Source organism: Apodemus sylvaticus, chromosome 7, assembly GCF_947179515.1.
Source record: "Apodemus sylvaticus chromosome 7, mApoSyl1.1, whole genome shotgun sequence".
NCBI lineage: Eukaryota > Metazoa > Chordata > Mammalia > Rodentia > Muridae > Apodemus > Apodemus sylvaticus.
Window position 1 is genome coordinate 113180421 of NC_067478.1, and position 61214 is coordinate 113241634.

Sequence of the window (61214 nt, forward strand, 5' to 3'; positions counted from 1 at the left end):
AATCAACAGATCCTACTACAAGAGCATATATTAAACAAAATTGGAAAATCTGAACAAGATGAACAATTTTCTAGACACATACCAGGTACCAGTGTTAAAACAGGATCAGATAAACCATCTAAATAGTCCCATAAGTACTGAGGAAATAGAAGCAGTTTATAATAGTCTCCCAACCAAGAAAAGGCTAGGACCAGATAGGTTTAGTGGGGAATTCTATCAGATCTTCAAAGAAGACCTAATACCACTACTCTTCAAACTATTCCACAAAATAGAAACACAAGGAACACTACCAAATTCATTCTATGAAGCCACAACAATGCTTATACCTAAACCAAACAAAGACCAAACGAAGAAAGAATTTCAGAAAAATTTCCCTTATAAACACTGATGCAAAAACACTCAATAAAATTCTGGCAAGCTAAATCCAAGAATGCATCAAAACAAAAATTCACCACGATCAAGTAGGCTTCATCCCAGGGATGCAGGGATAGTTCAATATATGGGAATCCATCAATGTAATCCACTACACAAACAAACTCAAAGAAAAAAACCACATGGTCATTTCATTAGATGCTGAAAAGCTTTAAACAAAATCCAGAATCCCTTCATGATAAAATTCTTGGAGAGATCAGGAATTCAAGTTCCATACCTAAACATAGTGAAAGCAATGTACAGCAAACCAGTGGTCAGCATCAAACTAAATGGTAAGAAACATGAAGCGATCTCACTAAAATCGGGGACCAGACAAGGCTGCCCACTCTCTCCCTATCTATTCAATATAGTACTTGAAGTTCTAGCCAAAGCAATCAGAGAACAAAAGGAGGTCAAAGAAAAACAAATTAGAAAGGAAGAAGTCAAAATATCACTATTTGCAGATGATATGATCGGATACTTAAGCAACCCAAAAAATACCACCAGAGAACTCCTAAATCTGATAAACAACTTCAGCAAAGTGTCTGGATATAAAATTAATTCAAACAAATCAGTGGCCTTCCTCTATGTAAAGGATAAACAAGCTGAGAAAGAAATTAGGGAAATGACACCCTTTACAATAGCCACAAATAATATTACATTCCTTGGTGTGACTCTAAGCAAGCAAATGAAAGATCTGTATGACAAGAACTTCAAGCCTCTGAAGAAAGAAATAGAAGACCTCAGAAGATAGATCTCCCATGCTCATGAATTGGCAGGATTAATATAGCAAAAACGGCCATCTTGACAAAAGTAATCTACATATTCAATGCAATCGCCATCAAAATTCCAACTCAGTTCTTTATAGAGCTAGAAACAGCAATCTTCAAATTCATTTGGAATAACAAAAACAAAAACAAAAACAAACAAACAAACAAACAAACAAAAACAGGATAGCAAAATCTATTCTCCACAACAAAAGATCTCCTGGGGGAATCACCATCCCTGACCTCAAGCTCTACTACAGAGTGATAGTGATAAAAACTGTATGGTATTGGTACAGAGATGGGCAGGAAGATCAATGGAATAGAATTGAAGACCCAGAAATGAACCCACATACCTACAGTCACTTGATATTTGACAAAGGAGCTAAAAACATCCAGTGGAAAAAAAGACTTTTTAACAAATGGTTCTGGATCAACTGAAGGTCAACATGTAGAAAAATACAAATTGACCCATTCTTATCTCCTTGTACAAAGCTCAAGTCCAAGTGGATCAAGGACCTTCACATAAAACCAGATACACTGAAGCTTATAGAGGAGAAAGTGAAGAAGAGCCTTGAAAACATGGACACAGGGGAAAATTTCCTGAATAGAACACTAATGGCTTATGCCCTAAGAATCGACAAATGGGACCTCATAAAACTGCAAAGCTTCTGTAAGGCAAAGAACACTGTCAATATGACAAAATAGCAACCAACAGATTGGGAAAAGATCTTTACCAATCCTACATCGATAGCGGGCTAATATTCAAGGTATAAAAGAACTCAAGAAGTTAGACTCAAATAACCCTATTAAAAATGGGGTACAGAGCTAAACAGAGAAGTCTCAACTAAGACTTGCTTCATAGCCATTCACGCCTCAACTAAGGAGACTTGGATGGCTATGAAGCACCTAAAGAAATGTTCAGCATCCTTAGTTATCAGGAAAATGCAAATCAAAACAACCCTGAGATTCCACCTTACACTGGTCAGAATGACTAAGATAAAAAAACTCAGGGGACAGCAGATGCTGGAGAGGATGTGGGAAAGAGGAATACTCCTCCATTGCTGGTGGGATTATAAATTGGTAAAACCACTCTGGAAATCAATTTGGTGGTTCCTTAGAAAATTAGACATAGTACTACCTGAGGACTCAGCTATACCGCTCCTGGGCATATACCCAGAAGATGCTCCAACATGTAATAAGGACACATGCTCCACTATGTTCATAACAGTCTTATTTATAATAGCCAAAAGCTGGAAAGAACCTACATGTCCTTCAACAGAGAAATAGATACAGAAAATGTGATATATATACACAATGGAGTACTATTCAGCTATTAAAAACAATGAATTCATGAAATTCTTAGGCAAATGGATAGAACTAGAAAGTGTCATCCTGAGTGAGGTAACCCAATCACAAAAGAATACACATTGTATGCACTCACTGAGAAGTGAATATTAGCCCAAAAGCTCAAAATAAACAAGTTACAATTCATAGACCACAGGGAGCTCAAGAAGAAGGAAGACCAAAGTGTGGGTGCTTTGGTTTTTCTGAGAAAGGGAACAAAATACTCACAGGAGCAATTATGGAGACAAAATTTGAAGCAGAAACTGAAGGAAAGGCCACCCAGAGACTGTCCTATCTGGGGAATTATCCTATAAACTGTCACCAAACCCCAACACTATTATGGATGACAAAAAATGCTTGCCGAAAGGAGCCTGTTTGGTTGTCTCTGGAGGGGCCCTGTCAGAGCCTTACAGATACAGAGGCAGATGATAGCAGCCAACCATTGGACTGAGCACGGGGTCCCCAATTGAGGCATTGGAGGTAGGACTGGAGGATCTGAGGAAGTTTGCAGCCCCATGAGAAGAATGACAATGTCGTCCAAGCAGATGCCCTAGGACTCCCAGGGACTAAGCCATCAACCAAGGGCTACATATGGTTCCAACCAAAAGTGTGGTAGAAGAATGCCTTGTTGGGCATAAGTGTAAGGAGAGGTCCTTGGTCCTATGAAGGCTGGATAGATACCTCAGCATGAGGAAATCGAGGGGGGGTGAGAGTGGGGTGGGGGGAAGGGCATCCTCTTGGAGGCAGGGGGTGGGAGGATGTGTTGGTGATTGTCTGGGAGGGGGAAAGGGAAAGGTTATAATATTTGAAATGTAAGTGAAGAATATATTCAATAAAAAGCCTGACCTGCAGGCTTTCTGTGTTAACACTCGCAACTCTCTGCCCCAGCATAGTACTGAAAGGATAGGAAATACAGCCTAACTCTCTAATGACCCCAAGAAGTCAGATGTTTAAAATGCTATCTTGCTCCAAAGAAGCTCTAACTCCAGCCTTCTAGAGGGCCCCAAACACTTCATATTCCTTGAGCCCGCTCTTTGTTAGAAACTAGGTGAAAGGTCGCATTCCAGAGCCTGCCCTTTGTTAAGAGCTAGGCAAAAAGGCCTGGAGTAAGTGATCCTGGCCCCATAAGGTAACTGGAAATGAGCTAATTATCTGCTTATCTTGCTTCTTACCCACACCCAGGAGTTCACACAGCTATAGACCTCCAAGAAAATAAGAAACTAATTGGTCCACAGAGTGTGGGCTCTGATAATTTAAACTGATTGGCCTAAAAACTATGGAGTGGTGCAAATCAATTGGTTCGCACTACGTGGGCTCTTGATGCTAAGGAATGATTGGTTTGTGATTTGCAGGTTTTGTTGTAAACTTATAAAAGCTGTCCCAATTCTGCACTCAGGGTCCCACAGTCCTCTACTCCTGTGTAGTGTACGACTGTGGACCCCAGAGCCTCTGGAATAAAAATCCTCTTGCTTATTGCATCAAGACCGTTTCTCCCGAGTGATATGGGTGTCGCCTTCTGAGGCATGGGGTGCTGGGGCGCTCTCGTTTTTTCGGGTCTTACAGTACAGCCCCACACAGTGATCATTCACCCCATGGTCAGTCACCACAATACCCAGCAACCTAGTAGAAACAAAACTCTAGAAGCTTATAATTAACAAGTCAGATTTATATATCAATAAATTCTCAATTCACAAGATGCCAATACAATAATTTCAAAACCAATTGATAATGATAAAATCTGCCTACCTAAATTAGACAATTTTCTAACCTTTGTGATATCATAACTGCATGTGACTATTTAAAGCTACAGTGGCTCAGCTTCCTCCTGTCTCCCTCCATCTTCTCCTCCTCCCTCTCTCCTGAAACACTCTGTCTCTGCCACTCTTAGTGCTGCCTCCCATTTCCCTGTCCAATCACAGGCCTCCTTCTGCACTAATATTTTAATGTGATTGGACAAAGAAAATCCTGTCACAAAGATGCAATATGAATTATATGAGGGACTTCACAGACCTAAAGAGAGGCAGCTGCACCATGAGCCTGCTTGTCAGAAAAATACTAAGTAAGGAGATAAAGAGATTTGAGGAATGGTGATCTCAGAGCAGGATCCCACCCAGATAAGTTTATTGTTGTCCTTACAAAGGCAGGCAAATTCCTGAGTTCAAGGTCAGTCTGGGACAGAGCTAGTTTGAACCCAGGCTGGAATGGTAATCTCAGGATGGGATCCCACCCAGCTAGCTTATTGTCTGTGATTGCAAAAGTAGGCAGATATCTGAATTCATTTGCAATGTTTAAAAAATTGTGCTTGCTGTCTCTAATAATCAAAAGCCTCACTCAAGTCATGGGATGCTGATTCATGGGACAATCATAAGGGAACCTGGGGTGGGTGATTGAATTAATATGAAAATAAGACTGGGCTTTTGGTCTGCAAGAGATGAGCTATCTGGAGAGTTTTTAGAATTTCAAGAGAGAACCGTCTCTGGAGAGAGCTGTCTGGAAAGCTGCCTGCACAGAACACAGGCTATCAGTTTGTACACATGATTTGACTTTGAGCCATTTCTTTCACAGATCCCAGACACACTTTCCTCAGAACACCTCTCTAAACGGAGGCTGGTCCTTGGCATGGGTCTATTTGGTTTTGACAGATATCTTTCCTGGTATGCCAATAGGCACTATAAGTAACCATTTTGTCCCCTATGTCAGGAAGAATCCTTTTGACCTAACACTCAAGCCTTTTGCTGAGGATAAGACACAACATACTCTCTTCTGAAACAACTCTTAACATGGAGGGTTATTGGATATCGTCAAAGGTTTTTCATCACCTACTAAGATGATCAAGGGATTTTTTTTCTTTCAGTTTGCTTTATGGTGGATTATATTGATGGATTTCCTATACTGAACCATTCTACATCCCTGGGATGAATCCTACTTGATCATAGTGAATCATTTTGATATATTTTTGGATTAGGTTTGCAAGAACTTTATTGAGTATTTTTGCATCTATATTCATAAGCAAAATTGGTCTGAAAGTCTTTCTTTGTTGGAAATTTACATGGTTTAGGTATCAGAGTAACTATGGCCGCATAAAACAAATTAAATACTGTTCCTTTTGATTATTTGTGGAATATTTTGAGGATTATTAGCATTATCTCTTCTTTGAAGGTCTGATAGAATTCTGCACTAAAACCATCTGGCACTGGACATTTTTTGGTGGGCAGTTTTTAATGAGTGCTTCTATTTCCTTAGGAGTTATTGGACTGTTCGGATAAGTTTATCTGATCTTTATTTAATTTTGGTATGTGGTATCTGTCTAGAAAATCATTCATTTTGTCTAGATTTTCCAGTTTTGTTGAAAATAGTATAGACTATTGTAGTAAGATCTGATAATTTTCTTTAATTTCCTCAGTGTCTGTCATTGTCTTCCTTTTAAATTCTTATTTGGCTAAAGGTTTAATCTATCTGGTTGATTTTCTCAAAGAACCAACTCTTGGTTTTGTTGATTCTTTGTATTTTTCTCTTTATTGATTGGTTGATTTCAGCCCTGAGTTTGACTATTTCCTGCCAACTACTCCTCTTGGGTGTGTTTGCTTCTTTTTGTTTTACAGCTTTCAGGTGTGTTGTTAAGTTGCTAGTATATGATCTCTCCTGATATATGAAGGCTTTTAGTGTTTTGAATTTTCCTCTTAGCACTGCTTTCATTGTGTCCCATGAATTTGGGTATGTTGTGCCTTCATTTTCATTGAATTCTGACCAAGTGATCATTGAGTAGTAGTTATTCAGTTTCCATGAATATGTGGGCTTTCCATTGTTTTTCTTCTCATTTAAGTCCAGCCTTAGTTCATGATGATCTGATATAATACGAGGGATTATTTCAATCTTCTTGAACCTGTCAAGGCTTCTTTTGTGTCTGATTATATGGTCAGTTTTAAAGACGGTACCATGAGGTACTGAGAAGAAGGTATATTCTTTTGTTTTGGGGTGAAATGTTACCTAGATATCTGTTAGATTCACTTGGTTCATAACTTCTATTAGTTTTGCTGTGTCTCTATTTAGTTTCTGTTTCAATAGCCTGTCCTTTGGAGACAGTGGGGTATTGAAGCCTCCCACTATAATTGTGTGGGGTTCAATGTGTGTTTTGAGTTTTAGTAGTTTCTTTTACAAGTGTGGGTGCCCTTGCATTTGGGGCACAGATATTCAGAACTGAAATGTTATCTTAGTGGAACTTTTCTTTAATGAATAAGAAATGTTCATCCCCATCTCTGTTGACTAATTTTGGTTGAAAGTCTATTTTGTTGGATATTAGAATGACAACACCAGCTTGCATCTTCAGTCCATTCACATGGAAAATCTTTTTCCAGCCCTTTACTCTGAGGTAATATCTATCTTTGATGTTGAAGTTTGGTTTTTGTATGTAACAGAATTATGTATTCTGTTTTCTCAGCCATCCTATTAGCCCATGTCTTTTCTTTTTCTTTCTCATTCATTTATATATTTATTCACTTTACATCTTGATTGCAGCCAACCTCATCCCAGTCTCCTCACACAGCCCCTCCCCAATCCACAACTCCTTCTCCTCTGAGAAGGGGAGGAACTCTCTGGATATCACAGCACCTTTAGCATCAAATCACTGCAGGATTAGGTGCACCTCTTCCATGGAAGCCCAGTTAGGGGAACGGGATCCACAAGCTGTCAATAACTTAGGAACAGCCCTCATGTGGAGCGCTCTTGGTGCTGCTTCAAGGAAATTGACAAGAATATTTGACAATGTGCTAGGACAAGGGAGTAGGCTCAAGAAAAACACAGCTGAGGAATGTCTTCCCTTGTATTTTGATCATCTTAATAGGTCCCTGGATATGTATCAAGAGACTTTGTTTATGCCTTATTTGTTCCTTGACCAAGAACTGGCCCTATTCTTTGCATGTACCTAGAATTATCTAAAAGCAGGTTGGGAAAAAATAAGGTAGTTTCAGTGCTTGCTGAAGTCATGCTATTGTATTGTCTAATTGTCTTTTTTCTTTCATCCTCACTCCCTACCTTGAGACCCTATTGACTGACTGAGCAAGCTTGGTCACCCTCACTCCAGTCTTTGGGGGCTTTCCCAACACATGAACACCGAACTGCACATCTGCTACATATGTGCAGGGGGCCTAGGTCTAGCCTATGCTCACAATTTGGTTGGTGGTTCAGTCTCTAGGATCCAAGAGTACAGGTTCATTGACTCCAAGGTCTTCTTGTGGAGTTGCTATCCCATTCCCCTAACTGTCCCACAAGGCTCCCTGAGCTCCACCTAATATTTGGCTGTGGGTCTCTCCATCTGCTTCTATCGGCTGCTGGATGGAGCTCTCAGAGGACAGTTATGCTAGGCTCCTGTTTGCATGTAACAGAGTATCATTACTAGTGTCAGGGATTGGTTCTTGCACACGGAATGGATCTCAAGTTGTAGCCCATGTCTTTTTATTGGGGAATTGAGTCCATTGATATTGAGAGATATTAATGACCAATGATTGCAAATACCTGCTATTTTGATGTTGTTGTTGTTGGTTGTGAGGGTGTGTGTGTGTCCCTTGTTTTGTTCTGCTGGTATGAAATTATTTCCTGTATTTTCCTGGGTGTAGTTAACCAACTTGGGTTGAAGTTTTTCTTCTGGTGCTTTTTGGTAGTCTGTGTACCAGAGGCTATCTATCCATGGAGATCTCTGATCCTGCCCAGCGAGAGGGTTCAAGCAAAGAGGAAAGGATATAAGCAGGGAGGGAGAAGTACTGCCTCTCTATTGCCCCTGCTGCCCGGCAGGCAACCACTGTGCTCTAAGTCACTGCACTGGAAGCACTGAGTCAAGCCTGAAATGCAAGGGAACTTCTAGTAGCAAAAGCTTCAAGAGCACATTCTCTTCCCAGGCAGTGTTACAAGTCTTACGTGACAGGTGCTCTCAGACAATAGAGCAATTCTCCTACAGCTTTGCTCCTTCTAGATAAGATCTTATACACAGCTTTGGGGTAGGTTGGGGTCTCATAGCAGGTGCTTCCTAAGGGCTTGGTCTGAGATGTTAGGGATGCCTCACATACATGTGGAAGGGTTTGGGGACACTGCCCCTATGTGACTGACAACCACAATTCTCTCTATTGAGGGGGGAGGCTGTGGCTATGTGACAGAGCCTGGTTTCAGGAGCAAGTGAAGCTCCTTCCATCCCTTCCAGGTCCCCAGGGCTTCAAGTTCAGCTCGACCTTCCCAGACTTCCTCCCATGGTCCACAGCCTCACGCATTTTGAAGGGTGGATTTGTAGTTAGATAGTGTTCAGATTAGGTTTTGTCATGGAATATTTTGTTTTCTCCATATATAGTAATTGGAAGTTTTGCTGGGTATAGTTGGCTGGCTAGCATCTGTGATCTCAGAGTCTGCAGCATGTCTGTCCAGGCACTCCTGGCTTATAGAATCCCCACTGAAAAGTCAATATACTTCTAATAGGTCTATCTTTATATGTTCCTTAGTCTTTTCCCCTTGCAGCTTTTAATATTCTTTTTTCTTACTTCGACTGCGAACAATGATATGTAAGTGTAAGCCATATAAGCGAGCCCTTTCTTTCCAAAGTTGCTTTATTCGTGGTGATTCATCACAGCAATAGGAACCCTAAGACAGTAACCCCAAAACACTCGTTACCTCACCAAGTTAGATGTAAGTAGAATTATTTCTATAGTCTGTCCTTGGTGCCCCATCTGAAATGAATATTTAGTCATGTCTAACCAGGAAAGGTCAAACATAACTGGCATGGGCTTATATAACCTAAGGTGAGTTGGAGAAGTGCAGTCATGTTGCTGTAATAGGTGATAAGACACTCAGTTGAGGTGAAATTTTTATGAGGTCAACACTGATAATGGCTCTATTACCCCATGTGCTATGGAATGGTATAGCTTGCTGTAGAGTGTGCTATAAGTAGTTGTATACTTCCTGTGATAGGTGACAAAACATGCAACCAAGTCCAAGCCATCTGAGAATCAAGTACTGTCTTAGTTAGGGTTTTAATGCTGTGAACAGATACCATGACCAATGCATGTCTTATAAAAGACAACATTTCATTGGGGTTGGCTTACAGGTTCAGAGGTTCAGTCAAGTATCATCAAGGCAGGAATATGACAGCATCCAGGCAGACATGGTGCAGGAGAAGCTGAGAGTTCTACATCTTCATCTGAAGGCTGCTAGTGGAAGACTGACTTCCAGGCAACTAAAGTGAGGGTCTTATAGCCACAGTGACACATCTACTCCAACAAGGTCACACCTCCTAGTAGTGCTACTCCCTGGGCCAAGCATATACAAAATGATCACAAGTATTCTTAGGGGAAATCCTTGGACAACCACTTTCATCTATATAGCCTAGAGTGGCATGCCTCCTTGAAAAGAGTATAGGGGGGGGCTGGAGAGATGGCACAACGGTTAAAAGCACTGACTACTCTTCCAGAGGTCCTGAGTTCAATTCCCAGCAACCACATGGTAGCTCACAACCATCTAGAATGAGATCTGATGCCCTCTTCTGGTGTGTCTGAAGAGAAAAATATACATATACTCCTATACATAAAATAAATAAATCTTTTTTAAAAAACATTAAAAGTATACCTATAGGGACACCTAAAAATCCATAGCTCTGTGAGCACACAAGATTTGAGATAATCTGGAAGCATTTGCCATATTCCATACATGTAATTTGTCTTCATTGTGAATAACATTTAGCAAAGGTATAGTTTTTTTAGCTCTACAATTTCTTTTCATGAAATTGTTCTCTACTTTGAGACCACCAATGAACATTAAATTACTTAGCAGACATATAACTGCTATACATATCACATATAAATAGCATTTTACTTTATTGCAATTGTTCACATACTTAGCAAAACCTGAGGAAATAATGGTGTTTGCATGTTATATTGCATGGTCTTCTACTTGTCACATTGTGAGTTGATTCCAGTTACTTTCCGTAATTCATTACATTCATGGGGCATCTTGATTGTGAAGCCCTCTTGTATTTTTATGATTTATTTTAAATTATGTGTATGTCTGTGTGTGAGGTATATGCATAGTACCATAAGTACAAATATCCACAGAGACTAGAAATATCAGATCTCCCTAGAGCTGGTGTTACAGATAGTTATGAGTGGACCAACAGAAGCACTGGGAACCATAATCAGAAAGGACAGTACATCTGTTAAGCACTTCTAGGACAAGTGACTACCTGTGCTGAAATTGATAATAAAATATGACAGTGAATATTAAAATGTATGTAGTTCTTAATGGACTTTTCTCATTCTTTACGTGAGTTTCCCTCTGTGACTATTTATGTTCCACATGATCAGAATAAGTGAAGCCTTTCTCCATTTCTCTATTTCCATTTAGAGTTTATATCTGCTCAAGCATGAACAGTAGAAGCTTTCATAGGGTTTCTCTACAGTATGTTTTCTTACGTGTTTAGTAAGGGCTAAGTGCTCAGTAAAGGATTTCCCACAGTTCTTACATACATAGGGTGTCTCTCCAGCATACACTCTCATGTGACTACAGAAGTGGGAAGAATACCTACAGGTATTCTTCCATAAAGGCTTTGTGACACCCTATACACACAAAGGGATTCTCTCCAGTGTGAGTTCTCAAATGTACATGAAGAGATGAGGGGGAGACAAAGGCCTTCCACACAGCTTACATTCTAAAGGTTTCTCTCTGTGGGACTTCTTAGATGTGGAAAATGTGAGAACAGAGTGAAGGCATTCTGACATTCACTGCATTCCCAGTGTGAGTCAGTACATGCATATTAGAGCCAGTATGGACACTAAAGCCCTTTCTATAGTCCTTAAATTGATATGGTTTTAGTCCCGTGTGCATTCAGAAGTACAACTTAAGGCATGTAGCATTTCTAAAGGATCTTGTGCATATCTGACATTCAAAAGACTTCTCACCAACATGAGTTCAGTGAGTTAAGAAAAGCTGATGAATGCTCTTCCACAGTGCTAACACAGACTGGGCTTCTCTCCAGTGTGTGTTCTTATGTGCCTGTTAAGGCACAAGCACCCATTGAAGGCTTTCCCACAATCTATACATCCATAGGGTTTCTCTCCAGTATGAGTTTTCATGTGTCTGCAAAGGTAGGAGGACCGTGTAAATGCTTTCCCACACCTAGTACACTCCAATGGCTTCTCTCCAGTGTGAGTTCTCAAATGTGCAGTAAGATATGAGGACGATGCAAAGGCCTTTCCACACTGATAACACTCAAAGGGTTTCTCTCCTGTGTGACTTCTTATGTGTTCAATAAGGCCTGAGGAAGTGCTAAAGGCGTTCCCACACTCCTTACACTCATAAGGCTTCTCCCCAGTGTGAGTCAAGACATGAGTGGTAAAGCTAGTCCATCACCGAAGGCTTCCCCACAGTCCTTACATTGGTATGGTTTTATTCCAGTGTGAATTTGAAAGTGCTTCTTAAGGCATGAGGAATTCCTAAAGGATTTTGTACACACCTGACATTCAAAGGGTTTCTCACCAGTGTGAATTTTCATATGTTCAGTTAGTTGATAAAAGCTAGTAAAGACCTTCTCACATTCCTTACAATCATAAGGCTTCTCCCCAGTGTTTGTTCACGAATGTTTATTGAGGCATGAGCGCACAGCAAAGGTTTTCCCACACTCCTTACAGTCATAGGTTTCTCTCCAGTGTGAGTTCACATGTGAATTCAAAGGTAGGAGGAACGTGTAAATGCTTTTGCACATACTGTACACAGAAAGGGCTTCTCTCCAGTGTGAGTTCTCAAATGTGCAGTAAGATAAGACGAAGAAGCAAACGCCTTTTCACATTAGCTACACTTAAAAGGTTTCTCTCCCGTGTGACTTCTCACATGCTCAATAAGCCCTGAGCATTTACCAAACACTTTCCCACACTTTACACACTCATAAGACTTCTGCCTTTTGTGACTTTGTACGTATGTAGTAAGACCAGAGTGTACTGTGAAGGCTTTTCCACATTCTTTACCTTCATAGCGTTTCCCTAAAGCAGAATAATTTGTGGATTGAGTAAAAGCTTTCTTACTTTGCTCCAATTCATAAAAATTTTCTTTACTGTGAGCTCTGCTATGTGCCTGAAGTTGCAACTGATTACTAAAGGCTTTCCCACAATCACTGCATTCAAAGGGATTGTCTGAAATGCATGTCCTCTGGTAAGCAATGCTTGGCATCGGGGCTAAGGCTTCTTCACATTGCGTCAACGCTGAACGTTTCTCATCAGTAGAGGCTTTCCTGGCAGAAGGAAGGAAGTCTTTTCTGGACCAGTTATATTCAGAAATCTTCTCTGTGTTTCGAATATTCATGTGTGCGTGAAGGCATGGATGTTCACTGAAGAATTTTCCACCCTTTCTAGAGTCATAGAGCTCCCCTCCATTGTAGCTTCCTGCCTGTTGATAAAGAGATGAATGAGTATTAAAGAATTTTCAGACTTAACAGGATATTCCTGGGGTAATTTTGGAGCACACAGCTTCATGCTAGAAAACTGGCCAAGAAAAATGGGTCCCTGTGTGCAATGCTACTTCTCTTAAACATCCTTTGTTCTTTTGTTCATGCATAGAAATATCACAGTCTCTGACTTTGGAAACTAAGAAATACCTTTGCTAATCTTCTCAGTTGTATCTGCTTTGATATAGCCAACCAAAAACTATCCAGCTGACGTTCTGTCTCTTTTGTCTCAAGGTCCACTTTCCATTCTGAAATAAAACATTTAAAAAGACACACACAAACAAATATTTATATGAGAAAATGGGACGTTAAGTATTTAACATCTGATATTAAACATGCTGAGTTAATCATGCAAAGATAGAATCAAACAGATTGATTATATAATTGAGCTCAATTATATAACCCTATAATTTGACAGTCATATGGATCTGGGGTCAAAATAAAATTAACATTTTTTTCTTTTTATATTTATTTATTGTGTGTGTGTGTGTGTGTGTGAACACACATACATGGCATGGCATAGCGTGGAGGTTAGAAAAAAGCTTAGTAAAGTTGATAATCTCCTTCTCCCTATGTGATTTCCAGGAATCCAATGCAAATCAATAGGCTTGGAAGAAAGCCTCCCTCTACCTAATAAGCTATCTCAGTGGCCCCAAAGGTATTTATTTATTTGTTTATTTATTTATTTAATTATTTTGATGAAAACTACATGATATAGTAAACAAAAAGAATATAATTTGGGAAAGAAAGCAGCATACAACTACAAAAAAGGAATCACAGACTCAAAGTGTAAAAGAGCATATCACTGTTGAAATCATAAGAAAGTCTGGATATGGGAATGGAGAGAAGGGTCGTAGTTAGTGAGAAGGACCTGTTACTTTTTTAGAAGACTAAGTTTCAATTCCTAGCAGCCACACAGTGGCTCACAATTATTTGCAAAGGATCTGATGCCCTCAGTCCTGGCCTCTTCAGGCAGCAAACACATAAACTGTAAACAGATCGACATGCAAGCAAAACACCCATACACATAAAATTTTTAAATAATGTTTTTGTTAACTTTAAAGAAAATAAGTTTGAATAGACCAAACCATCCAGCAAGAGATGCTGAAAATACGTCAAAGCCTGTAATGCACAAACTTCAGTGTTCAGACTCACGTCAGCCTTTTTGTTTTTTCATGTATTTATCTTGAGTGTGTGTGTGTGTGTGTGTGTGTGTGTGTGTATAGTGTGTGTGTGTCTGAGTGTGTGTATAGTCTGTGTGTAGTGTGTGTGTGTGAGTGTGTGTGTGTAGTGTGTGTGTGTGAGTGTGTGTGTGTAGTGTGTGTGTGAGTGTGTGTGTGTGTGTGTAGTGTGTGTGTGAGTGTGTGTGTGTGTAGTGTGTGTGTGAGTGTGTGTGTATAGTGTGTGTGTGTCTGAGTGTGTGTGTGTGTGGTGTGTGTGTGTGTGTGTGTATACACATATAGGCTTGCACCATGTAGGTTCAGGAGATCAAACTCAGGCAGTCAGGTTTTCTTTACCTGCTGAGTCATCTCATCAACCCTCATGTGAGTCTTTAAAAAGTTTTCTAATGTATTGAGAATAGATTTGATCAAAATAAAATGTGTGTGTGTGTGTGTGTATGTGTGTGTGTGTGTGTGTGTGTGTATATACATCCTGTGGCTTGAGAGACAGCTTAGCAGTTAAGAGCACAAAACCTGAGTCCAATGCCCAGAACCCACATGGCAGGCTCAAAACTCTCTGTCACTCTAGTCCCAGGGCTCCAACAGAACTACATGGCACAACATACATATGGTACACAAATACATACATAGGTGCAACATTCATCGAGGTAAAATACAAATAAAGAAAAAGCTTTTTTCAAAAAAGCATCCTCGTACTTAAAAACATGTGGAACTTACCAAGAAGAGATGCTTTTAACCCATACTCACCCTGGACAATGCCTTCTTCTACTACAGTCAACAAATTTATTTCCTCCAACCAAGAGATCAGGCTGGGTTTGACAAACTGAACTCCTATACACAGAAAATATGTATCAGTGACAGAAGTTCACAAAAGAGATGACAAACCTTCCCATGAAAGAGAAATTATATTTCTAATAAAACATGAGAAGTACCTCTTTTCTGAGCTAGGGTCTCACATAGTCAAGGCTAGACTTGAACTCACTATGTAGCCTAGGATGCCCTTGAACATATGATCCCTACCTTTATCTCCCAAGAACTACATCTGTAGGCATGCAACACCATTAGTTTCATTCAGTCAGTACTGAGGATTGAACCCAGAGCTTTGCGTATGTTAGGCAACCACTCTACAAATACTGGTACACCACAAGGTCCTAGAATCTGTTTTATAAAGATTTGTTTTTATTTTATGTGTATGAATGTTTGCCTACTTGTATGTATATATACACCATATGTGTGCCAATGCCCAAGGAAACCAGAAGAGGGTGTCAGATACTCTAACGCTGGAGTTACATATGGTTAGAGGGTTGCTATGTAGATGCTAGAAATTGAACCTGGGTCCTCTGAAAGAATAGCCAGTGCCTTTAATCACTGAGGCATCTCTCCAGCTCCTAGAATTCATTTTAAATAGTTCAAAATGCAGTTAGTAATAATTTGGGCTGTCTTTGACTCTGAATATTATTATATTCTAGTCTAAACATGGATTAAAACCAGGCAGTGGTGGTATATGCCTTTATAAGATAATATATAATTAATATAGTATAATATAATATAATATAATATAATATAATATAATATAATATAATATAATATAATATACCTGTATTAGCCAGGTAGTAGTGGTGCACACCTTTAACCCCAGGACTCAGTATGCAGGCAAGGCAGATCTGAGTTTGAGTCCAGCCTGGTCTGTAGAGGGAGTTCTAGAACAGCCAGAGCTATACAGAAAAACACTGTCTCAAAACAAACAAACAAAAAACCCATAGATGTTAATATTTTTAGTCAAAATTGGATGTAACAGAGATGGAGAAAGATCTTCAATCTCATGGAAAATGACTACACCAACAGTTGTTTAGTTTTGTTTGTTTTGATTGTGTTGAGACATGGTCTTGCTATGCAGCCCAGGGTGATCTTGTACTTGTTTTATAGCTCAGGCTGGCCTTGAGTTTGTGGCCTACCTCGTGTAAGAATTGTAAAAACGGGTAATAGGAGCACAACTAGAGCTTTTTTTTTTCTGAATCAGTATGTCAAAGATAGAGGATAAGGCTATGCATTTCTAAGGAAGTGAGAGTGATATTACCAATTCTAAGGCCACATTTATTGACAGCTGCCAATAACAGATTAAAATGCTGGGGCAATGACAATGGCTCTATTATTTCCTATTATATTCAAAGTTAACACCAGCGATCTTGAAAAATACATGGTTTTCTTCTTTAAGAGGCTACAGGAGATCACAGAAGTCTTACCTAGGGTGGCCAGGTTCTGGTAGTTCTCCAGCATCACCTCTCTGTAGAGGTTCCTCTGAAAGGCATCCAGTAAGTTCCACTCTTCTTTGGCAAAGTACACAGCCACATCCTCAAAGGTCACTGAGTCCTAAACCATCACATATATGCCAGTTTGAGCAAAGTGACATCACCTATGGTCACTAGAGAATGCAAAAGTGGCACCATGCCTGTAAAGGAGTCTGAGATCTCAAATATCTTATCCCAGAGCTTGGGTGATACTAAGACATCTCTATACCCACTCATTCTGAGGGCCCCATAGAATTAATCATATGACTCTGAGGACCTCTTACTCAAGAAGTTTCACTTCTACAACTTACACAGAGAGTCTTCTCACACTATTTCTCTCTGCAATAGATGCTCATAACCACGCTACAAAGACCTGACAAATATGTGAGCAAGAGACAGCTTATCACTTAAGAGCATTTAGTGTTCTTGCAGAGGACCTGGACTTGGTTCCCAGTACCCATAATCTGGCTTGGTTCCAGAGGAGCCACCCTTCTCTTCTGACTTCTTCGGTAGCAGTCATGTATATGGTATAAACACACACATGCAGGCAAAATATTCATACATATAAAATTAAAATCTAAAAAAAAATTGTTAATGATGCATGAATGCATTCTTGGAGTAAGGCACCTGCATTTTCCTTATCATCTGCTATAACACTTACAAAAATAAATTAGGCTATCAGTACCAGGAAAGTTAAGAATAGCATGATTACTAAAATACTAAGGTACTTTTGAGAGTAATCCCAATCTCTGTTCATCCAATTATCGCATCTTTTGGAAAGATACTAATAAAATCTATGCTATCTTTAGATAACCTCTATATACAGGAACTCTTCAGAGATATAACTCTATCTTGTATGAATTTTATTTCTTAAGTAACTTTCCACGTCTCAATTTTCTATAATGGAATTCTTAGTCTTCTGTGAATTAACAAAATTTTAAAAACTATCCTAGTGATTTACATCTTTAATTACAAGATTACATCTTGGGATCAAAGATGAAATCACAGAGGCAGAGCTCTGTGAGTTCAAGGCCAATCTTGTCTACATAACAAGTTCCAGCTTAGCTATGGCTGCACAGTGAAACCCAAACTTAGACAAGCAAAAGGAAAACAAATTTAAAAAGAAAAGAACATTGGGAGTTAACACTGTAGCCCAATGTCAATACACAAAAAGGAAGAGTTCCTTTGTTAAACTTACCATTTGTAATGCATAGGAAATACTTCCTCTCAGCAAATCCTGTTGATATATTAAATCTTTGGTTTTTAAAGCATTTTCCTGTTCTGAAATTTAACAACAACAACAAAAAAATTCAGCTTGAGCAGAAAAGGCAAAGAAATTAAAAAGTTAAAGGGAGGCAAAAATGATAGTCATACTAACAGCTATTTTCAAAATAAATACAGTGAGGGCAATAGCTCAGGAGGTTAAAGTACTCACTTCAAACCCTCATGCCCAGAGTTTGGCTACCCAAGACCCACAGTAGAGAGGGAAATGAAACTTGTATAAGTTGTCCTCTAACCCCTCTTCTACTGTGGCATGCATACACACACATACACACACATGCTCAATGTGCTTCCAACAACACTGAACTTTTATCAAAGACCAGTTCTGCCCTCTCATTCTGTAAATGTTTATTTACATTTAGCACTGGGAATGGAATTCAAGTTGTTTGGATAAGCAGCAAATGCCCTTACCCACTGATCCATCTCACTCGCCCTCTAACTGTTTTATTCCCAAGACATCAGACTGGATTCAACTTTAAAGTCTGATAGGGAAAGCGTGAGTCTAATAAGGCAATGCTGCTAGCATTAGAGTTCTTGGTAACTTTTAAACAAAGCTGGGAGCCAGGCATGGTGGCTCACACTTGTAATCTAAACATGTGGCAGGCAAAAGCAAGAAATGCAAATTTGATGCCAGACTGGAGTATGTCAGGGATACCCCTGCATGAAGGCCCAGAGAAGCCATTGCACGAAGCTGTGCAGGCGAAACCTGGATTACCTTGGAGAACCCTAAGATGCTGGAGATGCCAGAGCCATGGGATACTGTGGGGCAGGTAGATCATGCCTCCAGGTAGAAGAACCGGAAGGTTGAGTGAGCTCAAACCCTGTAAATCTCAGAATTGATAAGGGAGCCTGCATCTATCTGCTCTGGAACACATAACCACAACACCCCACTGAGAGAGCCACAACAGTCAATTGTGCATAGAAGCACACACTTTTAGTCCCAGCACTCTGGAAGCAGACGCAGGCAGATCTCTCTAAGTTTAAGGTCAGCATGGTCTACACAGAAAGTTGCAGACCACTCCAGGCTAAATAGTGAGGCGCTCAAGGGCTTAGGAGGACCAACCAGAGTGGCAGGCACCTGTAACCCCAGCTTAACAAGAAAGGAAGAAAAGAGAAAAGAAGGGAGGGAGGGAAGCAGGGAGGGAGGCAGGGAGGGAAGGAGGAAGGGAGGGAAGAAGGAGGGAGGCAGGGAAGGAGAGAGGGAAGGAGGGAGGGAGGGAGAAAGGGAGGGAGAAAAGGAAGGAAGGAGGCAGGGAAGGAAAGAGGGAAGGAGGGAGGGAGGGAGGGAGGGAAGGAGGCAAGAAGGGAAGGATGGAGGGAGGGAGGGAGGGAGGGAGGGAGGCAGGGAGGGAGGCAGGGAGAGAGGCAGGGAGGCAGGGAGGGAGGCAGGGAGGAAGGCAGGGAGGCAGGGAGGGAGGCAGGGAGGGAGGCAGGGAGGCAGGGAGGGAGGCAGGGAGGGAGGGAGGGAGGCAGGGAGGCAGGGAGGGAGGCAGGGAGGGAGGGAGGCAGGGAGGGAGGGAGGGAGGGAGGCAGGGAGGGAGGGAGGGAGGCAGGGAGCAAGCAAGCCAGGGTCAGTCCTTCATGACAGGAGCATTAGTAAGCTTTGTTAATGCCTCCTGGAACGCTGGAGCATGGGATGAAGCCAGTAGCACATCCAGGAATTCTAATACAAGGAGCTGTCACTGCTGATCTGCTATTCACCTCCTAAAAAACGGCATAAGCGGCAAACTGTGAGGCTTTCCTAGAACAGAGGATCCGGGACATGGAAACAACATGCAAGCTTAGCAAGAAACTGAAAGGACGGAGCCAAGACTCGGATCCTCTGATATATTCTACCTCACTTGTCTGCTCTCCGTCCCTGCACACTTTCCTGCCCTGGAATATTCGACCACCTAGAACGTCCCTTGACTGAGCATACAGATGGCTCTGCTGGGTACCACATGTTAAGGAGCTTAACGGAATGCTGTTCTTTTCACTCATTAGCAAGGACGGAGCCCAGGACATAAAACGCTCGACCAGTTATCAAGCAGTCGTCATGGTGCTGAGTGCTCTGCCAGGAGATTGTCTCAGCTTCGAATTTATGAGTTACCGGACAATTACTTTAAAACTCTCTCCTTCAGCCCCTAGGTGGCGGCATAGGCCTATAATCCCAACACTTGAGAGACAGGGGCAAGCAAATCACTGTAAGTTTGAAGCCAAGCTCATTTATATAGTGATCCAGGCCAACAGCGATACCCTGTCTCAAAATGATAAAAGTAAAGACAACGGATGTGTACACTCCTTGGAGCAGGAGACATTCAACAGTTAAGAGCACGTACTGCTCTTGTAAAGGACCCAGCTTCAGTTCTTCAGGTAGGTCACAGCTGCCCGTAACTATGCTCCAGGAGATTTAAGGTTGTCTTTAGGCCTTCTCAAGCAGCACGCGCACGCGCATGCGCGCACAAACACACACACACACACACACACACACACACACAGAGAGAGAGAGAGAGAGAGAGAGAGAGAGAGAGAGAGCTTATTCTTATTTTTAATGCCCAGTTAAGGATTCTAATTCCTTAATTTCCTATGTATGGAAAATTATAACACATTCTTGCTTTGTTGTTTTCTCCTGATTGACATCATTTGAATATCACTTATTGCTCCTCTTGGTTACAGACTGAATAATTTTTTCCCTTTTTCCCCTGCAGATAGAAAATGATTCAAGTATCAAATTCAGAGTAATCTCTAGATTATTTGCCTGTCTCTCTCCATAAACACAACTTGTCAATTCCAGAAAACTTTCATCATCTCCTCTACTTTCCTTCTGTTCATATGTGTGTCTGTGTCTGTCTCAGTGTGTCTGTGTCTGTGTGTGTGTGTGTGTCTGTGTCTGTGTCTATGTGTGTGTGTGTGTGTGTGTTAAATTTGTTATTTTGTGTATATGACTGTTTTGCCTGTATGCATGGGTCAGGTGCCCCCAGAGTTCAGAGAGGCTGTCAGAGCCCCTGAACTGTAGTTAGGGAAGGTTGTAACTCAACCATGTGCATTCTGGGAACCAAATCCAGGCTCTCTGCAAGAGATAATAATATTTAATCTCTTAATAACCAAACCACCTCTTCAGCCCCTCCTACTTCCATTTTTGCTGACAGTTTAAACATTCCTTTTCCTAGTTTTCACTACTTCCATTCAAAGACAGAAAACAATACTTTCCTCTACTTCTCCATACTAATCAAATTGTAATACAAAAATGTATCTCCTTATATAGCTTAATAAGAAACAAGAAAGTACGCTTGGGGTGGGGAGAGGCTGGAGAGATAGCTCAGTGGTTAAGAGCACTGCCGCTCCTCCAGAGGACCTGAGTTCAGTTCCCAGCACACACGTGGAGGCTCACGGCCATCTGTAACGCCAGTTCCAGGGGATCCGAAGCCCTCTTCTAGCCTCCATAGGCACCAAGCATGAATGTGGTGGAAAGATGTATATGCAGAAAAAACACCTACCTATACATATCATAAAACAATTTTTTAAAAGAAGGTGTATTTTGAGAAGAGTGTGGAGAACTTTAGTTTTATTAAGACTACTTATAAGTAGCATTGTTGAGACAAAGATTTCGTAATGGCACCCAGGATAGCCTCAAACTCCTGACCCTGACTTCCTCCTGCTGAGGTGACAAGTCAGCTCGGCCACATCCAACAATAATGCACTTTCCTTATTTTAAGAGAAGTGCTGCTGAGGCTGCTGATGGAGTGTTCGCACTGCTCTAGCAGAGGACCCGGTTCCGTTCTGCTCTCTGCTTTCACATCTGCCTTAATCCATCCGAAAAGGCACTCGCCTCAAGCGCGGAACACTTCCGGTCTTCCAACTCCTCAAGAGGACTTAAGACCAAAAACCAACAGTGCAAAGTCTTTCCCTTGGATCGGGTGGTGCTCGCCCGTCCGTACAGCCCCAGGGCACCGCTGCCTTGAAGGAGGGGCCACACCCTGGCCTCCTGCCGGCCACCACCTCTGAGGAGCAAAAGAACTACAAATCCCGAAGTCCTCGCGGGAAGAGCCGGAAGGCAGTGACGCGAGAGCTTCCGCCTCCGGAAGGACAGCTGCGGGACAGGTTCGGCTCCGGTCGTTTCGAAGCCTGACAAAGAAACTAGAATTTCTTCCCACGGAGGGGCAGTTGACCCTCAGTGGACTGGCAGTAAGGAAGAAGGGCAGAAACCGACCCACAAGGTTGAGGTCACAGTTAGGAGGGTGGACTTGGTTGCGGGTGTGGATGAGAAGCAGGTCCGGTGCCAGTGGAGGGCAGGGAGGTTTGAAGACGTGTTCTTGCAGGTGCTTTGCACACTCGGCTTTTGAGTTGTTTAGCTTAAGTGGTGAGCCTGAAATCCGTGAAATAAACCGAATCCTGTTTATTCGTTCTGCCTGTTAGATTGTGGTTTCTTTTATTTTGGACACTGTCTCAATGTCAACAGTTGAGACATTGGGCTTTCTGTCCTGTCGGGATGGTCAGTGCAGTGAAGTCCAGGCCAGAATTGATATGAACGACACCGAAGGTTGCTGGAGACCTAAGTCAGGGTTAAGAGTTCTTTCCGTTGTTCTGGACGACTATACTCCAACTGCAAATGTCCCCACCCTCCCGCTCCAACTCTGGGGTCGGGAGGAAGAGAGATGAAGGTGCTGACCGCCAGCTTTGGCAGCCTGAACTCAATCACCAGAACCCTCATGGTCAAGGGGGAGAACCAACTCGTCCTTCTGGCCGCACACATGCATACACAAACAAAAATGGATAAGGAGATACAATCTTTCTTTTTTAAAGAAGCATACCCTGAACAGAAAGTAAGTAAATTATCAGAGCGAGCAGAAGAGAATGGCCGCCCCACCTCAACCTCGGGGAAGGGGATCCTTTGAAAGCAGTTGAAAGTTGTCTGAATTAGCTGGGTTTCTCTTGACAGTTGGTCTTATAATGCCACGTGTCCTCCAGAGAGTGGCCATTTGAGATGAAATCCAGAACCATTAGGAGTTTGCCTGTTTGCTAAGGCTTCGCAAATCACTGGGTCAGCTCAGGATCCAAGCTGTTAAGGTCGGTTTGCTAGGAGTAATAACTTTTTTTAAAATATTTGATAATGTATTTATTTCATGTGTGTGTGTGTGTGCGCGCGCACGCGCGCGCGCCCCACCCCAAACATGGCTGTGGAAGGCAAAGAGCAGCTTGAGAGTCGTTTCTGTTCTTTCACCACAGCAGTCCCAGGGATTGAACTCAAGTCACTAGGCTTAGCAGAAAGCATCTTTATCCACCAAGTCAACTCATGACCACAATTGTTTTCCTTTTGTATTTGGCTTTTCCATGTTTATAATGTGTTTGTGTGGCATGTGTGTGCACACAAGTGCATATGTAAGCTAGAAGAGAGCATGTGCTCTCCTAGAGAGGCATTAGAGGAAACTGAGCACCCCAACATGGGTGCTAGGAACTCAACTCAGTTCTTCTGCAAAAGCAAGTTCTCTTAACTTGCAGAGTCCTTGGCCTTACTGCCTTTTAAAATTCTTAGCCTTTTTTCCATATATTTTCCACATACTATGATTTGGTTTGGTTTTGTCTGTAAACTGTGGGTATTTTTTCTTTGAATATGAATTATATGTCATTCCATGAGTTCAGGTTCTTACTTACATATCACTGATGCCAGGCAATCTCCACTATGCAGGAGTGTCTAAAGATTTCTTTCTAGTAAAGCTTTTTGAGCACTTATTTTTGGGGAGGTGCCCATTTATGGAGTTAATAAAGTAACTTAGGTAATGCCTAATTCCAGGGTTTGAGAGACAGAAATAGTCAGATCTCTCTGAGTTCAAGGCCAGCCTCGCCTACACAGGGAGCTCCAGGACAGCCAGGTCGCGTTAAGAGCCTGTGTCAAGAAACAAATTACAAAAAATAATAGGCACTGGGGAAAGCACAATGGGTATAAATGCTTCCTCTGAAAGAATGAAGGCCTGGAATTCCCAGCATCCACCAAAAAGGTGGGAATGGCTACAGTGTGGGGCTCATTCTTGTGAAGCTGCCATGAACATTTCATTTATGTCCACTGCAGTCTCTGACAGTATCTGCATGAACAGCACAAGGTTGCTATCCATATAAGCTTTTGTGTTTCTTGAATCCCACAGCTCTGTCTGACCCACCTTGTGATTCACCAGTAGTACAGTGACAGCTTCCGAGCTGGACTCCCTCTGTGACTCCTTCAACCTGTTTTGGCTTCATAGCTTATCCTTTGTATTTGAGGATTTTTGTTTTTTGTTTGAGACGGGATTTCTCTGTGTAGCCCTAGTTGTCCTAGAATTTCCTCTTTAACGTAGGCTGACTTCAGACTCCAGAGACCCACCTGCCTCTGCCTCCCTGAGTGCTGGGAGTATATGCTGCCACCTCACAGATGTTTTTATTTTGTATGAGACAAAGATGAAAAGCCTGCCCTAACCCTGTGTGTTACATGCATAACAGAAGAGGACTTCAGATCCCCTGGTGCTGGAGTTAACAGGTTTTATTTTGTTTTATAAAAGATTTTGCTGGGGGCTGGAGAGATGACTCAGCGGTTAAGAGCACTGACTGCTCTTCCGAAGGTCCTGAGTTCAAATCCCAGCAACCACATGGTGGCTCACAACCATCCATAATTAGATCCGACACCCTCTTCTGGAGTGTCTGAAGACAGCTACAGTGTACTTACATATAATAAATAAATCTTTAAAAAAAGATTTAGCTGGGTGTGGTACTTACTTCAAAGCCCCGAAGTGAGCAGATCGATACAAAAGCAAAAGGTTTGAACAGATCGATGTAAAAGCAAAATGTTTCTTTTCCGGCGCATGGGTGTCAACCCACAATCAGTCCCTCATGGTGAGTGACGAGGTGACCCCCGAATGGCTATTACAAGCAGTTTTTATGCTTTCTAGGGGCACAGATTACATCATCAAGGTTACAATTCATACTTACTGGCTAAACATATTGACCCTTAAATCTACTGGCTAGCAAGGATGACACACATTTGAACTCTACCTGGGGCTTTCCAAAGGGTTTGGTGTCTATCAGTCAGTACATTCTGAGAATGTTTTACTGTGGGTGGGGAATGGAACTTGGCCTAGCCTTGACCCCAGGTGGGAGGGGGAAGCTGTAAGGAGGGTGTGGGACTGGAAGCGCCCTTAGGGTCCCTCAGTGGTATTAACAACTTTAATCACAGCATACAGCACATCTCTGAGTTTGAGACCAACCTGGTCTCCATAGTGAGTTCCAGGCCAGACCCTGTCTCAATCAATCAACCAATCAATTAATCAATCAAGTCTGTGTTTTTATCTTAAGTTACTTTTCAATTGCTTTGAAGAAACACCATGACCAACGAAAGTTTTAAAAGAAAGCATTTAATTCTGGGCTTTGCTTACAGTTTCGGAGGTTGACTAGATAACCAACATGGCGGGGAGCAGGGTGGCAGTCTGGCACTGGACCAGCAGCCGAAAGCTTACAGAGTAAGACAACCGCAAGGCATAAAGGCATGGGATTCTGAAACCTCAAAGGCCACCTTCAAGTGAGACACCTCCTAATCCTTTCCTAAACAGCACCCCCAACTAAAAACCCAAGTTTTCAACTGTATGAGCCTATGGAGGTCATTTTTATTCAAACTACCACATCTCACACCCTCCTAAAGGCCTATAGCTGTCTCATAATGCAAAAATGCACTAATCCAACCTCAAAAGCTCCCATAGACCTATAGTCTCAAGGCTATCTCCTGTAAAATGGAAAAGCAATTTTTTTCTACTATTCAATGGCATAGAATATACATTACCATTTCAAGAGGGAAGAAAGGTGGCATAGTGGGGAAATACCAACCAAAGCAAAACTGAAACCTGGCATATCAAACTCTAATCCCAACGGTCTATATCCTATGCCAAAGAGCTTAGAAGAATGATACTTTAGATCTCCCAATCCTTGGAGCTTTGGTGGCATCAGCTCTTTAAACTGGATCCATTCAATGTAGCTAGCCCTCAACAGATATCCTATGGCTCTAGCATCTCCAAAATCCTGAGGTCTCTAACACAATCCAGGCCTCACTTACTCAGCTTCACACAATGGCTTCTTTGGGCCTCTGTGCCAAACCCCTGGGTTCCCCAGCTTTCCTTACCAAAGAGGAAGATTCAACCCCTTTATTCCTACATCCTTCAGGGCTCTAAATCCAGAACCACTTGGCCATTTCTGACTGAGAACCCTGGCCCATTCCCTGAATTACTTAGTATAAGCTTTGATTTGTTGATGCTTTCCTTTGTTGAATAAGTTTTCCTTTGCTTTAGAAAATTCCTTAAGCATTTCCTATTTACAAGATGGACATTTGGCTAGGTGGAGTCTTGCCCCAAGAGAACAAATCCTTTTATTCCATTTCAAATGAGGCCTTTCTTTAAAGTTTTCATCTCTTTAAGATTTGACCACAACATTAAATTTCTGGTGCTCTTTTCCTTCACGTTTCCTTTTTGCTCCACTTGCTTTTTCATTGTAAATCTGCATAAAAGTAATCACAAATAATTTTGTCTAACTAGTATATTGCTGTGAAGAGATACCATGACCAAGACGACTTAAAAAGCCTTTGAGGGCTTGCTCAGTTTCAGGTGTACCCATGACCGTCTTGATTGGGAGCACGGCAGCAGGCAGGCTTGGCATGGCACTGCAGCGGCTCAGTCTACAACCGATTCTCAAGTCGGAAGCAAAGAGAGCCTGGCACGGGCTTTTAAAACCTCACAGTGACATCTGCTCCAACAAGGCCTCCTAATCCTTCCCCAAAACAAAACTATCAAGTAGGAACCAAGCATTCAAATATGAGCCCATAAGGGTCATTCTCAATCAAACCATATACCTGTTATGTTTGTATGAAATGTATATATGTATGTATGTATGTATGTATGTATGTATGCATGCATGCATGCATGTATGATGTATGTGCACCAAATAAATAACTGGTTCCTGTGGAATTTAAAAGGAGTTGGGAGCACTAATTGTGAACTACTAGGTTGGTGCTGGGAATTGGGTCCAGATCCTCTGCAAGAACAATTGTTCGTAACCACTGAGGAATCTCTCTAGCCCCGCGCTTTGACACTCTTATACATGTATAATGTAGTTTGGTCACTTTTATAACACATTATATCTCAAGAATATCACTGAACTTTCCAAGTCCCTTCTATATGTTTGTGCTTGTGAATGTCCCAAAACCAATGGAACTGTTTCATGAGCATAGGTGGCAGCTAATTACTGAAGCACGGACAAATTACAGGTAAATACACCACTGAGGAAAATGACTGTAGCCATCACTAAGCTCCTTACTGTTTTCTTGTTACTAATCTCATTAATATACAACACTGGCAGCCAGGGTTCCCTCACAGTATATAGAAGGTAGGCTGTGATATTGTTCCTGTCCAGCTATGCCCCGAATTCAATCTGTTATGTTAAGTAGACCATCTATCTGAAGAAGGCCAATCTAGTTGTGTTCTCCTGAAACTCAAGGAATTGTCTTTTGACAAAGCTGAAGAGAGGGGATTTCTCCTCATGCTCTATCCTTTAACAGAGCAGTGTTTATTAAATATTAGCTAATGGAGACTGGAGAGATGATGCAACAGTTAACATCACTTACCGCTTTTGCAGAGGACCTGGGTTCCATTCCCAGCATCCACATCAGGCAGTTCACAATTACCTGGAATATCAGCTCGAATGTCTTAATGCTTTCTTCTAAGCCTCTTCAGAAACCTGCATTTATGGGGTGCACAAAAAGTCATGCAGGCACACGTGTTGTCTGCAAACCCATGTTAACAGTATCAGTACTCAATTAGCATAGTTGGTGTGACACCTTTAATCCCACCACTCAGGAGACAGAAGCAGCCTAGCCTGGTCTACCGAGTGAGTTCCAGGATGCCAGTACTATACAGAGAAACCCTGTCTCAAAGAAACGAATCTTAAAAAAAACAAAATAAATAAATAAATAAAAAAGATTGAGATGACTCAGCAGCCAAGATTGCTCTTCCAGAAAACCAGTGTTTGGTTCCCAGCACCATTGTTGGGTGGCTCACAACCTGTAACTGTAGCTCTAGGAGATATAATAACTTCTTCTAGCTCCTTTGGGTACCCCTACACATGGGGAACATACACATGTGATAATAAAATGAAAAAATATGACATACAGAATGGAGTTTTATTCAATCATAAAGACAAAAACTAGGTAATTTGTAGGGAAAGTGATGGAACCAAAATGCTTACTAAAGCAAAATAAGCCAGATCCAGAGTGCCAAATAACTATTTTCTCTCATGTACCAAAAAAAAAAAAAAAAAAAAAAAAAAAAAAAAGGAAAAGTTTGAAGTCATGGCCTGAGGGTAAAATCTCTCACAAGAGGAAAGGCACGGTGGCTAGAGTGGTTATGCAGCAGCAGGAGCTTATGGTGGAGACTGTTCTATCTTGGCAGAGCAGAAGTAGACAAGTGGACCAAAACTGTTGGCAGGTACAACCTTCAAAGACCGACCCCCACCCACAGCCTTCAAAAGCAGTGTCACCAGCCTGGGGAGAGCACACGTCCACACACAGGCTTGTGTGTGACCCCTCACTTTCAAACCATACTGCTTTCAAACAAAATTCAATCCAGCTTCAATTATGCTACACTGGCTACTTTCAGAGGACCTGAGATCAATTTCTAGTAGCCACATGGAAGCTCCTAAGTGTCTCTAAGTCCAGTCCCAGAGGACCTGAGGTCCTTGTCTGACCTTCTTGGGCCACAGGCATGTACCTGTCACACAGACATACATCTAAGCAACACAAACACACAAAAAACAAATAAAACAAAACTTCTGCATTATATTACACTTGGAATCTGAAAATATATACATCAAGTCATGAAGTAAACCACAACAGAGGCTGCCAGTAATTAAGGTTTAGGAGAAATAAGGGGAGAACCATTTAAGAGTACAGACTTTCTGTTACATCACCATCGTGACAACAGTGAACAATAATACACTGTCCACTGCAACCTGGCTAAGACATTAGGTGTTGGTAGAGTGGTCCATTTTAGTTTTTGGCAAACAAAGACTCTGTGAAGCCTAATTCACAGAACTCCGTGGGCTTTCCTGGATATACTCCAAGAGAAGTCCCCGCCACATCAATCAGTTTTCTGAGATACATTTAAGTATTCTTTTCCAGGGCCTATACAACTATGTATTTTCTGATTTGCTAAGAAATTAAGTGTTTTCATATCAAATATAAAATATAAATATGTACAACAGCAGATGGAGGTGCTTACCACCAAGTCCAGCCACCTAAGTTCAATTTCTAGGACCCACAAGATGGAAGGAGAAAGCCAATTCCTGAGTTGTGTACCCCAACAAGTCTTGTTGCATATCTCAACCCCAAATTTAAAAAAAAAAAAAAAAAACTGTACTATACAAAAAGTCAGAGAGATATGTTCATTAGTTTGGATCTAGATTCAGTAGACAAAATTAGTACCAATTCTAACTATATTAATAAAATATAGTTTTCTATCTTTGAGGCAGAACTGCAAGCTAGAGGTATGTAGACTGCACAATGAAAACTCAAAAACTAAACTCAATCCTGTCTAAGAATTATTTTAAAAATAAAGCTTGGCAAGTCTACTGAGATTTCTTATATTGTAACATTTGAAATTAAATACAAAGTACTCTCTGGCTTTTATGTAGAATCTTGTATATAGAATTATTAGATCTACTTGGTCTCAAGTCTAATTCAATTTCCTTAGTTATTTTAAGACTCAATGTTAATATCAATTCATTGTCAAAAACAGAGTGCCAAAATAGTCTTATACTCCATCTCTACATATATACTAATATTTGCTTTCCGCACTTGAGTATTCTATTTCTGGGATATCTTTACAACCATGACACCATTGCAATGAAGTAACTATCTTTACTTTCCCCCCCCCCACCCCCCCCCCCCGGTCTACTTATGCCCTAAAACAATTAAATGAATCACTTATTGGCAGCATAAAATCTCTCTAACAGTCTGTCAAGCACAGTGGACCATTACTGAAGCCACAATACATGAGGTTAATGGGGAAGGTCAATAGTTTGAGGTCAGTTTGAGCTGCACAGAGAGCTCAAGGCCAAGCCTGGACTACAGAGCAAGACCCAAGCTCAATGGCAAATAATAAAAATTATTATTTATTAAGACAATTTCAATCTCCTGGTCACTTCATAATGTTACTTTTAAAAGGACCACACAAACGGTGATCAAAATTGATTTTATAAATGGGATGCAAAGATGGTTTATGCAAATAAATGTGATATAATGAACAAAATGAAAGAAAAATCCATATTGCAGGAAATGTACAGGATCATGTAACATCATAGGATATCAACTGATGGTTAAGTCAATAAATTAGAAATATACTTAATCATAATGGTAGCACATGAAAAACAAATTCAGTTTTCCTTCAGTTACAAAGCTCAAACTTATCCTACCTTTCCTTATTTTATTCAGGAAATACTGGGAAAAACCTAGCTGGAGCAATTAGGATAAGAAAAAAGTCACCCAAGTAAGAAAAGTAAAACTGTTTCGGGTAACAGGGCCTCCATGAAAAAAATTATAAGAAACTCATAAAATGTAACATTTTCAAGTCAACTGTGTCTTTACATACTACAAGTTTAAAAAGCAAAATATTATACAACATATAAAACTGCATAAAATTATAGAGAATGAAATTAAACAGGAAAAACCTAAACTACCATGAACAAGACTATAAACAACTCAAAAGGTATGCAACACACATTGAGAGAATTTCCATTGTTATAATATCCATCCTACCCAAAGTGCTTGTAGATTACCACTGCATTAACAATTCTAATGACATTTTCCCACAGGCTCATAAAAAAAGTTATAAGAAACCAAAACCTTTCAGAGAAGCCCAAAAAGACTTAAATAAAAAACAAAAATTTTCGGCTTAACAATGTATTACAGGGTTGGAGATGTTCACTTAGCATGCAGTCTGATACTCAAGCACTACACGTGCATGTGTGCACGTGCACACATAGTGTGGTGGTACATGCCTATAATCCTACTGGGGAGATAGAGGCAAGATCAGAAGTCCAAGGTCATGCTTGACCATTGAGTTAATTTCAAAGCCAGTCTCCAGGAAACCTTGTCTTAAGAAAGAACGGGGGGGGGGGGGGGGGGAGCCATTATATAGGAAGAAATTAAACAGTATAATACTGATATAAACAACATAAACAAATTGTTTATAAATAAACATACAGTCATTGCTAGGCATAGGACACATAACTTTAATTCCAGTACTCTGGGAGGCAAACAAGAAGATCTCTGTGAGTTTCGAGCTAACCTGATCTACATAGCAGACTCTAGGCCAGCCAGATCTATAGAGATTATCCCAAAAACAAACAAAAGGAACAAGAAAGCCCCTTATACAGTCCACATAATTTCCACAGTGAATTTAGAACTATAGCTTGATGGTAGAGCACCTGCCAGAGGCCACAAATTCAATTCCTAGCACCAAAACAGAAACAATAACAGTATACAGAAACAGACACAGTATACATACATACATATATAAACTCAGGGTTTTTTTTAAAAAAGGAAATATAATTAATTAAATAATAGTAAAAGAAATATTGTTAAGTTGGATAGGCTGGTTCAAACCAAAAATCCAATAACAGTATACAGAAACAGACACAGTATACATACACACATATATAAACTCAGGGGTTTTTTAAAAAAAGGAAATATAATTAAGTAAATAACAGTAAAAGAAATATAGTTAAGTTGGATAGACTGGCTCAAACCAAAAATCTCAGCACTTATGAGGCCTGGAGAAAAAACACTGTTCCATGTTAAAGGCCAGCCTGCTCTACACAGTGAGTTCTATACTATTCTGGATTACATAGTGAGGTTATCACAAACAAAACCCTGAAAGTAAAATCTAAAACTCTAACACAATGAAACACCAAGAATGCTTCCAGACACACGGGCAAAGAATTTCAGAGCTGACATAAAAATCATGGGCACTAAAGAAAAATAAAGAAAAATAAAAACTTAGGGCCATATCAAACTAAAGATTTTGAAAAGCAATACAAAAAAAAAATCTGAAAAAGCATGTACACAGATGAAAAAAAATCTATAAACCATATATATTACAACGGGTCTATGTCTAAAAACATAGTAACTCAAATAACTTCACAGCAAAATACATATATCTTGATTTTAAAATTGATAACTGAAATCAGTATTTTAGCAAAAATATACAAATTGCCTATAGATTAGAAAAATGCAAATCAAAACTGAAGATACCAGCCGGGCGGTGGTAGTGTATGCCTGTAATCCCAGCACTCAGGGAAGCAGAGGCAGGCGGATTTCTGAGTTTGAGGCCAGCCTGGTCTACAGAGCTCCAGGACAGCCAGGGATATACAGAGAAACCCTGTCTCGGGGGAAAAAAAAAAAACCTGAAGATACCATCTCACATTTTTAAATGGCATATAGAAAGAAAAAAGTAAAAAGATAAGCAATAAAGAGACCAGGTACATCATTGGAAATATAAATTGGTAGTTGTTACATAAACACTGACATATCTACCATTACAATAAAAAACTCACTTTGGGGATTTGTATCTGAGAACATAAGGTCATGAATTTAAAGAGATAGCTACATTCACATTCAATGCAGCAATACTCCTAACAAGCAAGGTATGAAAACTAAGTATCCATAGAGACAAAGGATAATTAAATGTCTTAAAATAACTGACCATAGCACAGCTCGACCTTGAGAACATCACGTAGATTGACACACACCAGCTAGGCATGGAGGCGCATGCCTATAACTCTAGCAGTAAAGTACGAGGCAAAAAGGTTACGAGTTTGAGGCGTCAGTTTAAGCTACAGCAAGACCCTGTCACAAAAATAAAAAAGCTAAGTAGAGTTAATACAGATACTACATGATATAAGAAGCAGAGCCTAAACAACAGCTGAACTCCAAGCAGAGAATGGAATGGCCACCAAAGACTTGGAACTCAGAGTAAGGGATTGTATTGGTCAGATCCAAACCTACTTGTGTGAAGCACTTGAACACTGTTGTAGAACATGATTTTTTTCAGTGCTAGTAAAGTAAATACTTAAGACAGTAAAAAGAGCCAGGTATGGTGGCTGGCACCTATAATCTATGCACTCAGAAGGCTGGGTCAGTACTGCCAAGAGCTAGGGACCGGTCTAGGCTACATGACTTTCATAGGAGCCTAGGCCACAAAATGAGACTGTCTCAAACAAACAAACAAACAAAAAACCAACAAAGGGAGGAGAGGTACAGACTATGTAAAATAGGGGCATGACACAACAAATACACTAACAAGTAATAAGGAGATGGGAGTTTGTGTCCATTACTTCACAATGCTGACATGGGACATATAACAGATACTAGGTAAAAAACAATAGTTTCAATCATATCAAACAGGAATATTTTAAAAAGGAAAACCAACAATGGAATTTAGAAATTCATAATTGAAGTCATAAAAATACATAAATGTAGAAATATTCAAAATTCATATAGAAGCACCCAGAAAATCTAAGTGTTACCATCCAAGACACTGAAGCAAATCCCCTATTACACAAATGTAGCTTGTGTTCAGTCTGTAAACACCACATAATTATCAAATGTAAAAAACTACTTCCCATACCTCAGTAAGATATTTCTCAACTGTGAGACCATAAGTGAACAAACAAAACCTATGACATTTCTACATGTCTTGCATCAACACACATGGAAACACTAAAGGTTTTCGTTCCCTATATTACAAACCTTCAGTTCATACATATTATCATGAAATTTTGATTTCTCCCACAATCCTTAAATTCAGAGCATCCTCAGAATGAGTTTTTACAGCATATAGCAACTGAATGTTTTTATACATTGCTTATTAATAAGACTTGTATAGACTATGAATTTTCATTGCCAATGATGGATCAAGATCATCAAATGATTTTCTGAATCCCTTACATTCAAAGATTCTCCCCCCAATGGGGAGTTTCATGTTCATTAGCATCAGCAGAAGTAGTGAAGGCTTCCCCGCATTCCTTATATTCATATGGTTTCTCTCCTGTGTGCTTCCGCAAATGTTTATTAAGGCCTGAGTGCTCTGTAAAGGCTTTCCCACAGTACTGGCATACGTAGGGTTTCTCTCCAGTGTGAATCCGCATGTGAACTCGAAGGTATGAGGACCACAAAAATGACTTCCCACATATTATACACTGAAAAGGCTTCTCTCCAGTATGAGTTCGCATGTGAACAGGAAGGTAGGAAGAACATGTAAATGTCTTCCCACATACTGTACACTGAAAGGGTTTTTCTCCAGTGTGAATTTTCAAATGCACATTAAGATAAGAGGAAGAGGCAAAGGCTTTCCCACAGTGGTCACATTCAAAGGGTTTCTCTCCTTTGTGACTTCTTATATGTGCAATAAGGCCTGAGGAAGTGCTAAAGGCTTTTCCACATTCTTGGCATGCATAGGACTTCTCCCCAGTGTGATTTCGTAAATGTATTGTAAGGCCTGAACGTGCTGTGAAGTCTTTCCCGCAGTAACTGCATTTATAGGGTTTTACTCCAGTGTGAATTCGGAAGTGGGTCTCAAGGGATGAAGAGTTTCTAAAGGATTTTGTGCATACCTTACATTGGAAAGGTCTCTCAGAGCTGTGAGTTTTCATGTGTACAGTAAGTTGAGCAAAGCTGATAAAGCCTTTCCCACACTCCTTACATTCATAGGGCCTTTCACCAGTATGCGTTCTTATGTGTTTAGTAAGGCATGAGCGTTCAGGAAACGTTTTCCCACACTCTTTACATTCATATGGTTTCTCTCCGGTGTGAGTTCGCATATGAATACGAAGATAAGAAGATCGTGTGAATGTTTTGTCACACTGATTACACTCAAAGGGTTTCTCTCCAGTGTGAGTTCTTAAATGTCCAACAAGAGATGAGGAATGAGCCAAGGCTTTCCCACACTGATAACATTCAAAGGGCTTCTCTCCTGTATGAATTCTTATGTGTTCAACAAGGCCAGAAGATGTACTGAAGGCTTTCCCACATTCCTTACACTCATAGGGCTTCTCACCATTGTGAATTAATACATGCTTAGTAAGGCCCGAACGTGCAGTGAAGTCTTTCCCACAGTAATTACATTTGTATGGTTTTATTCCAGTGTGAATTCGAAAATGAGTTTTAAGGCATGAGGAATTTCTAAAGGTCCTTGCACATACCTTACACCGGAAGGGCTTCTCGCCAGTGTGAGTTTTTATGTGTTCAGTTAGTTGAGCAAAGCTGGTGAAAGCTTTCTCACATTCTGTACATGGATAGGGCCTCTCTCCAGTATGCTTTCGTAAGTGTATCGTAAGCCAAGAACGGCCACTGAATGCTTTCCCACATACTTTACATTCATAGGGCTTTTCACCTGTGTGAGTTCGTATGTGGCCTAGCAAGTAAGAGGAACGTGTAAATGCCTTCCCACATATGTTACACTCAAAGGGCTTCTCTCCAGTATGAGTTCTCAAATGTGTAGTAAGGTAAGAGGAAGACGCAAAGGCATTCCCACACTGGTCACACTGATACGGTTTCTCTCCCGTATGACTTCTCATATGTTCTGTAAGGCGTGAGGGTTGAATGAAGGTTTTCCCGCATTCCTTACACTCGTAAGACTTCTCTCGAGTGTGTTGTCGTAGATGAACAATTAAGCTGGAGCGCTCAGTGAAGGCTTTCCCACATTCCTTACAGTCGTAGGGCTTCTCCACAGTGTGGCTTTGCATATGGATACTAAGGTACACAGGATGTGTAAAAAATTTTTCACATTTCTTACATTCATAGTATTTTTTTTCAGTGGGACTCACATGCCCACCATGGCTTATAGGATGAGTAAAAGCTTGTCCACACTCCTCTGATTTGTGGAGACTCTTTTTACTATGAGAAGAACTATGTGCCTGAAGTTCTAACTGATGAACAAAAGTTTCCCCACAGTCACTGCATTCAATGGATTTTTCCAAAGTGCACTTTCTCTGGGAAACATCTGGAGTCAAAGTCAAAGGTTTTACACACTGGTTCACCTGGAAAATGTTCTCTTCAGTCGAAGTTTCTTTAAGGGGTGGCAGAAAGTCTTTTCCATATAAATTACACACTGAAGTGTTCTCTGTATTTGGAGTACTAATGTGAGTCTGAGGGCATGAATCTTCACTAAAACCTGTTCCAACTTGAATAGAGTCACCAAGCTCCCCTCCACTGTGTTCTCTTCCCTATAGATAAAGGGTGAAAAGATAATTAGAGGATGTTTCAAGTTTGTACAGGAAGATATAATTGTGGAATTCTGATGCACTAGACTTCATAATACATTTGGAGCCTCACTTTATGCTGAGTACGCTGACTTAGTACTATCCCAGGACTCTGGAGGCTGAAGCAAATGTGTCACAAGTGAAGGCTACCTTGAGTGGTAGTGTGCCTCTCTCTGGAAAAAAAAAAAAGGAAAAAAGAAAGAAAAACAAAAAAAGGAAGAAGGGAAAGATAAAAGAGTTCGTCACCTGTTGATAGCTAATTCTCTCAAATCTTTCATTTGAATCTGTTTTTACTAGTAAATCCCTAATTTTCACTCACCTTAGACATTAGGATCTTGACGCCCCAACCCCTGACTGAGAAACTAAGGACAACTGATATGGCTCCCAGTAGGTCAACCATGCTCCAGTAAATGGCCTACATACACCAAGAAATGATTTGGCTAGCACAAATTCAAATTGATTCTAAAAAAGGATGTAGAGTTTTTGTGGGGTTTTTGGGGGGAGTGGAAGGGTGAGAACTTGGAGGAGTTAGAGGGAAAAGTGGGAGTTGATTATTACCAAAATATATTTGTTTTTTTTTTTTTGTTTTGTTTTTGTTTTTTTGTTTTTTTGTTTTTTTTTGTTTTTTCGAGACAGGGTTTCTCTGTGTAGCTCTGGCTGTCCTGAAACTCACTCTGTAGACCAGGCTGGCCTCGAACTCAGAAATCCACCTGCCTCTGCCTCCCAAGTGCTGGGATTAAAGGTGTGCACCACCACTGCCCGGCAAAAATATTTTTTAAAAAAGATATATCCTGGAGATGGAGACATGGCTCAGAGGTTAAAAGTACTTGCTCTTCCAAAGGATCCAGGTTAGTTTCCAAGCACCCACATGGCCGCTCACAACTGTCTGTAATTCCTGTTCCAAGGAATCCAATTCCCTTGTCTGTCTCCAATGGCACCAAAAATGGACATGGCACACAGACATATGTGTGGGCAAAGTACCCATGAACATAAAAGTTAATTTATGAAACTTACCAGTTGCATCCCATTTGACATATGTGACCCAAATCTATGCTGCTGAAGTGCTGTCCTTTTTGTCTTAAGGTGCATTTCCCATTCTAAAGTGAAACAACAACAACAAAAAGAATGGTTAAATTTTTTAAAACAGACAAAAAACTCCACCTCATTTGGCCAGGAGCGTTGGTGCACTGTTAGGAGCCAAAGGCAAGCGGACCTCTCTGAGTTCCAGACCAGTCTGGTCTATAAAGTTGAGTTCCAGACGAGAACCTCACTTGTGGTTTGTTTTGTTTTTATTATTATTAAAATACACTAAACAATAAAAGTAAGCGAGAATAAAGCAACTGTCTAGGTCTAAACTTTGACCAGCACAGGATTTGATGCCACAGATCTAATACTTTACAGATCTTTCTACTGAAGTTACATGGGATAGTAAACAGAAGAAACAGAAAGTGAGACACTGGTGCATCACAGATGCTGCACATTGCTTTTTCTATGAAAATTGTGTTTCTAAGACAATTTTCATAGTCTTCAGATTCAAGGTGGTCTTCCAAACATAGAGAATTTGACAACAACAACAACAACTGTTTTCAGCAAATACTAACCTTGGAGAATTCCTTGCTCCATTACTGTCAGCTCCACTTTCTGCTCCAACCAAGAGATCAGGCTGGGTTTAAACATCTGACCTCCTAGACACAGAGACAGACACATCAATGGAAAGGGCCCAGGTAAACTAGCCAAAAACAGAAAACAGTTCTCAATTCTCAAGAAAGACTTAAAATTATTAATGAAGAGCTCAGAATACAAATATTTATCCACATTCAGAACTAAATGCACATTTAAAAACCACTAGGGAGGACCAAGACTATTTATGCACAGATGTAATCCCAACACTCACGAGGCTGAGGCAAGAGGAAACAAGAGTTCCGAGACAGTCACGGCTACAGAACTAGAGTGAGACCTGTCTCAAGAAACCAAAAAGCGACTAAGGATATGGTTCAGTAATGGAGCACTTGTCTGGACTGTACAACTTTCTAAATTATTCCCACTACTGTCAATAAACTATTAATGGCATGTAATATTCCTCTGCCTTCATTATTAATGAAAATTCTATGCTTTTAAAAATGTAAAATAAAGATTGGTAAGAATGAGACCCAAGTGTGATAGCCCACATCTGTTATCCCAGCTCTCAGAAGACTTAGACAGAATTGCTGAGAGCTTGAACCTAAGCTATAGAATGAGGCCTTTCCTCATAACAAACCAAACCAAAAGGAGGAAGAATCTCAAAATAACATTAGCATAGTAGCAGTGATGCTACTAAGCACCGTTTAGTGGAGAACTACCACGATGTATTAACTTATGGTAAGGGATTTCATCTGCTATCTCCCACTGTTCTCTAAGCTGACACCGTATTCTAGAACAGCATTTCTGTTCTCTAGTGAAGCTAGAACAAGTGACAGCAGTCTTACCTACTGTGGCGAGGTTCTGGTAGTTCTCCAGCATCACATCTCTGTAGAGGTTTCTCTGAATTGTATCCAGTGAAGTCCATTCTTCCTGGGTAAAGTCCACAGCCACATCCTCAAAGGTCACTGCATCCTGAACAGTCACACAAACAGCCTGAGCAAAGTAACACCACCTGTGCTCGCTGGAGGAGGAGGAAGTGACCCCCTGCCTATAAAAGAGACTAAGGTCCCCATAACCTATCTCAGGTCTCAATATCCTAGAGCAGTTCTTTATCCATTCGCTCTATAGAGCTTGTATGCTCATGGATTTCTGCACCTCTTGCAAATAAGCTTATATCACCTGAACAACACAAGGAACTCTAGTTACCTTACTCCCTTATGCTGTGGCACATCCCCAAGCCTATTACAAACTTGTTATGTGATTATAAATAAATTTACTTCTTTTAAAAATGAAGACTCGCCAGGTGGTGATGGCGCACGCAGAGGCAGGCGGATTTCTGATTTCGAGGCCAGCCTGGTCTACAGAGGGAGTTCCAGGACAGCCAAGGCTACACAAAGAAACCCTGTCTCGAAAAAACCAAATTAAAAAAAAAAAAAATGAAGACTCTCATCTTTACCATTTGTCACTAAAAGAAATTAAGACCAATGATTCCTAAAATAGTGAGATGTTCTTCAGGGGAATGAATCCCTCATCAATGTATGGTACATGCCTTCCTGGAGCAATTCAACCAGAAAGATCAGTCATGGCCAGGATTTAGGTCTGCTGTTTTGTCTTGCTGTAAGGGCAAGTCTACTCATGAGAAAATGTGCCCTTTTGGTCAGTTTCACTTGAACTTTGGATCCCCTTAGTACTCAACTTCTGCAGTACATGATAGGAGATTGTTCCTTCTATTGTAAACCCCAGTTCTCTCCTGGCTTCTATTTAAAAACCACCACCAACAACAAAAGCCTGTCAATCTTGGCTAAATGCATAAAATAAGAAATACACTTTTCCTTGAACTTACCACCTGCTGTGTCTCCATGTAGGTATGTCTTGTCAAAAAATCCTGCTCTGGTGCTAAATCTTTGGTCTGTACATGGTTTTCCAATTCTGGAATTAAATCCACAAAATATGATTAGGTTTAAGTAACAGAACAGTATAGCAAAGAAGTTAAAAATGTCTCTACAGTTTTGTAAATAAACCTGTTTCATGAGCAAACTTAAGATTTGGAGAAAAAAATGCTAAATATTAATTCTTCAAAAACTAATACATAGTAATAAAATCAAAACATGTTACCAGAGAGAAAAGGAAAGAAATATCCTGAAAGCACAGCACAGTGAGAACACCAGCAACCCCAGCACACATGAATCTAAGGCAGGAGAATCAACTATACCATTAAAAAAGGGGGGGGGGGAGAAGAAAACTTATTTGAGACAAACAGAACAGAAGAATTGATGACAATGTATGCACTGGCTGATGCTGTTCTTCACAAAAATCCACCTTGAAGAATTGCCTTCTGTGTGGTCACCAATTCTTTCAAGCCAGCCAAACTCTAGGTTTGATAAGTGTCTGCATATATCCTATATGCAGACAAAGTTGCATTACTAGAACAAATAGCAAACTTTTCTATGATTCAGGTCTATAATATATATTTATTTTTTCAATACAGGGTCTCTTGTAGCCCAGGCTAAACCTCAAACTTGGAAGCCTACTAAGATTACAGGCATGCACAATCAAACCTGGTTTTTGGTCCATAACTCTAATAAAAGCAACAATTATTTCAAAAAGAACTAAAAAGACAAAGCTTTAATCCCATGATCCCAAGGATCTCTAACCACTAAAACACTAATCAATTTCAAATTAACAATTCTGACAAAACAAATCACTGCAATATTTGCTAAGCAATAAACCATTAACTTACAAATCTTATAGTTCATCAAATTCAGATAAAGTCATAAAATATATAAATATTTTTTACAAATAAATTTATAAATATATAAATATACATAAAGATAAAGTCATATAATACTAGCTAGAAAGTGCTATTTCATTTATCAATGACGGAGACAAGAACATACATTCCAACAGAACTTGGTAATGCACATTTTAAAAGCCACCACAGTGGGCATCAAGATAGCTTCATCAGGTATAAAAGCTTTCCACCTAACACTGACAACCTCAGTTCAATCAGCAGAACCCATGTCTTGACTGTCAGAGTCATGCTTGGGAAGAAGGAACCTCAACTGAAGAACAGCCTCCACCAGCCGGCCGGTGGGCACGTCTGTAGAACCTTTATTTGACTGTTAACTGCTGCAGACGTTCTGCCAGGTCTGAAGGAAGACAGCTGAGCAAGTCTAAGGGAGTAGCCAGCAAGCGTGGTGGTGCCTCAGGTTCTGCCTCCACATTCCTGCCCTGGCTTCCCTGGACGGAGTGTAGCCTGTAAGCCAAATAAACCGGCTCCTCCCCGAGTTGCTTATTTACTCAGTGTTTTATCACAGCAACAGAATGCAAACCAGGACACCAAGTATTACAAAATCAAATGCAACGGCACAGGTCTGTAATCCTAGCCCCAGCATTCTTACAGTGAGATGAGAGGCAGAAACTGGAGAACTGGCTAAAGTACAAAAGTGGCCAGAAGTAACAAAAATGATAAGAGTGACCCCTCCAGGCCCCAGTGAGGACGCCTCAGTCCCATTTGGAAGGAAGAAGAAAGCAACCACAAGGGGGGAGGGAGGGACCTGGGAGTGAAGGGGAGGGGGAAGGGGAGAGGGGGACGTGATCAGGTATTGGGTGGGAGAAAAGGACTAAAATCCGTAAGGGCCAGCAGAAAGAATGGAAACATGCAACCTCATGAGGTAGGAGGTGGGGGGTACCCTACAGAATATAAGAGACCTGAGAGGTGAGAGACTCTCAGGACTCAAAGGGAGGGACCTTATAAAATGCCCTACATTGGGGAGAGGAAACTTGTAGAGCCCACCTCCAGCAGAAAGACAGGGAAATGGGGTTGCCATCCCACAGTCAAAACTCTGACTCATAATTGCTCCTGTCTGAAAGAACTGCAGGAACAAAAAATGGAGTGGAGCCTGGGGAAAAGAAGGTCCAGTGACAGGCCCAAAGTGGGATCCAGCTCAAGGGGAGGCCCCAAGGCCTGACAGTATTACTGAGGCTATCGAGCGCTCACAAAAAGGGACCTATCATGACCACACTCTGGAAGACCCAACAAGCAGCTGAAAGAATCAGATACAGATATTTGCACCCAACCAATGGACAGAAGCTGCTGACTCCTGTGGTTGAATTAGGGGAAAGCTAGAAGAAGCTAAGGAGGTGACCCTAAGAGGACCAGCAGTCTCAAGTGACCTGGACTCCAGAGATTTCTCAGACACTGGATCACCAACCAGGCAGCACACACCAGCTGATATGAGGTCCCCAACACAGATACAGCAGAGGACTGCCGGGTATGGCTTTAGTCAGAGAAGATGCACCTAGCCCTTAAGAGACTGGAGGCCCCAAGGGGGTGGGAACATCCTGTGGAGACATGGAGACAGGGAGACAGGGAGGCAGGGAGGAGGTATGGAACATGGAACAGTCGGAGGGTGAACCGGGAGGGGAATAAAATCTGGAGTTTAAAATAAATTAAGAGAGAGAGAGAGAGAGAGAGAGAGAGAGAGAGAGAGAGAGAGAGAGAGAGAGAAGGAGGGAAAGAAATTCAAGCAGCTAAAAAAGAAAAAGAAAAAAGAATGACCCTTCCTCAAACCACAAGGTAAAAGCAGAGAACCAAGTCCCAGTAAGTTGTTCTCTGTTTCCACATATGTACTGTTGGCATGTGTGTACCTGTACGCATACACAGAAAACAATAAATAAAAAGAAACCTTTTTGTTTACTTTTGTTTTTTGAGATAGGGTGTCTCTGAGTAGTGCTGGGTTGTCCTGGAATTCTATAAAATCAGGCTAGCCTTGAAATTAGACACACACACACACACACACACACACACACACACACACACACACACCCGTCTCTGCCTCCCAAGTGCTGAAATTAAATGTGTGCACTACCACCACCTTAAATCTCAAAAAAAAAAAGAAAAAAAGCCAACCTCCCACCACCAGCACCCGCAGTGTGCCAGGCATGCAGCTCGGTAAGGAAGCATGCACCGCACAGGAGGGACTCAAGTCTCACTGGATCTGACAAAGTTCCTATGCTCACTAAGTACATAGCACGTGCCCACTGCACAAGAGACATCAAGTGTGAGTAACTACCAACTCACCGACAGTGTCCAGGTTTGTGTCCTCCCCCACTGCCACGTCGCTAGCTCTGCTGTCCTGAGGTGGATCCTCGGTTGTCCACTCCTCTTGAGTAAAATCCACAGCCTTATCCTGAAAAGTCACCAAATCCTAAACGACCCACACATGCTTGTTCCAACCAAGTTACTATCCCCACCAGTCCTCTCAAAGAATAAGGATAGGGAACTCAATGCCTAGAGAGAACTTGAGTTCTCCTACCGCCTCTTAATATCCACACTCACTGGCCATCCATCTACTCTAATAAAGTGGCTTTAAGGGCATATTTTAAACATTTTTACCTCACCACACCACACTACAACCTTTTTCATCTTCCCTCTTTTTTTTAATAATACTTCTGGACATATTTTATAAATGGGATAAATATGAAAACAACATTTTTGAGAAAATAATATGTATGCTTTACTATCTTTAAGAACACTAAAAAAGCCAGGTGATGGTGGCGCACGCCTGTAATCCCAGCAGTCTGGGAGGCAGAGGCAGGCAGATTTCTGAGTTCGAGGCCAGCCTGGTCTACAGAGTGAGCTCCAGGACAGCCAGGGCTATATCGAGAAACCCTGTCTAGAAAAAACCAAAAAAATAAAAAAAATAAAAAAAAAAAACCTAGTATTTGGCACTGCAAGGGTCAAGACTAGCTAGTAATGACTAAAATAATATAGCATTACAGCAATGCGAAAAGCTCCTCCTCTTCCTGGATAATTAGTCCTTGTCAGGGGCTTATTCACTTTGGTAATCCTGTCTACATGGTAAGTCTGTCTACATGGAATGATGTATACCTCCCTATGCAATGAGTTCAGTCTGTAGTTCCTCATACCTTATTACAATTTCTCAGGCAATCAACCAGCATGCTTTCTCCCTCTGTTTCTTCTCCTTGCCTGCAGTTTTGGTCACCAGAAGGCAGACTTTCTGGAAAAAAGGATACATCAATCCAAAGTTACCAAAAAGCCCACATTCATTGTGTGGGTAGGAGTTCATCTATTTGCAATTAATATATAACTTGGTTCACACAAATATAAACTCCAGCTTATATTATATTATATTATATTATATTATATTATATTATATTATATTATATTATATTTATTATATATTATACATTGCCACTTCAATTTTTACATCAGGAAAATATGATGATGAACTATCTTGCCAGGCAAGAAAAGCATATTACTTTAAAACCAAGGAAACTTGAGTTCTGAGAAATGTAACTCTGAATTTGCCTATGATGAAAAAAAAAAATCAGTGTTGATTATGCAGCACCTGCTCCCACATACTGGCATATCTCTGCCTCTATATAGTGTAGGCAGGACCTACAACACAATCTCTCAATAACAGTAGCAACAGGACTTACCACAGGACAAACTAGTAATGTCCATCTTTTTCATCTGATGGTAAAATACGTGACCAAATTCTTCTGTGACTCCAAGGACACGTCAGGGAAATTTATACATCAAAAGTGGAAAATGACCACTCATTTCTCTTTAGTCTGGATGACTTAGATTCCTATTGAGATCAATAAAAATGCAACAGTTAGCAGTCATCAGTTAGCAGTATATCAGCTCTCTGCAGGTAAGATAATGAAAACCATTAACATGTATACCGGATGATATAGGTTCATTACAGCACCTGAGCTGACTGTAGAATCGTACGTATTTGCTGTGGATTGAACAAGACAAGGCTCCATAGGCCCCTGCATTTGAATACTGGTCCCTAGTGGCAGCCCTGTTTAGAAAAATATGGAGCCTGCAGAAGGTGGACCTTTGCTTAAGAATAAGCATCATTGAGGTGGCCCTAAGGTTTTATAAGCCTCATCCTACTTCCTGTTCTCTCACCTGTGTGCACATGAAAATGTGATCTTTGGGATCCTACTACCATGTGATACATTCTCCACTATTATATGAACTCTTTCCCTCTGGAACTATAGGTCAAAACAAATCCCCTCTTCCTTAAATGGCTTTGGTTATAATATTTTATCATACCAACAGAAGTAACTAATAAAGTACTCTAAGTAACACCAGAACCTTTATATTAATGCATTTGTGTATTTGTGAATGTGTGTGTGTTCACGTAAATTATACTATGTAATAAACAACATATAAAGAACTAAGGAAAGTAAGCGTAAGCACACATGCGTTACTTAAAAGATAACATTTTGGACTGGAAAGGTGGTTAGAACCTCAGTTCAATTCCCAGCACTCTCACAATCATCTATAACTCCAGTTCCAAGAGACCCAATACCCTTTTCTGCCATCCTTGGACATCAGTAAATAAACAATAACATACAGACAGACAAAAACCACCATCTTAGGGTTTATACTGCAGTGATAAGATACCATGATCAAAAGCAACTTGGGGAGGATATGTTTTATTTCATATTACACTTCCAACAAACAGTCCATCAATGAGGAAAATCAGGGCAGGAACTCAAGCAAAAACCTAGAGGCAGGAACTGAAGCAAAGACCGTGGAAGAATGCTGTTTATTACTAGTTTCTGGCTTCCCCTTCTGATTTCTTATATACTCCAAGACCACAGGAGCTGAAACACCCACAATAGCCTGGATCATTCTGTAACCTATATTCTGTATTACTCTATTTAAAAAGATTTTTAAAAATAATTCAGCCAGACATCCTAGTACTTGGCAGAGGCAGGTGGATCTCTGTAAGGTCTAGAACAGTCTGGTCTATAGGGTGAGTTCCAGGACAGCCAAGGCTACAGAGAGAAACCCTGCCTTGAAAAACAAAAACAAAAACGAAACAAAACAACACACCACTTTTATGTTCTGTGTTTGACTATCTTGTCTAATTCTATGTATGTACACCATGTGTATGTATCTGGAGCCCAGGGAGAGTGGCAAAGGATCAGACCCTATGGAACTTGTATTATGGATTGTTATAAACCACAATGTAGGTGCTGGAACTTCGCTGGAAACTGAATCCAGGTCCTTTGCATGTGTAACTCTTAACCAATGAGTCATCTCTCTAGTCCTGCAAAACCCCACAGAAATAACATTTTTAAGACAAGCACAAATTAAAAAAAAAAAAATCACAACCAAGCCCACACTACAGAAATAAGAATTCTATATAGAAGACAGCATCATCCACAAGAGCACAATAAAGACACTGCGTCAGACAAACACATTCATGAACAAAGGAGAACCAGGAAGAAACTCATCATATCTAAAACAGCAAACTCCTAATACTAATTTGAAGGAAGGGTTGCTAGAACATCAACAAAAATGATAGGAAATCCCTCACAGTATTAGCCTCAAATAAATCTAAATGGCTACAGTCACCAAGATGCATACTGTCTAGATTAGAAACTATCTGTTGTCTCCATAAAAGAAACCTAACCAATGTGATAGCTAACATTATGTTGATGGCTAATTGAAGTGGAAACTCAGGGGTTCTTTGGAAAGTCGGTTGGATGGTGTTTTGCTGGGACAAATACATGAAAGAATATTTCACTACAGTGGACACTGGTGTGAAAGGCTAAGGCAGCCTCATGAAGGTACGTTTCACTGAAGCAAGCACGTAAAAGGACACATGATGAAGGATTATTTGCTAACAACCCACATGTATTGGTTCACCTTACATTGCATAGTTAAGCTCCATTTGTCAGGACTCCATAGAGAAAAACACCAAAAATCTACTGGTGGTGTGCTGCAGCTTCTCACTGCTTCCACAGGCTCAGGCTGATTGGCAGAGTGATGTCATCTGAGATGGTCTTGCATTGTGCTGAGGCAAGACCAGTGGAAGACACGTGATGTTTGGAGGGATAAGTAGGACTTGATAGACAGTGCCTGAGGCTTAGCTCAGCTTGCTTATAGAGCTAGCTGTGCAACCTTAGGGGTCTCAAGTATGGGTCTAAAGTCTTCCATAACCTTCGCTTGTCTGTCAGTGGCACAACCAAGAACTTCTGACACTCCTGGTTCCTCCTGCTCTAATGCCACCACTGTGATCTGTGGCTGCTATCCCACCTCTGCACTGCTAGTGAATCCATAAAGTGTTCTCCAGTGTATCAAGCTGCCAACACTAACCTATGAACTGAACTACTGATTTCCAAACACAGACGGGAGTCGCTCTAAAGAACCTTTCCAAACAGGTCCACTTCTCCTGTATCCTTTCTTTCCCGCTACCTCTGGTAGGTGGTGGGCTAAAACGGAGATTAATTCCTAAGATCCATCATCAAAAATAGGATTTGAAAAAAAATTAAAATTACAGGTGGTGCACAAGGTGGAGCAAAGCTGTGGTATGTCAGCAGGGGACCTTTTATAAACTTGGAAACTCAATCTCGGTGACATCCTGGCTTTTCACCATGAGCACAGCTTGTGATTGTACTCTTTCATCTGTATTAATAACTTCCCCAGGAGTATCTACCATATCACCTCTAATTTCCTTACTTGCTGTCCCTGGAATTTCAGGAATACTAATTTGTGTACCCCATTGTTGTAAAAGATCCGTTCCCCATAAATTTATGGGTATGTCAGCCACATAAGGTCTCAACTTCCGTATGCCCTTCTGATCCCACACACTGAACACTTTGTCTTACTCGCGATAACTTACCAATTCCTATAAATTGTGTGTAAACCTTCTGAAGTGGCCAACCTGGATTCCAAGACTTTTGGGAAAGTATACTAACATCAGCTCCTGTTTCCACCAAAGCTGCTATGCCAACACCATTCATCTGTACCATTAATTTGGGTCTCTGATCATTAACCACTGTTTGCCAGAGCACGCGTTTTGTTAGCAGTGTTCCCAGCTAATGTTATATGTAAACTTTAAAATCTCTGGGCTTAAAAGAACTAAGTATAAAGCAAAAACTACACCCCCAGGATCAGGGGTTGTTAAATGCTGGAGAGATGCTTCTGAGCACTATGTAAAAACCTCTGTCCTTCCATGCCTGCCTTAGGCATCTTCTGATTGGTTAAAATAAAAAGCCTGTGGCCTACAGCAAAAGAAGAATATGAGGTGGACATCTGGCAGAGAGAGGAACTCTGGGAAAGAGTGAGGTGCAGGAAGACTCACAGAAGTGAAGGAAGCTAGATGTATGAAACTGAAGAGAGGTAACCATCCATGTGGAAAAATTCACATTACTATAAATGGGATAGCTGAGTTGCGAACAAGCCTAGCTTAAGGCCTAGGCATTAATGCACAAATAAATAAGCCTCCATGTCATTATTCAGGAACTGGAATGGGCCTGAATAGTTACTGTTAAAGAGTAAATTTTTTACTGCTATTCAGCTTCTGTAAACATGCTTCTTTTGCAAAAAAGAACTTCCTACTTGCTGGAAAACATTGTATCTTTGTATTCTTTGTCTTTACAAGCCCTTGAATGAGGTGGCTAGGTGTTGCATTTAGAACTCCCTTATGTAGTCCTGGCACCAGTATCTAAATAAAAAGCTCTTCTTTGTTAAAATGTATTAAAAGACTGAGGAATCTCTGAACCCCAGACCTGTAACACTAACAAAGATATCAAAAAATTAAAAACTGAGAGGCAAAGGACAGAAATTAACCTACCAAGCAAAAAGAAGCCAAATATGCTGACATAGTGATTCCTCATGGGAAAAAGACTAAGTGACATATAAAAACTAGCCCACAAGAGAAACATCTGATTTCTCAAGACTCTGAAAGCCAGAAAGACCTGGATGGATGTTCTATAAACTTTGATAGACCACAGATGTCAGCCCAGACTACTATATCCAGCAGAACTATAATCATTTTAGACAAAAAAAAAAAAAAAAATCCACAATAAAACCAAATTTAAGCAATTTCTATCTACCAATTCAGAAGGCACTAGAAGGGAAAAAAAAAAAAAAAAACCTTGAGTCTGAAGAGGTTAACCACACTCAAGAAAACACAGGACCATCTCAGACCAGCAAATCAGGGGTGGGGGACACATAATAGCAACAAATGGACACAAGAAGCATGTAGATCTTAATACTCAACAAAAGACTTCAAACCAAAACTAATCAGAAGAGATAGGGAAGGACACTACATATTCTTTAAAGGTAAACTCCACAAGGAGAATAGTGCAAATTCTAAACCATTATACACCAAACACAAGAGCACCCAAGTTTGTAACATTAACAGAAGTACTACTACACATAAAATCACGTATTGACCCTCACATTGGCAGTGGTGATTTCAAACCCCAATCTCACCAACTGAGGCCATCCAAATGAAAAGTAACCAGAGAAATGTTGTTAAACGGACCTAGCAAACATGTACCAAACAGTTCACCCAAACACACAAACGAATGTAATTCTTCTCAACAGCTCATAAAACTTTCTCCAAAACTTGACAACAGACATAAAAAAATTCAAACACTCTTGACCACCATGGATTAAACCCAGACATTAACAACAAAAAGCTTACAAACTCATGGAGACCAAACAACTTAACTACTGAATGAATAAAATAAATCAAGAAAGAAAAAAATAAGACAGGAAAAAAAAACTTTAGAATAGACTGAAAAGGAAAACACAACATATCCAAATCTATGGGACACAAGGCAATTCCAAGAGACAAGTGCATAGCACTGTCTACATCAAAAACAGTTGTCTAAGTAATAAACCTGAAAGCCTTAGAAAAAGAAATAAGTTACACCCAAAAGGAATAGAGGCCAAACTCTGGGTTATAACAGAAATAACAACAAAAACAATACAAAAGAACCAATGAAACAATAATTTGAAGGAAAAAAAAAAATCAACAAGAATGGTAACCCCTAGTCAAATTAACTAAAAAAATAAAGGAAATCCAAATTAATAACATTAGAGATGAAAATACAGGCATTACACTTTGGTTCCAAACCTGGGACAAACTGTTAACTGAGGTGCCTATTAACATATCAAAGTAAACCACCAGGGTCTCCCAGCATCTGAACTCTCCAGCCCAGCTATAAGACTGGGCTTCCCTCCCCTGCTCCTCTGGCCCCTATGTAACTATGGAACTCAGCATTAACTACACTAGTCTCTTGGCCAAGGCCGCCCCTTTTGGTTGGTGGCTCCTCTCTTACATACCACTAACAAAGGCGATTTACAGCATGCCTGCAGCTAGTAACAACTTAAACTGAGAGAAATTCGAGTAATTCCACTCAAATCAGGAACAAGGAAAGACTGTCCACTCTCTCCACAGATATTCAATACCTTACTTGAAGTTTTATCTAGTGCAAAAGACAGCAGAAGGAGACCAAGGGGAGACAAAGAGGAAAAGAAAGTTAAAGTATCTTTATCTGCAGATAATATTTCATACATAAAAGACCTAAAAATTCCACCAGAAAACTTCTAAAGCTAATAAATTTTCAAAGTATCAGGATACAAAATTAACACACAAAAATCAGTAGCCTTTAGATAACTGACAGACTGAGAAAGAAATCAGGAAAGCAACACCTTTCACAAAAGCCTCAAAAACAACAATAACAAAAATTGACATAAGTCTAAGACAGCAAGTACTTGACTTTTAGAAGATACTGAAGATATTGATATTGACCTAAAGATATTGAAGAAAATAAAATCAAAGATGCTAAAAGATAGGATAATCCCTCATGCTCATGGATCAAAGGATTAACAGAGTAAAAAGGGCCTTCCTATCAAAAGCAAGTTACAGATGCGACACAATTTCCATTAAAATCTCAATGCAACTTTTTCATAGAAAGTGAAAAAACAATTCTCAACTTCACATGAAAACACAAAGAAAAATCCAGGACAGCTAAAACTATCCTGAATAATAAAAGAATTGCTGGAAGGATTACCATACCATATTTCAAGTTGTACTGCAGAGCTGTCGTAATAAAATCTACATGGTATTGGCATAAAAGACACACAAATTAATGGAATTCAATTGAAGACATGGACATAAGTTCACTATCATTCCTGTGTAAACAGAAACATATATATATATATACATACACATACATACACACTAGAAAAAAAAAGAGAAGATCTTCAACAAATGGTGCTGGTTAAACAGGTGGCTACATGTAGAAAAATACAATTTCATCCATATATATCATCCTGCAAAAAACTCAATTCCAAATGGATTAAGGACCTCAAGATAAGTCCAGATACACTGATTATGATAGAAGAAATTTTATTATTAGAAATAATAAGGAATAATAATGAGGAATAAGCTTTACCTCATTGCACAAGAAAAGACTTTCTGAATAGGCCACTGCCATTACAGTCACTAAGACTAACAAGAAATGGGACTTCATGAAACTGAAAAGCTTCTGAAAAGCAGGCAGCAGGCTACAGAATGGGAAAAGATATTTACCAGTTGGTTATACAACTGACAGAGGGCTATTATTACAGAACTAGAAAGTAAAAAAGGAACATCAAGAAAACAGCCTGTGTGTGTGTGCATGCCTCTGTGAGTACACATATGCTTTTCATGCCTTTGTTTTGTCCTGTCTCTCTGCTTTATTCTGGTTTGTTTATTGGTCTATTTGCTTTCTAAAGAGAGAAAGATGTGGAGTTAGATGGGTGGGGAGGTGCAGTCTCCTCCTAGAGTATCAATCAGACCCAAACAGACAAATATGGTATGTTCTCTCTTATATGTGATGCTAGCCCTTAACTGCTCTGTAAGAGTACCACAGTCCAAACAACTACAGTGGTTAGGTACCTACTAAGGGAGTAGTCCACGGGTAAGAGATCATCTCCGAATGAAGGGGAAATAGGATATGCTATTATTGACAAAGGGCTGGGCAGTGGTGGCGCACGCCTGTAATCCCAGCACTCTGGAAGGTAGAGGCAGGCGGATTTCTGAGTTCGAGGCCAGCCTGGTCTACAGAGTGAGTTCCAAGACAGCCAGGGCTATACAGAGAAACCCTATCTCAAAAAAAACCAAATCCAAAAAAAAAAAAAAAAAAAAAAAATCAAAAAAACAAAACACAAGACAAAGGGGGAAAGTAGGAGGATTAAATAGAGAAAGGGTGGGAGAAAGGAGTAAAGGAGGGAATATGGAAAAGGAGAATTAATACCAAAGGCCATTTGCAAAATCATATTAGAAGCCTAAAATAGATACATATATAAAAGAAACCTAAATAGAGTAAATGTTTCAATTAGAAATCATAATGCCACTAAGCAAAACTTCCAGTGTCAAGAGTGGGTTGTGGTTTTGGCCACATGGTAACCACCACCACACTGTTCTTTACTTTCTACCACCTGATGGTAAGGCCCTGTTGAAGAAACAACACTTATATTATGTCATTCAACACAAAGAAGTCAGGCTGGTACCTTACTAGACGTTTCACCCTTACTGATCAGTGCTGATCCTACTGGAAAGTACTCTACCTGCTATCAAAGAAAGGCATCAATAGCTCCCCACTACAAACCCTGCAATCTCCAACTGCCTAGAAGATATTCTGGTACAATAGTGGAACATATATTATGGAAGTAACCAACCACTTTCTGACTGGACTTAAGGCCCATTCCATGAAACAGAGAAAATATCTGACATTGTAAATGTGGCCAACACCGAGACTCAATGGGTCATGAGCCTAGAGGAAAACCCATTATTATATCCAGCTAAGGGAACATAGAAATAAAACCATTCCTAATAGCATTCTGCTATACCCACAGAGCAGTGCTACACTCAGTCCTCATCAAAGAATCTTGCATTAGATAGGAACCAACAGAGACCCACAATTCAACAACGTGCAGAGTTGAGACTCTGAACCACTCAATCCTATACAGGATGTTTTCATCAAAGCCTACACCTCAAGGCTCAGTAATCTATTTGGAAAAGAATTATAGGAAGCAGAGGTTGTGATTTAATCCAAGGAACAGTGTCTTCCAATCACAAGAGGACCCATGAACATATGAACTCACAGAGCCTGCACAGTTCAAGCCAGATCAGGCCCAACTCCTTAGAGGGCAAAGTATACACGGGCTCCCACCAAGAGGTTAGAACCAAGAAACTAACTGCAACTGAGACCCATTAACAAAGGAAAAATCAACCTTCTCCAGTAGACTCTCCCTGAGTATCTTAACCACACTTCAGGGCAGGCCCCATAACCAGGAGTAATATTTTTCTAGACTTTTGGTCTCATTTTGCTTTGTTTGAGCATTTTTCGTATTATTGGTCTTTTACTTGTTTATTTTGATTTGTTTGTGTTTATATACACCTTACTTTTTTTAAAGAAAGAATGAGAAAGAACATAGAGTAGGGAAGTCAGAAGAATCTGGAAGTAACTGGGGAAGGGGAAAATGTGATCCAAATGTATGAAAAAGAACTTTTCAATTAGAAAAGTATGCAACCATTAGATTTTTTTTTTGCAAGTGAAAATATGGAGCTACATATATCTCTTATATTATGGGAATCAGAAAAGTAGTTCATCAAAATTACACAGACCAAAAAAATGTTTACAGAAGCTCTCAAGAAACATTTTTGCATATTTTAATTCTGGAAAGCTCTACTAATTTTAGTGACCACATGTTCAAACATATAAACCTGAGTTCTTGTTGTTCTCAGTTTATTCAAACTATGTTCAATATTAAATATATTTATAACCATATTTGGAATCTGTAGAATAAGTACAGTGTAAGTACTAGAACCTGTGTCATACGACAGCCTAAAGCAAACCTTGCTATTATTACTATTCTAATAAATACATACTAAACTAATTCCTAATAACTTGTCATTATACCCATAGGTTAATGCCTCTCACCTCTTATCAGAAACATTTTTTTGCACTAGATATTAAATTACAAACCCATAGCAGATCTAAGTACAGAGATTAAGAGACTGAACATTCAGTCTTAAATGCGATATCTATATTACACCCCTCCTCCTAAAGCCCAGGGATACTGCAGAACAGTCAGAAAAGGTGATAGATAACTACCAAGATGCAGTGTGAAGTTGCACACACAAACTCAACAGCAGTGATGACAACATACACAAGACCTATGCTAGCTCAAGCCAGACAAAATCCCACCATGGAGACAGAGATAGACTCCAGATGAGAAGCTATTTTCAAGTGATAGCTGCTTAGAGAGAGAAAGTCCTATTTCTTTCAGGGTGTGGCCTCAGGCAAGTCAGTCAACCTTACCACAGTGGAAGTCCACACATCTAAGAATAATGTGCAACACAAATTAAGCTTGATGGGTTTATTTTAAAAAAGAAAAAGGGTAACACAAGGCTAGGCTTGAAAGAGGTTGATCTGAAAGGAAGCAGAGTGGGTAAATACAATCAAAATAAACTATACAAAGCTCTCATAAAGTAACAAAAATGAATTTTATAAAAGAAAAAGTATGTGGGGGCTGGTAAGATGGTTCACTTGTATATATGCCTAATGACCTAAGTCTCAGTTTAGGAGAGACCAATTCTCCTAAAGTTGTCCCCAGATTCTCAAAAGTTGTCCCTAAACCTTCACACTTATAGTAAGGTAAATATTATATATATTTAATTTCTTATTGTGAGTGCCTCGCTGCCCCCACCTCTATCTCCACCACCACTCTGGTCACCAAATGGCTAGAGACTTCTATAGTTTATTTCATTTGCTAATAAGGACAATCTTAACCAATGGTTCAGTAATTTACTAATGAGTTGAAAGATGGGAGAATTTGTTGCTCAGGGCAGTGACTGCTGAAATAATTGCTTCAACTTTGCCAGTTATATATATTTTTTGTTGGGTCCTTACCATTTACTAGGGACATCCTGGCGAGGGATGAGAAATTAACATTCCAGAGTTGTATCACACATGGTACTCAGCACTGCCATCCGTGTGTCTCGAGATTATAGTTCCCTCAATTCGTTCCTGAAGCAGCCACAGTTGCTGATAAGAGATGCTCTACTCTAGCACCCTGACGTCGACCAAAGGAATGGAGAGAAGAGCAAGATGGTTCAAACATGCCTCTAAAATTAAGTCCCTTTTGAGTTAACATGTAGGTACACTTTGTAAATGTGAGGACGTCCCTCATGCAGTAGTTTAAATGAGAAAGCCCTCACAGACTCCCGAGAGTTAAGTGCTTGGCCCCCACTGGTTTATCTATAATGAGCTAAGTATCCGACTCTCAAAATGTGAAACAGAATTTCTTGAAAAATATTTCCTACTCTTATTGAGACTTTACTTGAAGTGTAACTTTCAACAAAATTATATTCTACATAAATATACACATCGTCTCTGAATTAGATGTTCGCTGAATTGAGCTGACAGCCATCAGATTGCCAGAAAGTTTGTCAATTGTCATCTTGTAAACAATCTACTCCAAACCCTGGTGTGTACAATGACAGTGACCAAACTGCTTAGAACCTAATGTCCCTTCCTGTTCTTTCCACTGCTTACGGATCAGTATAAACACCAAAAGGTGTCTTGTTCAGTGTGGTCATTTTAAATTATTTCAGCCCACCACCATTCAAGTTCTCAGAGCCTATAGCCAGTCTGTTCCACTCAACGGTGATTCTATGAATCTAGGCTTTCTCAGCCAGACATTAACATTTTTGTTCCCATTAATTTGACAATTTTTCTTGTTGGGGGCATCTCATTTTGTTGTCCCAGCTGGCCCAGATCTCAAGGGTTCAAGCTATCCTCTTCCTCAGGCTCAGGCTCAGTTAGTTGACTAACCAGTCAACTACTGTCAACTAAGTCACTGCTGTGACTTTAGTAAGATAAATCCATAGGAGTTGGATCTTAAAGTTCAAATAGTTTAACACACGGTTGTCTTACGATGGTTGAGCTTGGTACATGGATAGAAAGAGATCACATTAAGCAAGCAAACCAACAAACATATGCTTTCTCTAGAAAAAATCAAGATTTTTTTTTAAAGGATGCAAGTAATCCGAGCACTAGGGAGGCTCAAACGGGATTGCACTAAAGACACCTGGGTTAGTGAGTGCCAGGCTGCCTAGACTACAGACCTTGTCTCAAAAATGAATAAACAAAATAACAATCATAATGGAAATGGAAAGATGGTTCAGAAATTAATAATGCTGGCTATTCCTTCAAAGGACCAGGATTCAATTTCCAGCACTCACATCATGACAATCTCCAGTTACTGCGCATCTGATACCCTCTTCTTGCCTCCAAGGAAACTTTCCTCATAGGGTGTACAGACCTATACTCAAGACAAAATACCCTTACATATAAATTTGTTTAAAAATAATAATAAAAGAATTTTAAAAGTAGAGACTGGAGAGATGGCAAGGTGATTGGTGTGTTCATTGAGAAAGAGAGTAGTTTCCAACACCAACAGGTGACTCACAACTACCTCTAAGTCCAGTCAGGTGATCACCCTCTAAGGAAAGGCATGCATGCATGCAAACATACATCTTTTTTAAAATATATTTTTAATGTTTTGCCTGCAGGTATATATGTGCCCACCTGAGTGGCTAGTGCCCCTAGAGGCCAAAAGAGGGTGTCCAATCCTCCACATGGCTGTGAGCCACCATCTGGGTGCTGGGACTAAAACCCAGGTCATCGGCCAGAGCAACAAGTGCTCTAAAAACAGAACCATCTCTCCAGCCCCAATAGACCTTGATTTTAAAGAAAAACCTACATGAGGGACAAAAGGGCTGGGAAGAGGCAAGAGAGTGTAAGATCAAAATATACAATGTGCATGCATGAACGTATAATGAAATCCATTTTTTTCTGCAATTAAACAAAACATAAAGATTTTAAGTTTTCCTGAAACATGCTACCCAACCAGGAGAAAACAATTATGTTCAAATATCATACTACTTTAGAAAAATAATGTTTGGTTTCAGACGGAGACAAGGTACTGAGGTGCATATCAGATCTGGCCTAAGTCCCTACCTGGCATACCCTGCCCCAATCCTGAATTTTCCAGGCCAGGGACTGGGCTGCCCTTCCCACAAAGGCTTTTCCTTATATAATCCAGTCTGGTCTCTCAGTGCTCTTTCTCTGTTCACAGGCACCTCCCACCCCCCAATCCCCACTCCACACAGTGACTCCCCTGGCCTCTGTCCCTGGCCAATGAACTCACCAGAGAGCAGCTTCCCAATAAACCTGCAACTGATATATTTCTAATCTGGCTTGAATTGGCTCATTTTACCGGTGGAGGAATAACATATCAAATAAAGTCTCATCCATTCCTTAATAGAGTTCTATTTATTTATTAAATGTGTGTGTGTGTGCACGCGCATGACAATGAGTGCCTAGAGTCTCTGGTATCCCCATTCCCAAATAGCTGGAGTTACATGTTGTTTGTTACAAGCCACTAACAAGGGTGCTGGGACCCAAAAAAAATCAGATCCTCTGGAAGTGTTATGTGGGCTCTTAACCACTAATCCATCTCTCCAGCCCCAAGTTCCAATTTTTCATGAGCCATCCCTTCAGTGCCAAATTCCCTATTTTTAACTTGTGAAGACATTATTGTTGGGATGAAGAGAAGGGGTAAGAGATGATTTGTAGTCTGCAAAACAGATGAATATGCACAGACTGAGCATTTAACACTTTCTCTTTTTGCCTAAATGAAACAACTCAAAATAGATGCATGAGGTTTGGGGGGGGGGGGGGAGGAGAGACAGAGACAGAGAGTTGTAGATAAAACAGAAAGAACTAATGGAATGCATCGATTTCCAAAAAAAAAAAAGGAAGGAGGCTAAGTTCTAATAGTTGACAGTGAGACTAGAAAGGATAAATAAGATAAAAAAAGGGAAGAAGCTCCTCACCCTGGGACTTTGCAGTTCCATCAAATTCCTCCCACTGCTCACAATGAGGCGGGATGGCCAGGTTCGTGGGGCAATGGGGCGCCAAGCCAGGCTCCACCGGCCGAAATCTTTTTTTCCTTCTGGAAAGCAAAAGTTTTGTAAGACTACCTTAAAGGCGCTGGCGGCAGCAGGGACTACATTCACGGGCACGGGGAGCTCAATGCCGTCCGTGAGACATGGCCCCCGGCCGGGAGCCGAGGACTGTAGGGCCCTCGCCGCCGAGAAGCGACCGGGCGAGCCGCGCAGCCCGGGACGAGCGCAGTCGCCACGGAGGCCACACCCAGGCCTCCTCCCCACCTCCGCCACCGCCCATCCCCTCACCCAGCCTCGCCAGAACCCGCCCAGCCGGCCCGCTACTACCGAGAAAAAGAGACAGGGCCGCGCGAAGCCACACCGGAAGAGACGGAGGCGAGCCGCGGTTCACTTCCGCTTACCGACTCGGAGGCCTTCCGGAATGGGAATTTCGGTTCCCAGGACGTGGATGCCGACTGATTCCGAAGCAGAGGTTAAAAGCCCAGTCTAAGGTTGAAACTGAAGTTTGAGCAAGATTTCTGGGCGAGAACAGCCTTCCCGACGACCAATCCCAGGGCGAAGTTAAACACAGACCGGGAAGTACGGGGTCTCAGGAGGCTCATAAACCTTTCCTTCCCCGCCTCGTCCTGCAGGCTTCCTGTACTTCCAGAGCAGAGAAACTGCCAGATGCCGATCGCTTCCACTCAACCGCTACAGTCTTTAGGTCTTATTTTTATTATCTGGATACCCTGTTAAGTTCTAATCGTGGTAGTGAGACGGGCTAGAAAGACAGGGAAAATGAAGAGGACATGAAAAAAGAAAGAAGCCTCTCACCCTGACACTTTCTGATGAAAAATCTAAAATGTGAACACAACTGATATAGCCAAAAATTGCCTACAGAGAAAAACGTGTGTTTTCATAAGGGTATCTCAATTAAGATGTTAAAAGCAAATATCAGCGCATGGCAGTGCACCCTGCAATCCCAGCTCCCAGAGGCAGAGACAGGCAATCTTCCCCAGTCGAGGCCTGCTGGATCCACTTAACAAGTTCCAAGTCAGCCAGGACTACAAAATGAAAACTCATCTTAAAACAAAACGAAATAGTAAGGCGACAAATAAATTCTACTTACTTAGGGCCAAATGTCTATAATCTTGAATTTTACCAGATTAGCATTCCTCTCAACCCTAAATCTGAACGATGTACTTCATAAAACCATCTTAAAATTTCATTTACAAACAGAAGTTCATGAAGAGTAAACAAGTTGATATATTGTACTTAATTTTTAAATGCTATTTAAATTTTAAGCTTTGCTTAATCTTTAAACCTTATTATAAATTACATCTTTTGAGAACTGTAAGTTAGAAAGTAGTAAGATTATATATAATGTGTGTGTGTGTGTACTGATATATCTATATGCACTGAAGATACTCTTAATTGAGATACCATATAGAAGCCCACACCAGTATCTTGTGATTGTGTACTGTCTTTTTCCTATAAAACTTTCTGTCTTCCACTAACCCAGCATTCAGGATACAGAGACCAGTGGATATCTGTGAGTTTGAGGCTAGCCTACTCAACGAAGTGAATTCAAGGACAGCCAGGGGCTGATATATTGAGAAACCTTGTTGAAGAAAAGGAGAACAACAACAAAGTGTGTGTGTGTGCGCGCGCTATCACCTTTACTTGTTGGCAACCAGATCTCCTGAGATTGGTTTTGAATGTCTTGGTGAGTTTGATTATGAGCTAGCCTTGGATGCTGTCCTGAATATCTGAAATCAGACCTGTGGGCCCTCGCAGGACTTGCTCACAGAGGCCCAAGTTGGACCATCTGTGAGTCACAGCTGAGGTCTGTGTGCCGGTCTCACGGTCTAGAGGTCGCCCACCCCAGCAGCTCATCTCTGGTAGTAAATACGCAAATGCACTTGGCCTTCTTTACTAGAGATTTTACAGGAAACCTTGCTAAATACCTTTTAGCTTTTATTGCATTTCTATGTTTTGTGTGTTCATGGACACATGTGCCATGATGTGTTATGGAGGTCAGAGGATAACTTACAGACATCAGTTCTCTCCTTTGACTGTGTGGGTCTCAGGAATCAAACCCATTGTAAGCATACTTACAAGCCTTAGTTTTTATGTGTTCTCTTTTTTCTTTTTATCTGGGGAAGCTGTTTGAGGCAGGGTCTCTCCAGTATGTAGCTCTGGCTGTCCTGGGAGTTCACTATGTAAAGGAAGCTGACCTCCAACTCACAGAAATCCACCTTCCTCTCCCTCCTGTGTTTGTTTGTTGTTGTTGAGACAGTTTCTCTATGTCTCTCAGAGCTTAGATTCTCAGAGCAGGCTGAGCTTAAGGCCTTGGAAAACACAGAGCTTTGCCTGTCTCTATCTCCCAAGTTCTGAGATTAAAGAATGAGCCACCATTCCCAAAACAATTCTAATGTATTTTTAGAGGTCTATACATAAGCTTTCCCAGCTCAGTAAGTCCTATAGACTAGTAACCAGAGATAAACAGAGTGTGCTGGGTCTAAGGCTCCACAGCAGTGTAAGCCAAGCCTGACCTCTGACACCCACTCTCCTATGTGGCTGGCATTGTGTGAAAACCACGGATGTCTGCCTTACCACTGGGAAGGGAATCTGTATGTAGAGCTAGGCCCATATGACTACAGAAAAACTACCAAGATGGTACCTGAAGAATTAGCAATGTTGAACTGGGTCAGGCACAAAAATTCTAGTTTTCTCCTAGGAGGATTGGGTTGCAATCTGTCAATCATGTAGAGGAAAAAAAAAAAAAAAAACTGAGCTTAGAGCCAGGCCTGTGGGCAGCACCCATGCTCCAGAATGGAGCTGGAGGTTGAATCAGGTACCATCTCTGCATCATATACAGACAGCTAGAAAGACCTGAAAGTCAAGGCTAGGGATAAAGAACTCTCCCCACAAATAGCAGAAGAGCCCTTCGGCCTGCAACCCTGCAGCCAAGGATGGCTCTGAGCATCTGCTCCTCCTGCCTCCGTGACACGAGTGCTGGTGTTCCAGGCCCGGGCCACCACAGAGCAGTTTGTGCGAGGGGTGGAACACAGGGCTTTGTGCATGTTAAGAAAGCATTCTACAAAGTGAGCTACATCCTCGGTTTCGGGAAAGTTCTTCTGACTCCATCGGTCTTCCTAAAGCCTCTCCCTGATTCCTTCCTACTGGCAAGCCAGCTTATGCGCATGAAGTTCTCCCTCCCACCGGCCTTCGGGACCCTTTGTCCTATCAGTGTGACACCGTGGAGAAATACTTCTTACTAGCTTGCTCTCCCTAACTGGCTCAGCTTGCTTTCTTATACTACTGAGGAATCAGCAATACAATGGGAAGGTACCAGGGCCACCTGCCCATGGGTGGCACCGCCCACAGTAGTCTGGAGAATCCCACATCAATCACTAATCAAAAAAATACCCCAAAGACTCCTCCATATACCAGTCTGATGGTGGCATCCTGCAATTAACGTTTTCTCTTCCTAGATGATTAAGTCTGTATTAAGCTTACAAAAAACTAACCAGCACAAATGATTCTTTGTCAGCTTGACACAGACATATTACTATTCGACCATAACCTTTCCTTTTCTTGTTATCCCCAAGATCTCATGTTAGTATCATAATATAAAATATAGTATAATCTTAAAAGATTCAGTCTTTAAAAATTCAAATGCTTTAAAAGTTAAGTATCTTTATACTAAAGCAGCAATCATGAAGCCTCCACGAGTCTGCACTAGGTCCTCTGCATGT

General features: G+C 40.7%; 1 protein-coding gene across 3 annotated transcripts; it reads right to left on the reverse strand.

Annotated features, from left to right (window-relative positions):
* Positions 1–30988: 30988 nt before the first annotated feature.
* LOC127689383 (zinc finger protein 26) lies at positions 30989–58040 on the reverse strand. 3 transcript variants are annotated; one of them, XM_052189027.1, is made up of 11 exons: positions 57802–57867; positions 57403–57521; positions 54413–54575; positions 44126–44277; positions 43592–43683; positions 42744–42852; positions 39504–39589; positions 38506–38632; positions 37642–37725; positions 37055–37137; positions 30989–36004 (listed from the first exon to the last, which is right to left on the reverse strand). In XM_052189027.1, exons 4-11 carry the CDS (start codon positions 44157–44159, stop codon positions 33731–33733), a joined length of 2889 nt encoding a protein of 962 aa, XP_052044987.1. In that variant the 5' UTR covers positions 44160–44277; positions 54413–54575; positions 57403–57521; positions 57802–57867; the 3' UTR covers positions 30989–33730. The 3 variants fall into 3 exon arrangements, with proteins under 3 accessions (XP_052044987.1, XP_052044986.1, XP_052044985.1); XM_052189026.1 differs by lacking the exons at positions 54413–54575; positions 57802–57867 and adding an exon at positions 57876–58040; XM_052189025.1 differs by lacking the exon at positions 54413–54575.
* Between the last annotated feature and the right edge of the window lie 3174 nt (positions 58041–61214).

What these genes read in the sequence shown, in the direction of transcription:
- LOC127689383 (XM_052189026.1), bottom strand. Translation starts at nt 44,159, where the DNA reads ATGAAAAAGATGGACATTACTAGTTTGTCCTGTG. An exon ending in CACAAACCTGGACACTGTCG is followed by an intron (nt 39,590 to 42,743) that starts GTGAGTTGGTAG and finishes ATTTAATTCCAG; the next exon opens with AATTGGAAAACCATGTACAG. An exon ending in CCAGAACCTCGCCACAGTAG is followed by an intron (nt 37,726 to 38,505) that starts GTAAGACTGCTG and finishes CTCTGTGTCTAG; the next exon opens with GAGGTCAGATGTTTAAACCC.